This window comes from Podarcis pityusensis (assembly GCF_964106645.2).
Source record: "Podarcis pityusensis genome assembly, chromosome: 13".
In the NCBI taxonomy this organism is placed as follows: Eukaryota; Metazoa; Chordata; class Lepidosauria; order Squamata; family Lacertidae; genus Podarcis; species Podarcis pityusensis.
Genome location: NC_138038.1, coordinates 18,840,659 through 18,911,883, shown reverse-complemented (window position 1 = coordinate 18,911,883; position 71,225 = coordinate 18,840,659). Strand labels below are relative to the sequence as shown.

Below are 71,225 nucleotides of genomic sequence, written 5' to 3'. Positions count from 1 at the left end.
ATGGGGCCTCCCGCTGCTGCTGCACCGCCGGAGCACGATTTCTGTTCTTATCCTGAAGCAAAGTTCTTAACCTGAAGCACTATTTCTGGGTTAGCAGAGTCTGTAACCTGAAGCGTATTTAACCTGAAGCGTATGTAACCCGAGGTACCACTGTATTATTTTCACAAACACCTGTATTTCTTCTTCCTGTGTTTTGCTCTAATATATGCATATTTGGTGCACCTTATTGTTGGAGGACTGCATTGTGAAATTCAGAGGAGGGCTGCACCCCACCAGAAAATGTCTTTATTAAAGGTATTTAAACAGAAAAACAATTCAAACCTGGCCCAGTGGCAGTGTGATTTGAAAGGCAATGTACATACAAATAGCCTGAGAGCTAGGATTCCCTTTGTGGTTTAACAACAAATCTCTCTTCATGGGGAACTCTGGGAATCGTACCTCTGTGAGGGAAATTTGGGATGGTCTCCTAACAAATCTCAGAACTCTTAACAAATTACAGCTCCTGGAATTCTGTGGCGGAAGCCATGAGTGTTTAAAGCAGAGTTTCCCAAACTTGGTTCTCCAGCTGTTTTGGGACTACAGTCCCCATCATCCTTAACCACTGGTCCCGCTAGTTAGGGATGATGGGAGTTGTAGTCCAAAAAAAACAACTGGAAAACCTGGTTTAAAGTGGTGTCATGGTTCTGTAAACGAATGGCGCAAATGTGGCCTTTGTCTCACCCTGCTGTGCCTGTGACATGTTCCCTGCCTTCTGTTCTTCCATTTAGGAGGGGGAAAGAGGAGGGGTGGGGAGCTGTTTACACAGTGAAATGAGGAGCAATCTGAAGGAAGAGAGTGTGCAAACAGAAGAGGCTAAAAGGGGCCATTTAGTCACTGCTCCTCTTAATGCACACAGCCTGGCCCCGTCATTTAGAACAACCTGCAAATGTCAAAATGCTGTCGGAACAGCTTACGAAACTGCCCAGGGGGTGTCCATCTAGTTTTCTGGAACTATCCCCTGAGATGAGCAAAAGGCCAGTTTTCCATCCCATTTGCTAGGAAAGCAATCAAGAGCCATTTCCCTCCCCAAAGCACCACGAGACAGATCTCTGATGCAAAGGAAACACTTCTTGGCCGAGGCCCAGAGATGGCAGGGACTGGAGGAACATCTTCTGAAGCTCCATGATGCCACCAAGATCAGCTGCTTCGTCACATTACCAGGTGTTATGGGAGCTGAGTAGTGGACAGTACTATTTCAGCCATGTTTTATCTTCGCTTTCACTGGAAAACCTGCTTGCGGGGGGGGGGTTTAAAAAATATGATTAAGCAGTCTGCAAATACGATATGATAATCAATACGATACGAGGACTTTTGGATCAGCAAACAAAAGACTGGAGACCCTTACAAAGTTCACACAGAAACATAATAATGCTTGCTTCTAACTCGCCTGTGAAAACAACTCAGAGGTTATTAAGAAGAAAAACGATAACAACAAGAAGACTGGAAGATGGGACTTGTGAACATCAAAGCAGCAGAAATATGAGATGATTGGACCCTTACTGAACTTGAAGCATGGGTACCCCCAAGAAAAAGTTAAAAATTGGCAAAATTTTTGGACTTTATGATATGTATTGGTACAATCTGGAATAACTAATGTGATTTGATTGGATTGTTGAATGGAAAACTTAATAAAAAATTATATATATATATAAAAACGATGTGATAAACTTTATTGTCATTGTCCCATACAGAACAACGAAATTGGGGGGGGGGGGCGAATCTACATAAGACATTCAAAACCAACAAGCCTGCTGTCCCAGCTATCCCTAGCTGGTTCGCCCCCTAGAAACTCTGATACCCCATTTTTAAAATACAATATACTCCCATAGAGACTCCTTACACTGCATTCAAAACCAAAATCATATTTGGATAGAAACTGTTTCTCAGGCGGCTAGTCCTAGTCTTTATAACCCTGCACCTTCTTCCAGAAGGCAGAAGCTGAAAGAGATCATTTCCGGGGTGTGCACTATCCTGCGCTATCTCTGCAGCTTTCTTATAGCACCTGGAAGCATAGATTTGATCCAAGGTGGGAAGAGTGCACCCAGTTATTCTCTCCACAGTCTTTACAACCCTGGACAGCATTGTTTTTCCCCTGAATAATTGAGAGGGCAAATGATGGTATGTAGTATCCTATTCCTGTTAAAGTAGACATACTCTTGCTTAGCATGGTAGCAAAGAATGGAGGCAGAACATAGCTGCGGTGGCCAGTAGCCGCTGACAACCTTTCTCTCCATGCATTTGTCTTATCCACTTTTAAAGTCACCCACGCAGTGGCATAGCGTGGAAGGGGGAGGCGACAGAGGTGCAAAAATTGATAGGGACCCAAATTTCAACACCCGGTGCTGCCTCAATACAGCTGCGCACTTCCATTGCTGGGCTCTGTTGGAAATGGGTTCTCCACGTGAACCAGGAAGTGACCTCTCCAGACCATGGAACGACTCTTCTCTTATATATGTGGCTGCGATCTCCTGGGTGACACAGATGCTTGAATGTGCATGCTTACTCAGTCCATTTCCTTCCCCCCCATTCTTCTGCATGGCGCCGGGCACTCGCAACCCGTGCTATGCCACTGCATCCATGCTGGCCACTTCACTACTTCTTACGGGGGGGGGAGTAGCGGGGGTATAAACCTGCTTTTCAAAGCACACCACCCTAATAATAATTACAATAGCAAAAGCAATTATACTTTATTTATATGCTGTCCGTCTCGCTGGATTGCCCCAGCCACTCTGGGCAGCTTGCAACACATTCCAACCCAGTAAGACATCAAAAACTTCCCTATATAGGGCTGCCTTCATATTTCTTCTAAAGGTTATATGGTTACTCATCTCCTTGACATCTGATGGGACACAGTGTTCCACAAGGTGGGTGCCACTACTGAGAAGGCCCTGTGCCTGGTTCCCTGTAGCTTCACTTCTTGCAGCGAGGGAACTGCCAGAAGTCCCTCAGAGCTGGACCTCAGTTTTGTCATGCATTTGAGAGCTTTTTGTAAGCCATCTTACAAAAATGAATTCTATGTGGTGCTACTTTTGAAGGTAACTCAAAAACTACAACTAATCCAGAATGCGGCAGCTAGACTGGTGACTGGCCGCCAGGACCATATCATACCAGTCCTGAAAGACCTATATTGGCTCCTAATATGTTTCTGAGCACAATTCAAAGTGTTGGTGCTGACCTTTAAAGCCCTAAACGGCCTCGGCCCAGTATACTAGCTCTGAGGGCCTTCTGGCGGTTCCCTCACTGCAAGAAGTGAGGTTACAGGGAACTGGGCATAGGACCTTCTCGGTACTTTCACAAGCCCTGTGGAACGCCCTCCGATCAGATGTCAAGGAAATAAACAACTATTTGACTTTTCATAGATATCTAAAGACAGCCCAGCTTAGGGAAGTTTTTAATGTTTGATGTCTCACTATGTTTTAATGCAGGGGTCAGCAAAACTTTTCAGCAGGGGGCCGGTCCACTGTCCCTCAGACCTTGTGGGGGGGCGGAGTATATTTTGGAGAGGGGGGAAATGAACGAATTCCTGTGCCCCACAAATAATCCAGAGATGCATTTTAAATAAAAGCACACATTCTACTTATGTAAAAACACGCTGGTTCCCGGACCATCCGCGGGCCGGATTTAGAAAGCAATTGGACAGGATCCGGCCCCCGGGCCTTAGTTTGCCTACCCATGTTTTAATGTGTTGGAAGCCACCCAGAGTGGCTGGGGAGACCCAGCCAGATGAGTGGGGTATAAATAATACGGTGGTGTTGTTGTTGCTGCTGCTGCTGCTGCTGTTATCATGACGACTTTTATTTTAAAAAACGCAAACCGATAGGGAAACGTGGAGAACTGGACTGGAAAAATGAGAAACTGAAATGGACAAATATGCCCATCTCCACTCTCCCCAGGCAGTTTACAATTTCACTGAGAAACAGAGGAGGCTGGGTGTGGGGTGGGGTGCAGTGAGACCTTTGCAGAAGAAAAGGGACAGGGGTTAAGCATTTGCCAAGCTAACATTCAGTTCTGCCCCAACACACAAAAGAACAAGTAGAACAAATATGATTAATCGGTCTCGATCATTAGCAGCAGGTGTTGCTCCATTGTCACCTGCAACCATATATTGTATGATAACCCTCCTAAATCCTACCGAGTATAAATAATGAACCATTTATTCTTCAGCTCCCAAACTACAGCACACAGTCTAGAGAATTCCTTTTCATAAAATATTGTTTGCTGGGGTTTTGTTTTGCTTTTTGTTTCTTACTTTTTCAGCATTTCATTTCCAGGGGTAATTCAGATGTTGGCACGTAAGGGACACTTTCTTCTAGGACAAGGCCACAGTTTGTTCCATGTTCCTTTGAGGTGTCTCTGAGAACGGTTTCGGGGAAGGTGAAAAAAAACAGGCCAGCCTCCCCTTCCATCTCTAGCATACCATTGGTTTGGCACCCATAATAAGCGAGCCTGCCCGCTGGAAGGAGAGAAAAGGCTGTCGCCAATGCTGTCTACACCCAGTTTTTCTGTCATTTCTAGGGAGTATGGAAGGTGTGTTGCATGGGTACGCAACCTAAGGCCTGTGGGCCGGATGCGGCCCAATCGCCTTCTAAATCTGGCCCGTGGACGGTCTGGGAATCAGTGTGTTTTTACATGAGTAGACTGTGTCCTTTTATTTAAAATGCATCTCTGGGTTATTTGTGGGGGCCTGCCTGGTGTTTTTACATGAGTAGAATGTGTGCTTTTAAAAAAATGCATCTCTGGGTTATTTGTGGGGCATAGGAATTGTTCATTATTATTTTTCAAAATATAGTCCGGCCCCCCACAAGGTCTGAGGGACAGTGGACCGGCCCCCTTCTGAAAAAGTTGGTGACCCCTGGGTTGTAATTGCTTGACACTGAGTCTCTTGGAGCAGAGCTGGAGGAGAAGTTCATTTTGGTTTGCCAATTTTTATTTTTTTAAAATCTGATTTAGGCTTCCTGAGCCAATACGCAAACTGAGACCCCAGAGCCGATGCTCTTCCACTGAGCCTACAGCCCTTGCCACTAAATATCTAAAGGTTGATATTAAATTACCTAACAGACCAACACAAATAGAAATCACAAGATTGTAGCTGTTATATAAGGGATTATGATATCTGAATGGAATGCAATGGAGAATATTAAAATTTTGGAACGCAGAAAAAAATGTAGAAGAATGAACTCATCAACTCTAGCATGCGGGGGGGGCGCGGTTTAATGAAATTGTATAATTTGACATTTGAATAATTGGCAGTAATGATTGTATTAATTAGATATAATTGGTATTGTTACAATGAGGCTGTCATTGGAACGATATTGGAAAATCAAATACATACACACACAGTGGTTTTTTTCTGGAGGGGGGCATAGGGGGACTCATACCCCTAAACATTTTGTGAATCTTTGTACTTTTGTGCATTTACTGTATTTATTTCCCCCGAATCGAACTATGAAATGGTGATTTTCTTGAATCTAAATGAGAGTACCCTCATTTTAGGGGGGGAAAGCACTATGTGTGTGAATACGATTGATTAGATAGATACGATTGATTATACACAAACACACATACACATAAATATAAATATAAATTGCCTTCCTAAACACACCCAGAGCTGTGCTGGGAATCTCACTTCCCATCATGCACTGTGTTTTCTGGATCTCTTTCGGCCCCCCAGGCATATAATTTGCAAGAGACACCTGCATCCCTTGTCCTGGGAACCAGATCAATCCTGAAACAGACACCTCTTTTATTGAATCTCCTGTAATGGCCCGACAGGTGCTGCTGTGCAGAGTGGCAAAGGTGAGATGCTCCTGGGACGCAAGCGTAAGCGAAGCTCTGCCTGCTGCAGGTGGCTCCCTCACTCCTAAGCCAACAGTGATTAGCTCCCAAATGCCACGGGGAGATCTCAAGTTCCCGTTTATGTCCAGGAAGCAGCTGCAGTCGGGCGGGGAGGGAGCCTGGCACCATCAGATTCCGGCATTCGGTGCTCCTTGGATTCAGTTCATAAGTATAATTCTCCTGGCACGTAGAGGCAAAGATGGAGCCACTTAGCACCAGGGAGGACAGCTAGCGGGGAAAGATTTGGGGCATAGGGTACTCTGGGAAGTGCTTAGCAAGCCAGTGCCGGATTTTGTTGTTGTTTAGTCATTTAGTCGTGTCCGACTCTTCGTGACCCCATGGACCAGAGCACGCCAGGCACTCCTGTCTTCCACTGCCTCCCGCAGTTTGGTCAAACTCATGCTGGTAGCTTTGAGAACACTGTCCAACCATCTCATCCTCCGTCCTCCCCTTCTCCTTGTGCCCTCCATCTTTCCCAACATCAGGGTCTTTTCCAGGGAGTCTTCTCTTCTCATGAGGTGGCCAAAGTATTGGAGCCTCAACTTCAGGATCTGTCCTTCCAGTGAGCACTCAGGGCTGATTTCCTTCAGAATGGATAGGTTTGATCTTCTTGCAGTCCATGGGACTCTCAAGAGTCTCCTCCAGCACCATAATTCAAAAGCATCAATTCTTCGTCGATCAGCCTTCTTTATGGTCCAGCTCTCACTTCCATACATCACTACTGGGAAAACCATAGCTTTAACTTTAGTGCCAGATTTATGTATAAGCTAAACAAGCTATAGCTTAGGGCCCCACTCTCTTGGGGGCCCTCAAAAAAATTCATAATGAAATTTCAACCTTTCAGAGAGAAATTATAGAAAGTGATACAAAATCAATATCAAAAATGTACAATCTGTTGCTGGAATGGGAGACGAAAGATGAAGAGGTTGAATCAGTTATGATTAAATGGGCACAATATGTGGGACACAATATTCAGATGGAGGAATGGGAAAAACTATGGAAGAAAGAGATAAAATTTACAGCATGTGTGGCAATTAAAGAAAATTGTATGAAAATGATGTATAGATGGTATCTAACTCCTGTTAAATTAGCAAAAATGTGCGAAACTAAAGAAAGGAAGTGTTGGAAATGTAAAACTATAGAAGGGACATTTTTTCATATGTGGTGGGATTGCAAAATTCTTAAGAAATATTTGGAAATGATTTTTAATGAAATGAAGATGTTTAAAATAACTTTTGTTTAAAAAAACCCAGAAACTTTCCCATTTGGCTTAACAGGAATGGATTTACCAAGATCACAAAAGAACTTGTTTACGTATGCAACTACAGCTGCACGAACACTATTAGCACAACACTGGAAAGAAGAAAGTGACCCAGCCAGAGAAGATTGGCAAGTAAAATTAATGGAATATGCTGAAATGGCAAAATTGACAATGAAATTAAGAGTAAGAGACAACAATGAATTTAAGGAAGAATGGGAGGACTTTATTGCATATATACAGAAGCAATGTACACAGGCCAATACATTGGCAGGGTTTTAAGACTACTTGTAATTTCATTATGAATGGACAATAAGTCATTCAAATGGTTAAAACTTTACAATGGACATGTAGTACACTGACACACAATGGAACCAAGGAAGAGAATAGGGGGAAGTCAATCTGTTTTGTTTTTGTTTTTATTGTTGTTGTTTGTTTTATTTTTGTTATTGTTGGAAAACCAATAAAATGTTATGGGGGAAAGCAGCTTTGGAGGAACGATGTTGATTTAAAATATTGGGGTGGGAATGCAGAGGTCCATTAGGGTTTCTGGGTCAATGAACTGTTCACCATATAGATAAAACGTTTGGTGCCTCCAAATGATTTGGGGTTTTGTGTGTTTATAGGCTTGGCAAAGCTGGAAACCTGCAACAGGACACCTCCAACCCTAATTAAACACACACCCTTTCAACTGGTTTAAGGCCAGAACTGGGGCAGGTAGTTCCAGCTCAGATCATCTGATCCAAGGAGTCCATGTTGAGCCCTGGGATTGTATCAAGGAGTTGTGTTCAACCTTAGTAACAAGCAAGGGAATGTGATAAGAATTTTAAGGTCTTAGATATATGATAAATGTTCATAAATGTACCAACCAAGCATAGATCAACACAGGAAGACCGAACTGAAACCATTTTGACTCCCAAGCTGACCAAATGTTTTCTCTGGAAGGAGAGAGGGGGTCAGGGAGCCTTCCCATTGTTTCAGGAATTGAGTACTCACCATTTCAAAGGGTGACAGACTACCAGGAAAGGCAATCAGATAAGGCACTATCAGATAACCTGGCAGACAGGGAAAACAACAACATTCAAATTTCTGTTGTGGACCACCTTTTCTGTGGTGTAGGTATGATGTTTGTGGGGGGTGGTCCAGGGCAGGGAATTTAAAATGTCTATATAAGGGCAGGCACACCTTGGTTCTGGGTCCTCCTCCTTTCCTGCATGTGAGGGGAGCACCCTGTTGCAACAGACCAATAGGCTTATTAGCTGCTTTGCTTCTCAATATTCTCTGGTTGGCCTCTGTTATTTTCTCCTACCAATAGGGAACCCACAGAAGGACTCTATAAGGACTCTTGGATACCCCATAAGGGGAAAAGGGCAGATTTTGTTTACAACAGGAACAAATTAAAATAGAGGGTGGGCAGGGGGCAAGGGATGAATGTTTTCCTACATCCAAAACTCTTTCACTCTCTCAAGGGATTGGTTAAACAGCATCGCTAATTAGAGGATCCATAGATTTCACCTACAACCTCACCTGTCCCAGGAAAACTGGGACATCCCTTTTTTTCACACAAGAGCATGGCGACCATTTTGCGTACTGTGATCTTGCACAGGTCACGTGACTCATGCAGAAAGCGTGGCCTCAGGAAATGGCGGCCTGGTTTCTGCCTCGACCTGTTGGAGGGTATGTACATTAGGGGGGTTTTGTGAGTTTATTTTTTCTTTTAAGAGAGAAAGAAGGAAGAGTGTCCGGAAGATAGCAAAGTCACCTTCCATTTCCAGATCAGAAAAGGGAAGCAGCAGATGCTTCGGAGAGCATATAAATAAAATTACAGTGCTTGAAAGATTGATTAGCAGAGTCCCAGCTGTCCCATTATCACCAAAGTTGGAATTGATGATGTCCTTAAAAGCAAATCATTGAGTGGAAGGCGCCTGCCATGATGGCTTTGGAAACTGTATCGTCTGCTTCGAATCTCTACCTGACTGCGCCGGGAACACAAAGCAGAGGCGAGCAGTCTCCTAGGAACATCTGCTTGGATTATTTCGGGGAGAAAGAGAAATAAAAGAGGCCAGTTTGAGTCAAAAATAACATTGTACCTTCTCTTTGACCCAGTAAGAACGCACAGATTCTCCCCGCCCTTAAAAATCGAAGCAGAACAGCCTATGATTCTCCCCACTATGGAGCAGAATTCAACATTTCTTTCCTCCCGCAACAGGAAACCTAGCAAAATTCAGGTTCCTAGTGCTGGTCTACAAGGTCTTATATTGTTTGGGATCAGGATACCTAAAAGATTGCCTCGGCCCTTAAATTCCCAGTCAGTCACAGCACCCTGCTGGAGAGGGCTTCCTGCAGATATCCTATCAGAAATTTATTTCCAAATGAAGGAAAGTTTTTAATGACTGATGTCTTAATGTGTTTTTAATCTTTTGTTGGAAGCTGCCCAGAGTGGCTGGGGAAACCCAGCCAGATGGGCAGGGATTTATTTATTTATTTATTTATTTATTATTTTATACTTGTAAAACCAAATAAAAATAATTTTGGGGGGTAGAAAGTGTTTGCAATTGTTCGCGAGAACTCACTTCGAGAAATGTTATAATAAATAATAATAATAGTAATAATAATAATAATACAGTGGTGCCTCGCAAGACGAAAAGAATCTGTTCCGCGAGTCTCTTCGTCTTGCGGGTTTTTTCGTCTTGCGAAGCAAGCCCATTAGAGGTTTAGCGGCTTAGCGCTACAGTATTAGCGGCTTAGCCGGCTTAAAGATCAGCTGATAAGCGGCTTAACGATCAGCTGATAAGCGGCTTAGCATCAGCTGTTAAGCGGCTTAAAGATCAGCTGATAAGCGGCTTAGCATCAGCTGTTAAGCGGCTTAAAGACCAGCTGATAAGCGGCTTAGCCATCAGCTGATAAGCGGTTTAGCAGCTTGGGAAAAAGGGGGGGGAAAGGGAAAAAACCCCGCAGGAACTCGCAAGACATTTTCGTCTTGCAAAGCAAGCACATAGGAAATTCGTTTTGCGAAGCACCTCCAAAACGGAAAACCCTTTCGTCTAGCGGGTTTTCCGTCTTGCGAGGCATTCGTCTTGCGGGGCACCACTGTAATAATAATAATGAGCAATGGATTCAAATACATAAACGAGGTTTATTTCGCTTACCTGAGCTATCTGGGCATATCCCATTTCGCATCGTTCGTATAGGGCGCACATATTACGTGGCATTTCTGGTGGGTTGAGGCATGAGGCAAGGTGTGGCGAACCTTCTCTCAGGTAAGCATGTAAAGAAATTAATCTTCATCCCTACTAGCCGGTGTGGCAAGCTTCTGGCCCTCTAGATGGCGCTGAACCATGACTCCCATCATGCCTGGCTATTGGCCATGTTTTCTGGGGCTGATGGGAGTTGGAGTCCGGCAACATTTGGAAGACCAAAGATTCCACACATAAGGCCAATGGCCTTGCCTTCAGGCAGCAGGGAGCTGACTCAACTCTGGGCCGGCCCCAGACATCTTGCTGCACAAGACAAAAGACACACACAGACACACCTGTTTCCTTGAAGAGCAACTGACTAGAATGGCAATTGAATTTTACTGGCAGGACATTGGCTGCCAACCGTACTGTATGCTTGTGAAACATGGACAAATGCCATCTCCAACTCCTCATAAGATTCCATCAACAGTATCTCCGGAAAAATTTACTCATCACCTGGGAAGACAGGTGAACTAATGCCAGTGTACTGGAAAAAGCAAAGATCACCACTGTCAAAGCAATGATTCTTCAACATCAATTTTGTTGGACCGGTCATGTTGTGCAGATGCCTGATTATCGTCTTCCAAAGCAACTACTCTATTCCAAACTTCAAAATGGAAATCGTAATGCTGGTGGTAAACAAAAGAGATTTAAAGACTCTCTCAAGGCAAATATTTAAAAATGTAGTATAGGCATTGACAACTGGGAAACACGCCTGCGAGTGCTCCAGTTGGAGAACAGCCTTTACCAAAGATGTCATGGGCTTTGAAGATGCTAAAACTCAGGACGAAAGGGAGAAACGTGCTAAGAGGAAGGCACGCTTGGCAAACCCTCACCATGATCAACTCCTGCCCAGAAACCTATGTCCCCACTGTGGAAGGACGTGTGGATCCAAACTGGCCTCCACAGTCACTTACGGACTCATTGCTAAAACCGTGTTTATGGAAGACAATCTTACTCGCTAAGAGTGATTGCCAAAGAAGAGGAAAGAAGATGTTTGCTAGGCCTGATGGGAGTTGTAGTTCAGAAACATCTGGAGAGTCAAATAACTGGGCAAATCGGGCCGAGTTATTTCTCTTGCTCGTTCCACAGACTGAAGGAAGGTCTAGAAACCACGTTTGTAGCACTTCTCCAAATTCTTTCGGTGGTCTTAAAAGCGAAGCACTCAATTGCTCCGACAATGCTTACTCTATATAGTCGCCATCCAGCCATGCTCCTTTTCACACCCCTTAAAAAAAACACCACAACCCAGTTCTTGGATCTGTCCATTTTCCACCCAGCATATTGATGCAAGGAACATGGTGACAAAAACAAACAAAACCTCACCACGCAAAATGGTGAAAGGGACCTGTCAAAAATGAACGACGGGACAAGACGTTCCAGAATGCCGCAGAAGTCATTGTTCGATGCTTACCTCACGACGCATGTTTGAAACAGGCTGCTTTGTTCAGGACAAAGAGGACACACTGCCTTTGGTTTTTATCCTGGATTAGTCATTGTTTCCATGCTGGTTAACGCCATCAATTTATCCTGTAACTGACAGAAACAAAAAGCTTGTCCACACTCCCCTATTCTCCCAGCCCAGGCTGCACCAGGAAGCTCAGTTATTACATCTTGACAAAGCTCTGGAAAACTAAGAGAAGAACCATTTAGAGCAATGCGAAGATGTGGGTTTCATAAAAGCCTGTGTGCCATAATAGACATTAAGGAGCCAGAGGACAAGGCTATACCATAGATTGCTTTGGTTTGTAGTAGCCAATGTCTCAATTTCACAACGTTCATTTGGACGTATTTTGCTGGGATGGGAACGCAAATAGGGGTGGGGAAGACCTTTATTTCCACTCACATTTCAAGGCAAGCCTAATTCACACTTTCAAAAACAAAATAAGTGAATTGAAACACAGCCACCCTTTGAAAACCACACTTCTCTGAATTTTGCAATGCAGTTTTCCAGCCCAGTGATGTATACTAAGGGGGAGGGAGCATATACTGGGGTAAAGTGTATATATTAATTAAAAACAACTTGTATTAATTAAAACCTATGAAAATGCATTACGTTAGGGAACATTGTTTTGCAAAAAAAAGAAGAAATTGCATGCAAAAATTAGAAGAAAATTCTGCTGAAATGCCAATGAATTTTCATGAGGAGTCTATAACAAAACTCTACAAACCGATGTGACAATGTGGAGAAATGAGCTTATGATATACACAAACATTCTTCAGTCCCTGAGAAATGGCCGGATGCAGGATTCTTGGACCAATAGGTGCCATAAAGGTAAAGGTAAAGGTACCCCTCCCCGTACGGGCCAGTCGTGTCCGACTCTAGGGTTGTGCGCCCATCTCACTTAAGAGGCCGGGGGCCAGCGCTGTCCGGAGACACTTCCGGGTCACGTGGCCAGCGTGACGAAGCTGCTCTGGCGAGCCGGCACCAGCGCAGCACACGGAAACGCCATTTACCTTCCCGCTATAAAGCGCTACCTATTTATCTACTTGCACTTAGGGGTGCTTTCGAACTGCTAGGTGGGCAGGAGCTGGGACCGAAAGACGGGAGCTCACCCCGCCGCGGGGATTCGAACTGCCGACCATGCGATCGGCAAGCCCTAGGCACTGAGGTTTTACCCACAGCGCCACCCATGGTGCCATAGGAAGGTCCTTCATGCAGAGTCAGACCATTATCTAGCTCAGTATTTTCTTCGTGGCTGCTTGTTGCTCCCTGGAGAAACTGAGCAAAGAGAAGTCATGATGGCAAAAAGCAGGGCTCTTTCCCAGCCTTCCTTGGCTTGGCCCCAGCATAAGTCTTCTTTTCCCCAATATTTGGTTTGCTCAGTCCAGCAAAGATGTGAAGCTGCGTTGCCTCTGCAGAGATGCAGAATACCAGACAAGCACAAGTACAGGCTAGGAAATGATTCTGGAGTCATAGTAGTATCAGACTTCCAGGAATATTTGGATCCTCTTATTTCATTTTAAATGCTTATATATCCTGTCTGCCCTGCTATTCGAACTTGCACATTTTAAAGAAATTGTTTAGAAAGGATAAGCAGTGGAAGTACTGCATTTAGCAGTGGGAACGCTTTATTGAACTGAACTGGGCATGCATTCAATGCAATCTTCCCCTTTGCGCACACCCAGAGCTGTAAAAATAATAATCCGCTATAGATTAGTAGAGGGGACCACCTAGTGCCAATTCCTGGTCACCGCACTTGTATTTCAAGACTGACCAAGCAGCCAGAAATGCATTTTTAGTTGAAACACCTAAAGACATACAGCGGGAAGAGGGAAGAGGGGTTATTATTTTGGTTTAATTATTTACAGTGGTACCTCAGGTTACAGATGCTTCAGGTTACAGACTCCGCTAACCCAGAAATAGTACCTCGGGTTAAGAACTTTGCTTCAGGATGAGAACAGAAATCGTGCGGCAGCAGCTGGAGGCCCCATTAGCTAAAGTGGTGCTTCAGGTTAAGAACAGTTTCAGGTTAAGAACAGACCTCCAGAACGAATTAAGTACTTAACCCGAGGTACCACTGTACTTGCATTTTATCTTGTTTTATTCCATCATATGCCCTGGGATCTTTTGATGAAGGGCGGTATAGAAATAACAAATAAATATCATGGAATTCTTTCTGCCAGTTCCTTAGGAAACTGTTTAGGGAAGTTTTTAATGTTTGTTTTATCACTTTATCGCTCCCCCCAGGGAAGTTCGCCTGGCGCCTTCATTATACACCTTTAGGCACCAGTAGCAGGCTGTTGGAGAAGATGCCCTGCCAGAAACCCTGGCGAGCTGCTGCCAGTCAGTACAGGTGATACTGAGCTACAGCGACCAATGATCTGACTTGATATAAGGCAGCTTCATAAACGCCTAAGGGACGCGGGTGGCGCTGTGGGTTAAACCACAGAGCCTAGGACTTGCCGATCAGGTCGGCGGTTCGAATCCCTGCGACGGGGTGAGCTCCCGTTGCTCGCTCCCTGCTCCTGCCAACCGAGCAGTTCAAAAGCACGTAGAAGTGCAAGTAGATAAATAGGTACCGCTCTGGCGGGAAGGTAAACGGTGTTTCCGTGCGCTGCTCTGGTTTGCCAGAAGCGGCTTAGTCATGCTGGCCACATGACCTGGAAGCTGTACGCCGGCTCCCTCAGCCAATAAAGCGAGATGAGCACCGCAACCCCAGAGTCAGTCACGACTGGACCTAAAGGTCAGGGGTCCCTTTACCTTTACCTTAAATGCCTAACGTGCTGGCATGACATGACGACGCACAAATGCTGAGCTTCGTACAGCTGCCAGCTTCTGCCTAGGATGCCAAGCATCGCATAACCAAAACCTCCCTGGTCCATGCAGCCCTGCTAAAACTTGGGTTGTTTGGAAGTTCAAAGACTGACGAGTGTTTGGAAGCAGCGGAAAGGACAGGCACGGAAAGATAAAAAATGGGAGACTGGAAAAAGTGTTTTATTTTCTTCTTGATCCTCCATAAACACAGTGTGGTTTAGAAAAAGCCAAAAGGAAGACGCAGCCATCAGCAATTATCTGCCAATAAGGGAAAGGGGGAATGCAGTGTATGGTCAACCATGTTTCAATGGTGTTTGAGCCTAGAACAGAAAGCCCAATCAGCTCCAAAGTGCCTCCACAGGAGTGCTTTGGATACGACCGAAATGGAAGACGACACTTTTTAAAAAGCAAACACACACCATTGCATCCAAACAGATGGTGTGGCTATTGTTTCCCAGGAGTAATTGCTGGGCAGCATTTTAAACTCCTGGCTAGCCCCAGCCAAACACAAACATCCCACCCTCCTCAACATACACACCAAATTCCATGGGGATGTTCAATTCCGACAAGGGTTTTCTTGTTTCCCCTTCATGCACACTCTTCCCTGAAGTGCAATCCCCATTGTAGAAACTGCATGTATGCAGATTAAACTGCAGAAAGCTTGAGCACTGGGGTCAACAAAGAAAAACCTAATCAGGTACAGGGGGAGATTAAATGTGTGTTCTGGTGGTAGGTCGCCTCCACACCCCAAAAGCAGCTTCCTGTCCCTATAACAGTGCAATTCAATGTGTTTCAGCGCACGTGCCGTTTTAGCTGATTATGCTAGGTTTTAAAGATTTATGAACATGCTGAGAATCCCCTTCCCCACCCCCTCATTCTTTTCAAAAGAGAAAACAAACTTGGGAATCTGGAGAGACGCCAATACTATGGAGCAATGATTCAGTTCTGTGTCGCCTTTGAGTCCTGAAGTAATAAATAAAATGTGCCAAGCATGATCTTGCAGATAGAGAAAGAGCTTGCGTTATACATAACCAGCTGGGAAATTAAGGTACCCCACACCCTCATGGTGAGAGAACCGTTCTCAGCCTTTCCCAAGTTATGCTGCAGTGGCCCTCCAGATGAAACCCAACTGCCATTGGCCCTGGCAGCCTCCAAGACTCCTGAGTCAGGTAAAAGGTAGCGCTGGATCAGCTCTTCTTTTCCCATCGTGCAAGGATGACACCAACAGTTTGCCATCCCGTTTAATCAGCTACGCCCTGTGTGCACAAAAGCTGTATGCACTCCGTACCGTGCAAGAATGGCGGCAGGGAGACAGTTCTCCGAGTTGCTACGTTCCAAATGGAACAGTTTTTGCCTAACTGGTTGTAGCTGGCATGTCACACGTGCCCATGGAGCTTTGCAAAAGCTTCGGTACAGGCAAAGAGGAAGCCAGCCCATCTAAGCAGGAGTCTGTTCACATGAACTTCTGGGAACCTTTCAAAAGCCCTGACTTGCTGATTAGAAGGAAACGCATGTTCCACAATGGCCTCCGCCATCTGTATACAGAGCAAAGATGAGTCGAATGATCTCTGTGTCTTTGGCTACCCCAACCCCAGGGTTGGGATCCAGAACCGGCGCACCCAAGGTCACAGCGACCTTTGCAAAGTTACCTTTAACCTATTGACCAGCATGGAAGCAAAGATTCACCCCTTCCCCACTGAAATGAGATGACAGCCCAAAAGCTTCACTGATGCAGCCCTGAGCCCGCTAGAGACTCTCGCAATTACTACAACATTTGGAGGAGGAAGCTGCTACGGTGTCCTTTGAAATGAAAACAAAAATGTAGGAATGGCTCTGGATTTTGAAAACAACCACCCGCTCTTTCGTTTAGCTGCCAATAAGCAAGGAACGGGTGGTTTTTTTTAAAAAGATGCAGTAAAATGATAAAAAAAATAAATAATAATAAAAAAGAGGGAGAGTCTCCGTCCTCTGCAAAAAATGCACCCCACTCCCACTTCAAAGCACCGTGCTTCAGTGTCTCACAGAGTCGAATGTCAGCCATCTGTGGCCAAAATTATGGCGGCCCCGAAGATCCCAACGTTCTGCCCAACCAGTTTCATTTGATTCCAGAATTCGACTCGGCGGGAATCGTGCCAGTAACCCAAGTTGCCGTCGATGAAGAGAATGACCAGAGGGAGGATGACCGACAAGATCTGAGCGGCTGCGGTGATGTAGTAGCCAGACAGGAAGGACAGGGCCAGCACCCCGTAGAGGACAAAGAGGAGCTGTAAGGCAATTTCTCCACCTGGGACGCCACTGAGATAGGCCAGGCGGTCTTCCTTGCTGTGCTGGAGAGAGTAGGCCTGGAAGAGGAAAGGGAGACAAGCAAAGAAAGTGAGGGTGATGTGAGTTGTGGTCCAGCAACATCTAGGGTTCCAAACATTTGGGATTTGACAGCATACGTACCACGCAGATGAGGTAGATGCCGATGAAAACCTGCCCCGTGGACTGCAGGGACCTGTTCCGCGGTTTCTGCCGGTAGATCTCGCCGGCCCCGCTAGCCAAGACCAAGAGACCACCAATGATGGCTATCGTTCGTGAATACATCCTCACCTGTGCCAAAAGACAAGGCAGGCAAGTTAATGGAAAGCAAACCAAACACCTTGAATCCACAATAACCAGAGATACGCTGGTTTACTGTATCATGTGAGCTGCAAACATTTGCCTCCTGGCACAGCATCCTGCGCACCCAAATTCCCAAGCAGCCACACTGCTATTTTTGCAAGGAGAGAGCATTCTTCTACTCTGGTCTAGCATAGACCATTTTGGGAAGATTACAGTTAAATGCCTTGTTCGGACCTACAAATCCCAGCTTAATAAACATGAAGGATCATTGCATATGTGCATTCCAGCCTTACGCAGCCCCCAACACTGCTGAGGCTAATCCAGGAAGCGTTCCATTAGTTTTCTGATACATCCACAAACCACAAAACTATGGTTGCCGGGTTCAGAATGAGCCATGATCTTAAACAATGGTTTGTACATTAACGGGAAATGTGGGTTAATGGAAGACTTCTTAGGTTGATCTTGAAGGGAAAGGTGAGGACAAAGCAGGCAGGCACAAGGTTTGTGAATATGTTGGTGTATTAAGCCAAGATCTGTACTTCTGAAGTGGGCCATGGTCTGCTACCAGAAGGGCTAGACAGAAAGCAGAAACGGGGTGAAAATTAAAGGTGTCATTGTCCAATTTGCTATTTCACTTAGATTCACAACCAACGCCTAATCCACACAGGCTCAGAGCAGATACCCTGTAGAGTAAAGCCATCATAAAAAATTAATCCTGTACTTACTCTAAAAGCACTTTAGAAGACAAACCATTCTTTATCCCTCAGCACTTACAGGCACAAACTAAAGCATCTCACATTGCTCACCTCTGGCAGATCCTCAGTCTCAGGCAAACCTGAAGATCTGTTCAGAGGAAAGCTCAGTGCCACAGCCTTACGCCAGGAGGCAACTATCAGCCTGCAAGCTAAATCCAGTCAACAGAGAAACCATCTATCCGCTGACTGCTCTGATGTCCTTCAGGAAGCAAAGAGGAGCCCTCTGGACACATCTAATCTCACCACTGTCCTTTATTGCAAAGAAAGCAATTTGGGGGGTGGGAGGGAGAGGGGTGTTAAGGCTGGAAAGGGAGGTGACCAAAGAGCAACATGAGTGTAGAAAGCAAGCAGCAGGGATCACTTTTGCTGCAAAGATTTTAAGATTTTTTAAAAAATGGGCAGTTGATATAAATGCATAAATAATATCTGGGATTCATGCAGGATAGCTTCAATAGCATATAAAGGATTATACACTCATGCAGGGCAGGTCCATATACAGAAAAAGTACAGTCAAACCTCAGTTCTCGAACAGCTCTGTTTTTGAACATTTCAGCTCCCAAATGCCAAAAACCAGAAGGAAATGCTCCGGTTTTTGAATGTTTTTTGGAACCTGAACATCCGACATGGCTTCCGCTTGAGTCCAAGCAGCTCTTGCAACCAATCAGAAGCCATGCCTCGGTTGTTGAACGAATGTTCTTCCAGAACAGATTATGTTCGACAACTGAGGTTTGGCTGTATGCCTCTGACCACTTGACACTCAGGGCGAACACCAGGGTTTGGTTCCCTTCCTCATAAGCTATTGGAGACGATGCTCTAAGCCAGCCTTTCTCAACCTGTGGGTCCCCAGATGTTGTTGAACTACAACTCCCATCACCCCTAGCTAGCAAGGCCAGAGCTCAAGGATGATGGGAGTTGTAGTGCAACAGCATCTGGGGACCCACAGGTTGAGAACCACTGCCTAAGCAATCAGAGACTGCACCTGCATGCGCGTCTTTGTGCCACCCTCTTCATGCCTCTTCTGGTTCTGGGAGACCAGAGAAGAGGGGAGCTTGTCACAGCAAGAGGGGGAGACACTTGTGACTCTTCACTAGCCTGACTCATCTCAGTCTCCTGGCCTCCCTCATCCCACTCTTCTGTTTCAGCTTCTGCCTCTGATTCTGGACTTCTCTCTGCCATAGATTCTTCCCGCTCACTAAACCCTGTTACCTCTTCAGCTTCTGACACCTCTTCCTCCCAGTCTTCTCCCTCTTCATCGTCCCAAGACTACCCCCCAGGCTCTGAGCCTTCTTCCCTTGGTGGTTCCCAAGCTGTGGACTGAACCTGGGGACATTTTGTACGCAGAGCAAGCGCTCTTCTACTCAGCTGCAATCTAGTACAGTCCAACTGCAGCTTTTGAGAAGACAATGAGCCAAAGACACTCTCTCTCCTCTCTCTCACCTTCAGCCAGTCTCCATAGTGCGCATAGCCTCCAATGTATGCCGCATATGTGCTGATAGCCAACTGAAGGGCAGCCCCCAGGGCAAACCACCTGCGTTTCACCCCAAAGGACATGAAGCTGGCACACAGCACCGCCATGCCCATGTCGAAGTACAGAAATGGAACAGGGATGTCTGGTTTTCTGGGCAAGGAAATAAAATGTAGAACATTAGTCATCAAAGGCACCCAGAAGAAACAAATACAGCACAAGGAGAAAGGAAAGAGAAAAATAGGGCTATGGTTGTTGTTTTTTAAAGAACTAAATCCCCAAGGAGGAATCATTCCACCCCAAAATGACCCAGGAGGAATCATTCCACCCCGAAATGACCCAGCTATGGAAAGTTTTTTCGTGATGTACGAACTGCTGCAAAGCTACACAGATTTAATTAGCGTTGCTAAATGCAACATTTTGAAACCACGGGAAATTCAATTTCAAGCACAGACTGTTAGAAGTGCTATGGAACTCATTGCCACGATATGTTATTTTGAAAGTCTGGACTTGGGGGGATGTGTGTGTGTGTGTGTGTGTTTTAGTAAGTCAGTATACTAGCAGCACGGGACACAGGTGGCACTGTGGGTTAAACCACAGAGCCTAGGACTTGCCGATCGATCGGAAGGTCGGCGGTTTAAATCGCCACAACGGAGTGAGCTCCCGTTACTCGGTCCCTGTTCCTGCCAACCTAGCAGTTCGAAAGCACGTCAAAGTGCAAGTAGATAAATAGGTACTGCTCCGGCGGGAAGGTAAACGGCATTTCCGTGCGCTGCTCTGGTTCGCCAGAAGCGGCTTAGTCATGCTGGGCACATGACCCGGAAGCTGTACGCCGGCTCCCTCAGCCTATAGTGCGAGATGAGTGCCGAAACCCCAGAGTCAGCCACGACGGAACCTAAAGGTCAGGGGTCCCTGTACCTTTACCTATACTAGCAGCAGCTCTAGGTTTCTACCCCAAATATAGGTAAAGGTAAAGGGACCCCTGACCATTAGGTCCAGTCATGACCGACTCTGGGGTTGCGGTGCTCATCTCGCTCTATGGGCCAAGGGAGCCGGCGTTCGTCCGCAGACAGCTAACCCCAAATATAAACATATAAACCATATAAACATCCATGTTCTTTTACTTCCTTTTCCCAGAGTTTTCCACCGTATCTCTTCCCATCTGCAGGCATGACAAGAAATGCACGCATTTGCCAATACACTTGGGAAGCTATGTTCAGGTATCCATCCTGCAGGCTTGTAAACAGCCACCGGCATGGTCGCCTGTGGCAACTATGACTCATCTCCAGGCAACCTGCAATCTCTAAAGCATCCGGACCTAGCTTCCAGAGCAGGAGAAAACAAGCTTGCTCTGTCCGCCATGTGACAGCCCTTTAGATATTTGAAGATGGCTATCAAATCTCCTCTCTTTTTTGGACATACTCAGCTCCCTCAACTGTTCCTCATAAGTCTTGCTTTCCAGACCCTGTATCATCTTGTCAACACCCTTCTTAAATTGCCCAGAACTGGGCACAAGTATTCCAGGTGTGGTCCGACCAAGGAAGAATAGATGCTTCAATGGAGATCCCTGCGTTGCAAGGGGTTAGTTAGATGAAAGTACCCTTGGGAATAACCATATAACCTTTAGCCCTGCATAAAGAAGCTTCTTAATCTTTAATGGTTTATTATGTTATTACGTTATCATAATGACCCACAATGGCTCTCTTAACGGCCCTGGCTTGGCCAGGCTACCCAGGAATTCCTTTGCAGCTTATATTCTCCTTTCCTATCACAAATAGCCCAAAACTCTGGCATTTGTTAATTTTGGTGTTTAGGAAGACACACAGACAGTTCTATAACATTATGCTGGAAGCCACACAGATGGGCAGGGTACTACTACTACTACTAATACTAATAGCAATAATAAAATAATAACATTTATTGAATTTATATACAGTCATACCTCGGGTCACAGACGCTTCAGGTTGCCTTTTTTTGCGTTATGGATGTGCTGAAACCCGGAAGTACCGGAACGGGTTACTTCTGGGTTTCAGCAGTCGCGCATGCGCAGAAGTGCTAAATTGCACTTTGTGCATATGCAGAAGAGCCGAATCGCAACCCGCCCACGCACAGACGCGGCGCTGCAAGTTGCGAACGCTGAGGGTTGCGAACGTGCCTCCCGCATGGATCACGTTCACAACCCGAGTGTCCACTGTACTGCCCTATACCGGGAGGTCTCAGGACGGTTCACAGAATAAGGGTGGTTCAAATAATAATAATAATAATAATAATAATATTTATTGAATTTATATATCGTCCTATACCAGGAGGTCGCAGGACGGTTCACATAATAATAATAATAATAATAATAATAATAATAATTCCAACTTTACAATTCTATGGTTCTTCCCCCACCTAACCCCTCTCTGTGAAGGCCCTGGAGGGCTCCCCACCCTTCTCCTTTCCCCACCCCACAAACCCCCTAAGCTCACGACCTCCTAAAAGCAAATACTGGATTCCTTCCCCGACCCCACAACTCGCCGGGGAGTCAAGGCGCAGAAGGCCCTCTGCACATGCTCAGAAGCGCCCTCGACGCCGCCACCGCTTTCCCGGCCGCGCGGGCTCACCGGCGGGCGTCGGCGCGCTCGGCGTTGAGGAGGAGGCCGCTGAGGCAGTGCCAGAACGGGAAGCGCGTGAGCAGCACCGAGCCCACCCGCATCAGCAGCCGCAGCGCCCCGCGCCGCCGACGGTGCCCGGAACCCCCGCTGCCCGCCGCCATCTTGCTGCAGGGCGGAAGTACGGGAAACGCGGGCGGGCTTCCCTGCCCGACGCTGCGGTCCGTCGAGGCTTCGCTCCCGCCGAGGCCCGTGTCCCAAAGTCTTCCGGCCTGGAACTGACACACGGTACAGAAGGTTCCTGGATTTTCCTCCTCGCACCTGGGCAGCGCTGCAGCCAGGGCCGGATTTAGGTTTGATGAGGCCCTAGGCTGCTGAAGGTAATGGGGCCCTTTATATGTCCAGCTGTCCTTTGTCAACAACAAATTGCCGCTGTTTTTTGTGTTGAACATATGCTGTATGGTAATTTATGGACCTAATAGGCAACCAGTCCATGCAGAATGTAGGCACCCTAGATATAGAAAGGAGCAAACCAGTGATATTTTAGGGAGCAGGCGAGCAGGCGGGGCCCATGACTTACACCACAGGAGCCTACACAACACAAAACACTGTTGCTGTATGTGGGTTATATTCTATTTGTTTTTTATCTTATATTTTGGAAATGTACATCCAGGTTTTTTTCCTTTAAATTTTTTTGGGGCCCCCCAGAGAGAGGGGCCCTAAGCTATAGCTTGTTTAGCTGCAGCACATGGGTAGACCCGGCTTCTTGTCACAGCGGGAAGCAACAAAAGCGTTCCCTTCCCACCCCAAAAAAAGTTTCAGGTTGCCGCCTGTTTATTCCAACACCCAGGACAGGCAGAAATTCATCAGGTGAAGCATCCATACGCAGCCGGTCAACTGCACACCAGCTGAATTTGCACCAGTCGTGCAGCTGTAAAGTTATTTGTGCATTTATTCCCCCCCCCTTTCATTCCCTTACATTTAAATCCCATCTTTATTTGTTTGTTTGTTTATTTATTTGTTGAATTTATATACCACCCTATAGCCGAAGGTATCAGGGCGGTTCACAAAAAAGATCACGATCACAATATATAAAATAAAAATAAAAACAATAAACCAATACAGTGGTACCTCAGGTTAAGTACTTAATTCGTTCCGGAGGTCTGTACTTAACCTGAAACTGTTCTTAACCTGAAGCACCACTTTAGCTAATGGGGCCTCCTGCTGCTGCCGCGCTGCCAGAGCATGATTTCTGTTCTCATCCTGAAGCAAAGTTCTTAACCTGAGGTACTATTTCTGGGTTAGCGGAGTCTGTAACCTGAAGCATATGTAACCTGAAGCGTATGTAACCTGAGGTACCACTGTAATACGCCGCCGCCCCCAAAAAGCCACATTTTAAAAGGGTATAGGATGTTGATCTTTCTTCCATCATGGAACCCAAATCACCAAAGATGTGGTTTCCAGGGTCATCCATCTAAGCACTGACTAGACCCAGGTAGTCTAAAAACTCTCAGTGGGTTTTGCTTGCTTGTTTTGTGGGGACAGGTGGAATTTTAGCACATACCAGAAATTTAAGTTTGTGCATTTGGAATGGCTTCAAGGGCTCTGTCACTCTAAAGCAACAAAGCCACTAAAAATAATAATCATCAGACTTTTGTGGTTTGGAAAGGGATGGGAAAATGTGTTGAAGTGTGTGGAATGAGCAACTGACTAACCAAAAGACAAATAAACACCCCGGATCAGGAGGAATGCTCATTGTTGTGTAACTTATCCACAAATAAAAAGGAATGCTCAATAAAGACCAGACATAGTCTAACCTCTGTGTAAGTTTAGTGTAAGCAATTCAGGATGAATGGTCAGTAAACTTGCTTACCTTCAGCAAAGTGGTGGCCTCATATATACAGGCTTGCCATACGTCAGCAAAATTCCTGACACGTCCTGGTTTTCGGGTATAAAAATGACGTCGGGGGGGGAACTTTGTCAGGGGGGAACTTTGTCGAATCAGCAAAATGTCAGGGAAAACCCGAGTGTATGGCATCGTGATGGGAAAAGCAGCAGAAACAGCTCCAAAAGCTTAAAAACACTATTTTCGGAGGCGGCTTTCCCCCCAAAACTCAACAATTTAGGCAACCCTACATATACATTCAGATTATACCCTGAGATCCCCCAAACACAGGTGCTTGAAGGTATAAACAGCTCTCTACTTTCATCTAATACGGGAACGTTGGGTCATCCAATATCATTGATGGGGAACATTAAGGAGAGACTGTGGAAACATGGAATTAATTTATGGATCTCTCACACACAAGATGTGCCGAGGACTAATCGCTTGGAGGGGCAGAAAGGAGATGCAAATTCATGGAGACGAGGAGGAGGATATCTATGGCAATTATCAACAGCTGTATAGAGCCTCCAGGTTCAGAGGCAGTCTACCACTGAAGTCCTCCAGCAAGAAGACAAGCAACAGGAGGGGGCTGTAGACTTTGATAGAAACATCTGGTTGGCCACTGGACTAGATGGGCCTTTGCTATGATTTCCGTGCAAGGGGGCTTACGTTTTGTTTTACCAAAATTCTCCCTAAAAGAAAAGGAAACGGGGCCTCGGTTGGTTGGTGCATGGTGTTGATAACACCAAGGGTTGAACTTGATGATCTTCAGGGTCCCTTCGCACTATACAATTCAACAATTCTATGAAAGCCTCAGCAAAATCTCTTTTTCGGACACCCCTGCCCTCTATGGAGAGCGGTGCCGGATTTACCTATAAGCTAAACAAGCTATAACTTAGGGGGGAAAACTGGATGTACATTTCCAAAATATAAGATAAAAAAAATCAAATAAAACCTACATACAGCAACAGTGTTTTGTGTTACGTAGGCTCCTTTGATGTAAGTCATGGGCCCCACCTGCTAGCCTGCTGCCTAAAATATCACTGGTTTGCTCATTTCTATATATAGGGTCCCTACATTCTGCATGGACTGGTTGCCTATTAGGTCCATAAATTACCATCTAGCATATATTCAACACAAAAAACAGCGTCAAATTGTTGTTGACAAAGGACAGCTGGACATATAAAGGGCCCTGTTACCTTCAGTAGCTTAGGGCCTCATCAAACCTAAATCTGGCCCTGATGGAGAGGGAGGAGACCCCCTAGGAAGCATCAAGGTGAGCAGGAAAATTTTGGACAGCAGAGGGGTCTTGCCTGCAGCTCTAAGCCCAGTAGCACTTTAAAAGCTAGCGAATATATTATTGCACACGTTTTTTGTGGATTACCAAGAACGAGGCATCTGGTGAAGCAAACTCTGCTCACACCGTAATTGGTCAAGTCCTTAGGGTGTTAGTACTGTCCTTTTTGTTGTTTTACTTTAAAAGGCACTAGGGTCTCCTTGTAAGGAGAAGACAACTGTTGGACACTTTGCAAACTTCCGTTACAAAAAAGCAAGGTGCTGCAGAGGAGAGCTTTTGTGTGTATGTAATATGTAATATGTAATATAAAAGGTATGTAATATAAAAGGTAAAGGGACCCCCACCGTTAGGTCCAGCCGTGACCGATTCTGGGGTTGTGGCGCTCATCTCGCTTTATTGGCCGAGGGAGCCGGCGTACAGCTTCCGGGTCACGTGGCCAGCATGACTAAGCTGCTTCTGGCGAACCAGAGCAGCGCACGGAAACGCCGTTTACCTTCCTGCCGGGGCGGTACCTATTTATCTACTTGCACTTGACGTGCTTTTGAACTGCTAGGAGCAGGGACTGAGCAACAGGAGCTCACCACATCGCGGGGATTCGAACCGCCGACCTGCTGATCAGCAAGTCCTAGGCTCTGTGGTTTAACCCACAGCGCCACCCGCGTCCCTGTATGTAATATGGGAGTGTGGATTCTCCTTCCTTGGAGGTTTTTAAGCAGACGTGATTGCGCCCTGCTTGCACACCCAGCCCAGCAGACACCCACACACCAAATTTGCCAAGAACCTATTTATAAGTCCAGTGTTTGTAGGCCTGGATGTATCCCAGATTCTTTTTTTTCCTGTGGCTTTAGGTCAGGCTTTTTTCATTATTTGAAAACTGCCCCCTCTCCCCACGTTTAAAATTGGGGGCAGACATGCTGGAGAAAGGCTTTTATTATTCATTATAATATTTATTTATTATGATGTTTATTAATATAAACTGTATTATGTTTTTATCCATTCCTCCAAGGAGCTGAAGGCAGCATTACTGGATCTCCTTCCCCTCATATTTTCCTCACAACAGCCCTGTGTGGTAGGCTTAGACTGGGAGACCGTAAGTGGCCCAAGGACGCACAGTTGAGTTCCATGGCTGATTTCAGCTGTGGCCTCCCAGATCCTAAGCTCACTTAATATCCCTCCACTTTCATCCATATTCTGCAAATAAAAAGATGTCGACATGAATAAACTGGGGGAGATGAATAATATTTTCCCCACAGGTCCAGAAATGTATGGCATCCCTTCTTAACAGTCCTCTGTGTAACCATCAAAACTAGCCACTTCAAGCTGCAATCATGTGTTTACTGATTTGGGAGCAATCCCCATGGAATTCAGTAGGGCTTACTCCTGAGTAATGTAGTTATTGTGGCATGAAACTGTGAGAGCAAGGACCCCTTCTGGAATAAGGTAAGACCCTTAAATATTAATAAAATTGCAGTGTTTACGTGCCCAATGTTTATTTGCAAGGGAGGATAGGGAGAAAATCAGGCCACATAATTTTTCTCCCAGTCGCCACGACTTCAAAGAGTCTGCGAACCATGCACAGATACCCGTTCAGTCACAGAGAAGCTGCTTTGAATTTGGAGTCTGCATATTCAAAGCCCCTATCTTGGTTGCTTCTCATTTCATCAGGCAGATCTTGCCGCTCCCAGGTTCAAGCTAAGTACACTTACTGTTAATCAACCAAGATAGCATTTTCAAAAAACAATGTACAAAGCACTTTACAATCTTTATTTGACCCCGCCCTCACAACATCCCTGCAAGGTAGGAAGCTCGTCCTCAGGAACGGAGGCTGGAAAGAAAGCAGTTTGCCCAAAGTTCACCCAGCGAGCCCATGGCTAAGGCAGGATTTGAATCCAGATCTGGGTACTGGGCAACCATACTGCCCTCCCCTCGAAAAGGCAGCCCACTGTACAGTCCAGTTTCGGCGTCAGGAAAGCCGAGGCAATACTCTACATTGGTGATTACCGACAAACGTCTTCATATATGTACAACTCGGCCATTATCTGACCCGTCTCTTCGGCCGGCAGTTAATAGGTGTAGCCTTTCCCATACGGTGGCTGCCCCCCGAGATCTTGCATATAGGCTACGCCCTCGTCCAGGTGGGACAGAGGCACTGTGTCCTCCTCGCTGACGTGCCACTCGAATTCGGCCTTCAGGGACGGGCGCTGATTGTCGGGGAAAGCCAGAGAGAAGAGGGCTTCTGGTTCGCACACGAACTTGTACACATAACGCTCACCAGCCACCTGTAAGACAGGGAGGAAAATGGAGTAGAAAGAGTACTGCAGCGAACGGTTCTTGCTAACAACCCCACATGGATGACCCCAGAACAGAGGTTGGGTGCATTCTTTATGCCAGGGCAGCTGTCTACCAGCTTCTGGTACACAGGCTGAGACCCTACCTGCCTGGGCCCTATCTGGCCAGAGTGGTACATGCTCTGGTTATCTCCTGCTTGGACCACTGCAATGCGCTCTGCGTGGGGCTCCCTTTGAAGGTGACTCGGAAACTACAACTAATCCCGAATGTGGATGTTGATTGGGAGCGGCCGCCAGGACCTTATAACGCCAGTCCTGAAAGACCTACCTTGGCTCCCAGTACATTTCCGAACACATTTCAAAGTGTTGGCGCTGACCTTTAAAGCCCTAAACGGCCTCGGTCCAGTATATCTGAAGGAGCGTCTCCACTCCCATTGTTCAGCCTGGACACTGAGGTCCAGCGCCGAGGGCCTTCTGGCAGTTCCCTCCCTGTGAGATGTGAGGTTGCAGGGAACCAGGCAGAGAGCCTTCTCAGTGGTGGCGCCCGCCCTGTGGAACGCCCTCCCACCAGATGTCAAGTAACTAAGGAACCCAACATTCTGTGTAATGAGCAGATTATGCTAGTAGAACTGCAAGAAGTTCTGTAAGGAGGACTATTTGAAATATTGCAAGAAAGACTATGAGGAGAATTATTAGTTAATGATAGTTAAGAGTAATAGAGAAATTAAGAAATGCAGAATAAGTGATAAGGAACAGAAAATCATCAGAGGTGTTGACGGAAGTCTAAAATATTGTAGAAGATAAGAAGTTATGTTATATGATTGTTGGAAATGATATGTTAAAAAAACTAATAAAAATGTGTGTGTGTGTATTTATAATATATATCATATACCGTATTTTTCGCCCTATAGGACGCACCGGCCCATAGGGCGCACGTAGTTTTTTTTGGGGGGGGATGAAGGAAAAAAAAATTTTCCCCCCCAGGTGAGGGGCTGGGGCGGGGGAAGCCCGAGCTTCCCCCGACCCCAGCCCAGAACAGGTAGCTCTCCGCAAGCCGGGGGTTGGAATTGTAATTATGTGTGGGATAAACTGCAGTGAATTTTACTTTTCTATCCAGACTAGCAATAGGCATGATCAGTGTTCAAGGACACATTCTAGGCCAGCCATGCAAAAATACTCAAGGAAGGTGTGAAGAGGGGCAGTGAGGGCTGTGGCCTGGTGAGAGTTGCAAGGGAGTTGAAGGGCAACCTTAGGGGCCTGGGCCTGAGGCGGGGCAGTGTGAAATGGGAAATGACTTTGGCGTTGGGCTTAATTGCCTCATAATTATGACTGCTGGGGGTTTAAATAGCCATAGATCCTCTACAAGGAAACTCTGGGAACTGCATTAATATGAAGCAGGAATGGAGATTTAGGATGGAATATTCCCATCTTTCTGCTGTTGAAACAAACATTTTACCAACAAAGAGGATGCAAAAATGGAAAATAATACTATCATGGGCTGGCTGGATGCAGAGGAGTGGTGGGAGCACCAGTTGGGAAACCCCCAAGTTGGGCCCTCAGGGGAAGAAGGCTCAAGAGTCGGGACTGGTGGTGGGACATTGATGAGTAGTGCTTGCTATGTGTGCAAGACCTCTAATGGGGTAAATGACATCTGCTTAATGCCACAACCCTATTTTTGCTTACCTAGGAGCAAGACTCATTGAATTAAATGGGGCTTGCTTCTGAGTAGACAAGGATATGATTGCGTGGCACCTCTTTTAAAGCAGACCTCCTTAGAACTCCCTTTCTCTCTCCCAGCCCCCATCAGAGGTAGGCTCATGGCTGGTGTGAAAAGAGAACACACTCCGCACATGTTCAAAGGCACTCTTGGAGCTCCACAGACCAAAGCTCCCTGAAAACTTCAGAAAGGGCTGAAGTCCTGGTGCGGTCTCTTCTCTTGCAGAGTGGGGACATTTGTGAGGGATGGAGAGAAAGAATGGCCGGCGCCAGCACCCCCGCTGTGCTTAAATGCCTTTAGTTGGCAGGGCGAGGTCGGCGGCAGCCTCTCTGTGCGTGGGTTTGTATTTGAGGGAGACGGTAACAAGCGCGCGGGGGGAGCGCGCTCCCCCCCGCCCCAGACGGCAGCAAATGCAGCGCTCGCTCATCAGGGTCTTCTGCTGGACCGGGGAAAAGCAGGCGAGGAAAGGAAGCTGATCTACACGCAAGTACACCTTCAAGGCGAAGAGGGCAGAACAATATACTGCGCCGCGCATGCACCTTACGCGGCTCTTCGCCTCAGCCATTCCCCTCTTCCCCCACGCCCCATGTTGGTTGAAGCGGGCGGAGCTAGTCGCGCACTCGCGCCTGAGGTGACAGCTGAGGCGGCTGCGCTGTGAAAGGGGACCTGGGCAGGCACGCGCGCCGGAGGGAGGCACAGGGGACGTGCACGCACAAACACACGCACGGCCCGGGCCCGAGTGAAAGGCAGCAAGCGGCAGTGGCCGCAGCGCGGATACGCACATTTACAGTCTCCTCTCTCTCTCTGGCACAGTCCACTCGGTCTCGGGGCCGAGAAGACGCGCTCACGTGCGCGCACTTCCCCCAACACACAGACACGCGTGGAGAAGGGGGAGGAAGAGGAGGCGGGTGGGGGAGGAGGAGGAGGAAGAAGAGGCGCTCCCGGTGCTGAGGGAGAGCGCTGGGCGGCTGGGCTGGTTCCGCCGAGGCGGCCGCAGGCTGTTGGCGAGGCGGGGACGCCCCCTTCCCCCGCCTTCTGCTCTCCCCCCGTTCCCGGTACTGACCCTCACACCGGAGCCAATATTCCCGAAATTAAGAGGAATCATTTCTCAACACGACTTCGCAACAGACTCCCACTGCGTGCGGAGAGCTTCCTGAATGAAGCCAGGAGAGCAAGAGGGGTCGGTGTGCACCAACCCCTCTTGCTCTCCAGGCTTCAGCAAAAGCCTGCATTCGCCCCATAGGACACACATTTCCCCTTCATTTTTGGAGGGGAAAAAGTGCGTCCTATAGGGCGAAAAATACGGTATATATATGACCATATATATATATGATCCCAACATTCTGAGCAGCATCTTTATTGCCTCATTCCCCCTTTCTTTTTTGTTTCTTTCCCTTTCCCTTTCTCCGATTCCTTTCTTCTCCCTGCTTCTTTTTCTCTTTTCCCTTTTTCATAGCCCTTTTAATTTCTATTAATTCACATGCTCCACACCCCTCCTAAGCTCAAACTGCACAGGCAGTGGAGGGTAATTTATTTTTTGGTGGGGGAGAGGCACTGCCCCAGCAACCTCAGTCTGCCCTGATTCAGCCCCCAACCTGCCGGCCTTCTCACAACCAGTCTCTGAGGTGACTCTCGCTGTCATCCTCTCTATCCTTAGTCACAAGTTTGACTTTGCAGAAGTCGGGGGTGGGGACAAAACTACACCCAAGCGCAACCCAACTTCAACTCCAGACAACCGCTCTCCGCTCCAGACGCAAAACCAACCTTTTGCATAATGCCCTTTTCGTAATAGTAGCGAAGAGAGCGGCTCAGCTTGTCGTAGTTCATGGCTGGGCGATTCTTCTGGATGCCCCAAAGCCGCGCCACCTGCAGCCGTGCCCATCGCAGAGAGAAAAACAATGCTGGGTTTAATTCTATGCCCTTTAAAAATCTGGGGTTTTTTCGGGGGGCAGGGTTGGGTTGTTGTTGTTTTTATTTTGATTATTCAGTACACCTGAAGGAGCGTCTCCACGCCCATCGTTCTGCCTGGACACTGAGGTCCAGCTCCGAGGGCCTTCTGGCAGTTCCCTCACCACAAGAAGTGAAGTTACAGGAAACCAGGCACAGGGCCTTCTTGGTAGTGGCACCCACCCTGTAGAACGCCCTCCTATCAGATGTCAAGGAAATAAACAACTCTTTGACTTTTAGAAGACATCTGAAGGCAGCCCTGTTTAGGGAAGTTTGTAATGTTTGATGTTTTAGGGTGTTTTAATATCCTGTGGGAAGCCGCCCAGAGTGGCTGGGTAAACACAGCCAGATGGGCAGGGTATAATTAATATATTTATTATTATTATATTATTATTATTATTATTATTATTTACATTTTAGCTTTATATTCTGATTTTATCCTGTGAACCGCCCTGAGACTTGCCGATATACAGTGGTACCTTGGCTTAAGAACTTAATTTGTTCTGGAGGTCCGTTCTTAACCTGAGGTACCACTTTAGCTAATGGGGCCTCCTGCTGCCACCGCGCGATTTCTGTTCTCATCCTAAAGCAAAGTTCTTAACCCGAGGTACTATTTCTGGGTTAGTGGAGTCTGAAGCGTCTGTAACCCGAGGTACCATTGTAGAGCAGTATATAAATTCAATAAATAACAATAATGCGAAACACACCATGCCAAGGAACCTCAAAAAAAACCAAAAAAAAACCACCACGTTCGAACATCGAAGCCGGGTTTTATTTAGGGGGTACAAACTAGCTAGCTGGGCTGATGAGAAGGTAGCCTCTGAGTGCACGAAGAGTGCTCTTCCCTGTCCAGCAGTGGCCACTGGCCCATTTATCGAAGTTTATTTGGAGAAGGAGAAAGGGAGGAGATATCAATACACTGTAAATTGCACCGGAATCAAAACTTGGTGGGAAGTATAAAAATTAATTCAACCTTAAACAAGACCCACCTCCTCTGGTTCAATGAGTTTGAATTCCATCCCTCGGCCTGTCCAGGCAATGAAATGGGAGTTGCTTGGGTCATCCAGCAAAGCTACCAGGAACTGCCAAAGCTGTAGAGACCCCCGCCGTTGATAAGGGGGGCCCTCACGGTACCCACCCCCTTCTTGCTTGATGTCCCCTGCCAAGCACAGCCAACATAATGAAAACAAGAAACTGTGCCAACAAAAAAGGAATGGCAAGACAAAGTGTTACGAGTATATTGAATTAACAGAGGCAATTAGACACTAGACAAGAGTTTCAAAAAGCATGGGGAAATGCAGAGAATACTTCACAAAACAGTGCCCTAAAATACATACCTGGACTTGTTTCGATTAATGTCTGCAGGAGACTTTGTGGATATTTAAGTTACAATTAGAAAAATCTTAATAATTATCCATAAAGGAAACAGCTTATAAGAAGTAAATAAGGAAGCCAGATGCAGGATAAAGGAAGTCTTTTATTTGGTTGTTTGTATTGTTGTATGTTGTGCTTATTGTATGTTATGTTCACGTTTAATGAGGGTGGATTGGGGGGGGTTATGTTATGTTGTAAATAAAACTTTCAATAAAAATAAATAAATGAATAAATGAAAACAAGAAGCACCCTGAATGTTAACTCTATTTTAACCAATAAGAAAGGAGGTGTCGGCATCAACCTCTGCTTAGAACTCCAATTTTTCATTTTCCTCTCGGTGGTAGGGGAGAGGCATGCTCTGGGCATTAGGTGTGGGGCACTTTTAGTTCACCAGGCGCTGCCGAACTGCAACTCCCATTGGCCATGCCTGCTGGGGCTTGTGTGAGTTGCAACTCAGTTACAGCTGGGGGCGGGGGCCCTTCTAGGGCCCGGAGGGGGGGTTGTGTGGTCTCCAGGAAGGCTGATCGATCACCAAATGACTTATATCTGTGGGATACAGTTCCTTGACACTGCAATATTGCAAACAGTATGCTCAACAGTCTATAGTAACAACTTAACAATGTGGAAGGTACTGCGTCATTAAATCTCAAAAGAAAGGCTTGGACAACAGCCTGGATTGGAATGATTTAACAACTTGGGAGTTGATGCGTCGTTAAACTTCAAATAACAAATTTGGACAAGAGCCCGGATTGGAAGATTGGAATGAAGTCAGGAAAAGCTGTGCTGGTAAACAGACAGTATATAAGCGCTCATCTTGCTTTATTGGCCGAGGAGCCGGCGTACAGCTTCCGGGTCATGTGGCCAGCATGACTAAGCCGCTTCTGGCGAACCAGAGCAGCGCACGGAAACGCCGTTTACCCTCCCACCGGAGCGATACCTATTTATCTACTTGCACTTTGACGTGCTTTCAAACTGCTAGGTTGGCAGGAGCAGGGACCGAGCAACGGGAGCTCACCCCGTTGTGGGGATTCAAACCACTGACCTTCTGATCGGCAAGTCCTAGGCTCTGTGGTTTAACCCACAGCGCCACCTGCATCCAAAGTGGCTGGTAGCCAAGTGCAAAAGGCGCCTGGCGAATTTCGAACGTTGGCCCAAAGTTCATCGCTCCCTCTATTATCAAACTCAGGCGCTGAATGCCAAAAGCTAAGTAGCCAAAATAAGACGAGTAGCAAACAAAGAGGCAGGTGTCAGTATGCTTGGTGGAACCCCAGGTTTTGCAGAGGTATATAAATATTTGCAAAAGACCTCCAAAACAGCCCCAGGGGGACTCAGTAGCATGGAGCCCTGAACATCCATTGGAAAAGAAAACTATAAAATCGTGGCTGGGTGGAAGAGAGAACAGAGGGACCTTCTTGGAAACCAGTGTGGTTAGCTGGTACCCGGAATAGGAGAGCTCCCATTAGAAGATGGAGATACACTGCAACATTTTGTTGCAGGTTTTCCACGTTACTTCCTATATTGCAGGGCAGATAAGAGTCTGGCAATAAGGCAGATTCCCGAGCTAAGACTTGCTTCAAATTAAGCCCTGGAAGAGAGTAAGAATTTTACCTTATATAAAATAACTCCAGCACAAAGTCTATAGGCAACTCTCAACTTATGCCAGAGTTACATTCTGGGGGTGGTTCCTAAAGCCAAAATTATGTAGTCGTACCTCCGCTTACTTATCCCTCTGGATATGGAAACTTCAGGATGCGAACGCAGCAAACCCTGAAGTATTTTTCTGATTTTGCCGCACGCGCAAGCGCAGAAGCGTTCTACGTGCTGTGCGCATGCGCAGAAGCGGTCCTCCGGTTGCGAATTCCTCGGAATGCAGCCAGATCTCCGGAATGGATCTCGTTTGCAACCGGAGGTACCACTGTATTTTCAAAACACATTGGGCACCTTGGCGGTTGGGATTGCCAAAGTCCTTTTCCCCAGATGCCCACCCCCTTTTTTCTCATCAATGAGGTAAGACGCAATGGCCTAGACCCCTGCTCCAACACACACACACACACACACACACACACACACACACCCCTCTATTATAATCTGGATTTCAAATTTAATTTTTCCAGTTCTAGTTCCACCTGAAGTTTCAGAGAGGAAGGCAGATTTCAGCTTTGGGCAAGACGATGTAGATCATTGCTCCGGTTCTGATGAGAAGGTTTGATTTGCTTCCTTACCAGAACCATGCACAAGACAAAAGGCCCTACATTTAAATGCCACAAATCTCCAAGGCTGTAAAGACTTGGGCTTTTCTTCATATGGAGGGATTATGATCTGTGGCTCATAGCTGGACATTCTGGTTCAGATTTCTTTCATTTTTTTGTTTTAGAGAATACTGAATTCATGCAAAACGTTTCCTTAGCTCAATCAGGCAGCCTTTGAAAAGATGGCGGATGCCCAGTGGTGCAGCTCATATAACCCAGGGCAATTGCGTATCTGACCTTCAAACTTCTCAGGGACGACGCAGACGTCATCAGCGAATGGCCGCGCCTGTTTCTCATAACTGTACCCTGTGGAAAAAAGAACACATCAACAGGGCGTGCTGATTTTTTTCAACTTTCACATTCCAAAAACGAGGGGTACTAAACACTTTTCACATGGATTCGAAAAGATAGCTTGGCTAAATGAACATAATTTAGTTTTGCTTGGTGAATAACTGCGTGGAAAAAGATCTGGCTTGCAGTAGGAGTCTTGAACGTTCCCGTTTGGGGGATAATTGACTGAATCATCAACCAGGGTTAGCTGCCAGAACCTTCTTTCCAGTGCTCCGGATTGGCTGGGACTGGTCACGTGTCCCAGTGCTCCTCACAACACTCCAGGTTGGCTGGGAGTGATCACATGACAACCACTCACCCCTATAAAAGCTTCGAACGCCACATGCATTCCCTTGGTGTCGCCCAACCAGGGTTGTGTGACATGGAAACTCTGTAATGCTCAGAAAGTACTTGCTTTTCTTACTGGCCCATATGTACTGCAGCTGAACTCAAAATATAGAGGTACCTCAGGTTAAGAACTTAATTTGTTCTGGAGGTTTGTTCTTAACCTGAAACTGTTCTTAATCTGAAGCACCAATTTTGCTAATGGGACCTCCCACTGCCACTGCACAATTTCTGTTCTCATCCTGAAGCAAAGTTCTTAACCTGAGGTACTATTTCTGGGTTAGCGGAGTCTGTAACCTGAAGCGTCTGTAACCCGAGGTACTACTGTACAGAAAACAAAGGACAGATCCTTTCCTGAGTGTATAATCCTGCCTTTTACTAGTCAGCCTGGTCACGTGTGTAGACTGAGAAATGTCTAACAGCCCAGCTAATAGGAGATATTGGCTTGCAGACAAGAAAAGGCCTTCAAGGAAAATGCCTCACCGAGTGTGCCGTCGGCACTGGAATGTCCTGGGAAGGGTTCCACATTCATATACATCGAATGGCAGCTCGGGACATCTATGAGACAGACACAAAGATACAAAAGACAAACAGGTCAAATCAGTAATGATACATTGGGCAAGAGACTTTGGGTACCATATACAACTTACAGCTTGGGAGAAGTTACGGAATTTAAAGTTCACAGCATGTTAGCAAAAATGTATAAAACATGCTCAAATGTATGCTGGAAACGTAAGGAAAAAGAAGGCACCTTCTATCATATGTGGTGGAATTGTAAGGTAGTAAAAGGATTTTGGGAAATGATATATAACGAGTTGAAAAAAAAATGTTTAAAATAACCTTTGCTAAAAAACCTGAAGCCTTCCTTTTAGGAATTCTAAGTGCTGAAATCCCAAGGGAGCAGAAAAGACTATTTATGTATGCGACCACGACTGCATGGATGTTATTGGCCCAGAGATGGAAGGAAGATAGAGTCCCGATCAGAGAAGAATGGCAGATCGAGTTGACGGATTATGCCGAAATGGCTAAAATGACTGGAAGAATCAGAAAGCAGGAAGACCAAAATTTTAATAAGGAATGGGGAATTTTTAAAAAAACTTATCTTAAAGACCACTGTAAACAGTTAAAACCGTTAGTAGGATTGGAATATCACTTGTAGTTTAAGGCTGAATTCTGGCCACAAATAGAGATGTAAAAGATTTGGATCATTGTAAAAGATGCAGGAGGAAATGATTAATAATGGGACCCACAAAGGGGAGGATGGAAGTCCAAGAGATTCCTCGGGATCTTGTTTTTATGATTTAAGTTTGATATATCTCTGTAAAATTTTAATTTGAAAAACCAAATTAATAATGATGATGATGATGATGATGATGATGATGATGACAGACAGACATACAGACACAAATTGCTGGGTTGAGTAGGCAGGATTTGGCTTCCACCCTCCAGAGGTGCAAATCCTAAAAGTGGTGGCTTCATATTTGTGGAATACTCTCTCTGGAGAAAATCAGCCAGCCAGGCAGCCCACCACCATATTAGACAGACTCTACTAAAGGGTGGCGCTGTGGGTTAAACCACAGTGCCTAGGGTTTGCCAATCAGAAGGTCGGCGGTTCAAATCCCCGCGACGGGGTGAGCTCCCGTTGTTCGGTCCCTGCTCCTGCCAACCTAGCAGTTCAAAAGCACGTCAAGTACAAGTAGATAAATAGGTACCACTCCGGCGGGAAGGTAAACGGTATTTCCATGCGCTGCTATGATTCGCCAGAAGTGGCTTAGTCATGCTGGCCACATGACCCAGAAGCTGTACGCCGGCTTCCTCGGCCAGTAAAGCGAGATGATCGCTGCAACCCCAGAGTCGTTCGCGACTGGATCTAATGGTCAGGGGTCCCTTTACCTTTACCTTTACCTTTACTAACACTTCATTAACACACTGTAATAATATTTACGATTGATTTTACAGTATGGCAGGTGGAGAGGTTTGATTCTTTGGATTATTACACTAAATCGCTTTAATGTTTTGAGCTCAACTAAAGCTCTTTTTGCCCCACAAGCCTACCCCCCCCCCCCTTGCATTAAAACCCAACAATGAAACCCGGCTCTGAACAACAGTGTGTTTCAAATGCATGGGTTACATGTTTAAAAGTTGGTGTTATAGAAATTCTAAGGTCTTATGGTGCCAACAAAGGTCCGTATAGTTAAAGCTATGGTTTTCCCAGTAGTGATGTATGGAAATGAGAGCTGGACCATAAAGAAGGCTGATCGCCGAAGAATTGACGCTTTTGAATTATGGTGTTGGAGGAGACTCTTGAGAGTCCCATGGACTGCAAGAAGATCAAACCTATCCATTCTGAAGGAAATCAGCCCTGAGTGCTCAGTGGAAGGACAGATCCTGAAGCTGAGGCTCCAATACTTTGGCCGCCTCATGAGAAGAGAAGACTCCCTGGAAAGGACCCTGATGCTGGGAAAGATGGAGGGCACAAGGAGAAGGGGACGCCAGAGGACGAGATGGTTGGACAGTGTTCTCGAAGTTACCAGCATGAGTTTGACCAAATTGCGGGAGGCAGTGGAAGACAGAAGTGCCTGGCGTGCTCTGGTCCATGGGGTCACAAAGAGTTGGACACAACTGAACAACAACAACAAGGTCTTATGGGGGGGGGGGGTTGAGTACCCTGTTGCAACAGTTTAATAAAGAACAGGCTTACTAGCTGCTTTGCTTCTCAACATTCTCTGGTTGGCCTCTGTTATTTTCTCCTACCAATAGAGAACCTACATAAGGACTCTATACGGGCTCTAAGGGAAAAGGACCATTTTTTTCTTATAACATTGGTAAGACGGGCTTCTTTCCCCAAAGCAGCCTGCGGTTTTGCAAGGTTCAGTGGAGAGGAAGGGGCAGCCCAGGAAAAGCCTTTAAAGGCTGCCCGTGGAGAAAATTAAGGGCTGACGGAAAGAGGGGGCTGGTTTTTCTTCCGGCTTCTCTGGCAGCCAAAGAAGCCCCTGTTCTACCCAGGCATTTTGACGCCTCGGGGAGTCAGAAGTTGCATGCCCAGACTTTCTTCCCTCTGGGCTTTGAGCCAAGCAAGATTTGGCTCCGGTTACCAGCCTGTGCGCTGATGTCAGCTGCCCATAAGGAGAGCAGCCTTGCTGTAATCCGACACCCCGCCAGCCCAGAGCCCAGTTCCTGTGCCTCCATTTTGTGAATGAAATTCCTTTCTGCTCCATTCAGCAACAGGAGGGCTCCCTGCCAGGAAGCAGAGGCAGGCAGGGGAGGCGGCTCGAGGTTATGCAATGCAACGCAATGCCAGGCCTTCAGAAGAAGCACAGCAGTGCCTCTTCTCTCCCTCCCTGCTTGTATTTGAAGGTCACAAAATGTCACGCCACCCCAGTGCGGAATAACTGCGTGCCCTCGGGGTTTGATAAGCTGAAAAGCGAAGGTGCAATTTAAGCAAGGGGGTGGATGGAAAGGAAATCCCAACAACCTCACAGGCCAGATAAAAGTCTCCAGCCAGATGAAACGGTTGCCAGTTTCTTTTTGTACACAGAAATGGTACAGCGGTACCTTGGTTCCCAAACTTAATCCGTTCCGGAAATCCGTTCCAAAACCAAAGCGTTTCCAAAACCAAGGTGCACTTTCCCATAGAAAGCAATGCAAAACGGATTAATCCGTTCCAGATTTTGAAAAACAACCCCTAAAACAGCAATTTAACATGAATTTTACTATCGAACACAGGGGTCAGCAAACTTTTTCAGCCATGGGCCGGTCCACCACCTCTCAGACCATGTGGTGGGCCGGACTATATTTTGAAAAAAATATATGAATGAATTTCTATGCCCCACAAATACCCCAGAGATGCATTTTAAATAAAAGGACACATTCTACCCATGTAAAAACACCAGGCAGGCCCCACAAATAACCCAGAGATGCATTTTTTTAAAAAAGGACACGTTCTACATTCTACTCATGTAAAAACGCGCTGATTCCCGGACCGTCCGCAGGCTGGAGTGAGAAGGCGATTGGGCTGCATCCGGTCCACGGGCCTTAGTTTGCCTACTCCTGATCTAATGAGACCATGGATCCATAAAATGAAAGCAATAAACAATGTACTGCAGTCACACAATCAATCAATCAATCAATCAGTAGCTGAACTGGGTTCCACGCAGTTACAAAAACAAAACAAAAAAGCCACAGAAATAAAAACACAAAATAAATAGCAAAAACAGATAGACCTCAGCGCAACACTCAAATTGGAAGCGTAACACTCAAAACGGAGCACATTCAGCTTCCGAAAAAGGTTCGCAAACCAAAACACTTACTTCCGGGTTTGCAGTGTTTGGGTTCCAAGTTGTTTTGCGTACCAAGGCGTTTGAGAACCAAAGTACCACTGTATTATTAAGTGGGGCAATTGAATAGATACATAAACTACCTGAAAATGATTTACAGATCTAACTCCGAGTAGACTTGCTAAAATGTATAAGTCCGAATCAGATAAGTGCTGGAGATGTAACAGGGTTGAGGGTACATTTCATCATATGTGGTGGACTTGTAAAAGGGTAAAAGAGTATTGGGAAATGAGATACAATGAATTGTATATACAATGAATTGAAAAAAATGTTTTAAAATATCTTTCAAAAAAAAAAAACCAAACCACACAACCCAGAGTCCCTTTTTGTTGGGGAAAATTCAGAGGGAAATTCCCAGGTGTCAAAAAAGACTATTTATGTATGCTACAACTGCGGCCCGTGTTTTGTTAGCCCAAAAATGGAAAATGAGTGAGGTCCCAACTAAAGAAGAATGGCAACTTAAAAACTGATGGAATATGTGCAACTTGCAGATTTAACATATAGAATAAGAGAACAAGAAGAACATATGTTTAAAGAAGACTGGAAATTGTTTACTGAATATATGGGTGAGAATTATGTTCATTTAAAAACGCTGGTAGCAGTAAGATAAATTCAACAGTGTAAATAAGTTTTGGTGGATGTGATAACAGAATACTGAATGGTTTAGTTTATGTGAAATATGGAGGGATATATGGTATGCAAAATGAACCATGGAAAGAGAAGAAGGGAAGTCATTGATATTGTAAATAATAATAATAACAATAATAATAATAATAATTTATTATTTATACCCCGCCAATCTGGCTGGGTTTCCCCAACCACTCTGGGCAGCTTCCAGCCGAATATTAAAAACAATACAGCATCAAACATTAAAAACTTCCCTAAACAGGGCCGCCTTCTTTTAAAAATAAAAGAGTTGCTTATTGGCTTGACATCTGCTGGGAGGGCGTTCCATAGGGCAGGCGCCACCACCGAGAAGGCCCTCTGTCTGGTTCCCTGTAACCTCACTTCTCGCAATGAGGGAACCGCCAGAAGGCCCTCAGCGCTGGACCTCAGTGTCCAGGCAGAATGATGGGGGTGGAGACGCTCCTTCAGGTATCTTGGGCTGAGGCCATTTAGGACCTTAAAGGTCAGCACCAACACTTTGAATTGTGCTCGGAAGTGTACTGGATGTTTAAACAAGTACAGTGGTACCTCGGGTTAAGAACTTAATTCGTTCTGGAGGTCCGTTCTTAACCTGAAACTGTTCTTAACCTGAGGTACCACTTTAACTAATGGGGCCTTCCACTGCCGCCACACAATTTCTGTTCTCGCCCTGAAGCAAAGTTCTTAACCCAAGTGTCAGGGAGAGGCAAACGGGAAAAGGTGAAAGGACAGAAACCAGGAGTTATAGAGAGCCTAAAGAGATTATCAGCAGCTTGTCGTCTGAAAGTGGGTCTGACGTAGAGGGGGAGGAGGATGAGCCTGGCACAAGCCATTCGGTACACAGAGGAAGTAAGGGGAGGAGTTTTCGCAGACTTGCATGCTGGATGCGGAAAAGGAAGAAGAAAGATTAGAGGCAGCAACTGCGCACAAGGGGAAGGACGCTAATTGAAATGCTGGAGATGTACGTTTGAACTTTGTCAAATAAATCAAATTGTTTGGAACTGGCTGAGAGCCCGGAGTCTTATCTATGGCCAGCTGGACAGCATTGTGCCTCTGACACCGAGGTACTATTTCTGGGTTAGCGGAGTCTGTAACCTGAAGAGTCTGTAACCTGAAGCGTATGTAACCCGAGTTACCACTGTATTTAAAATTGCAAAACAGAAAACGTAACAAAAATCATATAAAAGAAAAGAAAAAGTAAAGTACGATTAAGTGAACTGTTGCATAGATACATAAATGTCAAAGCCCAGTTTGATCTCCACCATGGTTTTAGAAGGTTATTGAAAAAACTGAATGAGAGGACCAATCTCACTGGAGAGGGTTTCGTTTATCCAGGGCAGGGGATAGGTTTGTAGGAGGTTTGTAGCTGGAGATGGCCCTGGAAGAACTTATTCAGAGTTCTTGCAGTGTGTAAGCTATCCCTCCACAGTGAGATGCGCGAGAGGAGGGTAGGCTTGCCTAAAGAACAGCCGCCACTTTTTGATCACATCTCACAGGCTCATTAGCTTGCAAGCTATGAAACTGAGCACAGAAACATTCCAGGCTGAGATGTAAAAGGAAATGAGTAAAGAAAGAAAAGATTGCCTCTCAGTTAAAGAAAGGAGGGGGGGAGAGGTGCAGCCTGCTTGAAAGTGACCTGTGGCTTTCTAGAAAGAAAGAAAGAAAGAAAGAAAGAAAGAAAGAAAGAAAGAAAGAAAGAAATTTGGATAGCTTATAGACTTATTTTGTCATTGTTGCCCCAAAAGAAGAATACTGAGATGGTTAAGACCACTGAGTTTGGGGAAGCAGTTGAGTGTGGGATGGGAGGCTGCAAGCTTTCAAGATTCATCGAAGTGATAGTTGGCTGATGAAGAATTCTATGAACCCGAAAAGCTTGTACATTTCCATAACATAATCAATAGCTTAAGAAAAAACAGCTTTTAAAAACACACACAAAACGGGCTGTGTGACTGTACATTAAGGTACATTACGGAACTGCAGAAAGAGGGGGGAAGGAAGTCAAGTTTTGAATGTTAAAATGATTGTAAATTAGTGAAATGTATAAACCTGAAAAGCATAAATAATATTTTTTTTAAGGACCACTTCTAGGTTTTGGGTGCTCTGTGCATGACACCCCAATCCCACCCCCCACCCTTCAGACGAGGGGCCCCACCAAGATGACTCTGGAGGGCTAATGGGCTTTGATACACTGTGCTGAATAAAAATACTAGAGAAGGGGTCAGCAAACTTTTTCAGCAGGGGTCGGTCCATTGTCCCTCAGACCTTGTGGGGGGGCAGACTACAGTGGTACCTCGGACTAAGTACTTAATTCGTTCCAGAGGTCCGTTCTTAACCTGAAACTGTTCTTAACCTGAAGCACCACTTTAGCTAATGGGGCCTCCCGCTGCCGCCAGAGCACGATTTCTGTTCTTATCCTGAAGCAAAGTTCTTAACCTGAAGCACTATTTCTGGGTTAGCGGAGTCTGTAACCTGAAGCGCATGTAACCCAAGGTACCACTGTATATTTTTTGGGGGGGGGATGAATTCCTATGCCCCACAAATAACCCAGAGATGCATTTTAAATAAAAGGACATATTCTACTCATGTAAAAACACCAGGCAGGCCCCACAAATAACCTAGAGATGCATTTTAAATAAAAGGACACATTCTACTCATGTAAAAACAGGCTGATTCCCAGACTGTCTGCGGGCCGGATTTAGAAGACGATTGGGCCGGATCCGGCCCCCAAGCCCTAGTTTGCCTACCCATGTACTAGAGTATCTCATCTCATCACACACACACACACACCCCACCCAACAATTCAGCCCGGCTCTCTCACCACCTACCTGCGTCAAAAGCATAGTCCATCTGCTCCTGTTTGATTACCACTCCTGCTGCGTACCGGGAGCTGCCACCGGCCCCCAGCGGGTTCGCCTGGTCATACATGGGGTCGTGGAACTCCTGCTTGAAGCCCTGGGCGGGGTACGGGAGGCATGGGGCAGACAGCGGGCGCTGATATGCCGGCGGGGCATCCGATCCCAAGGCTTGAGAAGTAGGGAAGGATTGGCCCATCTCGCCACGCAGCTGGTATGAGGAGCTGGGAGGAGGACAGAAAGACAGTGGGCATAGAATAACAGGATTACAGACTTCGAGGGAACCCTGGTGATCATCTAGTCTCACCCCCCTGCCCGGCACTGGGTGCAACTGCAGGCATTTTGCTTAAAAGGCCTCCAGCGAAAGCTAAGATTTAAGAAACGCACTACAGTCGTACCTTGGAAGTCGAATGGAATCTGTTCCGGAAGTCCATCCGACTTCCAAAACGTTTGGAGACCAAAGCACGGCTTGCGATTGGCTGCAGGAAGCTCCTGCAGCCAATCGGAAGCCCTGTCAGACGTTCAACTTCCAAACAATAGTTCGCAAACCGGAACAGTCACTTCTGGGTTTGCGGCATTCAGGAGCCAAAATGTTTGAGAACTAAGCTGTTTAAAAACCAAGATAAGACTATACAAGCTGGCCAGCTCACAAAGCAATGTGAGTGTACAGCCACCACCCTTTTGTAGAATCGCAGAACTGTTGGAAGGGACCTCAAGGGTCATCTAGTCCAACCCTCTGCAATGCAGGAATCTTTTGCCTAACATGGGGCTCAAACCCACGCCCTGAGATTGAGAGCCTCCTGCTCTACCGACAGAGCTATCGCCCATCTTGTGGCAAAGGCTCCCAGGAACACAAACGACCGGAGTCTGGAATGCCAGGTGAATTCAGCAGGGCTTAGCTGCAGGTAAGCTTGCATCCTGCTCAACATCTCAAAGCAGCCCAAATTTCTGAGCTTCGGCATGCCGGGTTGGGAAAGCGCCAAATAGGCTAACTGGTCAGGAGCAGGCCGGGACTAGTTGGGATTTAGCCATACCCCGGAAAAATGGGCACTCACAGATAGCCTGCAGGCATGTTTTGCATTGGAAGTGAAAAGTGAGCACGATACTCAGCTCTGAAGATCGCTATATCTGTCTTTCTGTCTGTCTCTCTATCTCTTTGCTGGGTTTGGATTATGGGATGGGGCAGACGAGCTTCCTGGAAATTTGTTTGCATTCTAAAATTAACCCGTTCTGGGGAGCGATGTGTTAGCCCGTCACACACACAGAGAGTGTGTTGTGAAACCTCTAAGACTAATATATGTAAGGTAAAGGTAAAGGTAAAGGACCCCTGGATGGTTAAGTCCAGTCAAATGGTGTTGTGGCACTCATCTCGTTTGTCCACAGACAGCTTTCCGGGTCATGTGGCCAGCATGATTAAACCGCTTCTGGTGCAACGGGACACCGTGACGGAAACCAGAGCGCACGGAAATGCCGTTTACCTTCCCTCCGCAGTGGTACCTATTTATCTACTTCACTGACATGCTTTCAAACTGCTAGGCTGGCAAGAGCTGGGACAGAGAAACGGGAGCTCACCCCGTCAAGGGGATTCGAACTGCCGATCTTCTGATTGGCAAGCCCAAGAGGCTCAGTGGCTTAGACCACAGCGCCAGATGTGGGGTACCCTTTGGCCCTCCAGATGTTGCAGAACTACAATTCCCACCATCCCTGGCCGTTGGCTAGGCTTCCTAGGCCTGATGGGAGCTGTGGTTCAACAGCATCTGAAGAGAACAATGTGCTCCACTTTGAGCTCCTTGGAAGAAAAGGTTATATAGAAATATAAGAAGAATAAAATATACACAACCAAAAAGTAGGGTAAAGCTTTTCTGAAATAAGAGTCAAGGTTCAGGGGGCTCTTTCCCCGCCCCAGCCACTAAAAATAAAATTAAAATTAAAATGTAGGGACCCTGCCCAAGTGATGGGGAACTTGCAGCTCTCCATCTGTTGTTGGACTAGAACTCCCATAGTGTCTGCCCACTGATGGCCATTTGTGGACCAGCAATAGCCGGAGGACCACAGCTTCCCCCTCCTTGCCCTACCCACTAGCGATCCAGTTGACTACTTAGCTCAGGAGCTGGTAGTGTTTAAAGCAACTGAACCACATGTGTAGCACCCTCTTCCCCAGAGGCCCACCAGAGCCCTAGCCTGAGCATATGTCAGAGGGAATATTATTGCAGTCAGACCAACAATTCATGTTTTGCTAGAGAGGCGTATGAAGGGGCTGAGGCTCACAGAGCTCTCTTGTAAAATTTGCTAGAGAGCACTCTGTGAGATCACTTCCTTTGTCTGCCTTGGCAGGAAACTGTGACACTACATATATACTTCCTTCCTGCCTCCTCTATCTTCATTGGGCTTCCTAGCTGACCCCATGTGCATGTCTGAGCTCATCATTTTTGAACTGAGATTTTGTACTTTTGTAACTTAGTAGTTATAAGCCTGCCTTCATATTGCTACTGTAATCGCTGCTTCAATACCTAGATTATGTAAGTAAACACTACTTTTATTTCTTCACAAAACAATGTGTGTGTGCTTGTTGCTTTTTAAAGGGAAGGGGTAATACCAGGAAAATCCAGTCTGCCTTATAGAATCCTGGATTGTTGTTTCTAGAAGGTTAAATCCACCTTGTCTTAGCTTCCACGGTTAACCTGCAAAGGATGCTACTCTGCTGATCTCGCTAATGTGAGCAAGGAAGGATAACAACTAGGCAATAGATCCTCTCCTAGTGTCTAAATCCATCCCTACAGAAACATTTAAGTCTTTCAAGGACTCCTGGCATTTGGTGGCTGGGAGGTCAAGCTTGAGCCTCCAGGATTGGTTGGGATGCATTGCGAAACGATACCTGCTCAATGCCATGGCTCACCTGTGCTCCATAAGGTATGCCCGTCCGGGCGCAGCCTGGGGTAGGCTGTGGGAGCTCACAAAGTTTGACTCTTGCCTAGAAAAATACGCAAGCATCAGTTGCAGACGGATATACATCTTTCTTGCTCCCAATGACCTCCTCCACTTATCCCAGCATAACCCTGACACATGGTAACTGGTGCGATTCTCAAACAGTTGCTCATTTTTCTTAGCGACCTCATTCTCTGGGTACAGATCATTACGTAGCCAACAGGGTGGATTTGATTCAAATCAAATCAATTTAAATCACTAGTCAGTAAGACTTGATTTAAACCATTTTTTTACAGAAAGACTCATTCCTGCTGGTATAATCTTAATATTTGCAACCAGATGAAAGTTTTATTTTTGGAATAATAAATTTTCAGAGTAGACAGATAAATTGTGAAATTATTGTGAGGTTTAATAAGTTAACTGTTTATATTGGGACAACTTTTCTTCTGTACTTTATTGGAAGGAGAAAAACAAGCACTTCCTTAATAACAATTTGAACCATTTATTTAACTAAAACAATAACATTATAGTCTATGTATCCATGTTTGTTAACTGATGTGGTTAAACAATTGAAAAAAGACTTAGACTGAGTTTTAGCACACATGAAAAACTTAAAACAAATCCTTTTTTCCTGATGAATAGCCTTTGGACTATAATCCTTTTGCAGGATTCTGATTGTTGGATTACCGAGATGACAGCTAACTTCCTGCTTAGTGTGATGAAGAGGAAAGCGGCACTAACTTCTTCCTTAACACCACAGCTGCAGTCGATACGCCGCACAATCGAACGAAGTTCCATAGTACAAGGACAATGGAGTTAGGATAAATCTGAGGAGCTGAAGGACCCTTTAACGGTCCTCCTCCAGCTTCAGCAGTTTTTTTTTGTTTGTTTGTTTCTGTACTATCTGTCGCTCAATGTTTTAAATCCCCTGTCGCTTTAGTAACCCCCCTTCCCCCCCTCTTTTTTTTAAGTATTCGCCCAGGAAGATATCTACCTTTACCTCCCCACCCCCATTTCATGTTGTTATTTTAATGTATATCATGCTATGGCCACACGGCTAATGCAATAAAATCTATTGATTGATTGACTATAATATAACTTAAATAGAAAACCATCTTTAGATTTTTTTTTCCTCCAAAAGCATTTTATTTTAAAAATCCAATTTAAATTTAAAAAATCCAATTTATATTTTTTAATTTAGTTATTTTTTAAATCATTGCTTTTTATCCACCCTGGTAGCCAAAACAGCACCACCCATGCACAAGAGGAAAGTATCAGCAGACAAGGGAAACCTTGAAGTTTGCAGCAGTATAAAAAAGTATTGGGCTGGAGGAACCCTTAAAGGTGGTGGGAGGGGGGAATGGATGGGAGGGAGGGAAATCTCCAAAGCAACCCAATGAGGACTGTGTATGTTTAGTGGGCACGGAATGCTGCCTGGCTGTTTCTGGGGAGAGGTGGGATGGAGTGACCAGGAAAAGGGCATATCTTGCTAGCCGGCCACTTGAAGAAGGTCGAGTCAGTGGAATCCTCGTATGGACAGATTGCCAGAAGATCGATTCTTAACGCTTTCAAGGAACACTGGAAACACATCTCACGACAGGTGTGCTTCAGGTGAATGTCAGATCAGGGGAGATGGGTTAGAACCCACTCACCCAAAACATTACCTGGCGTAAAGGCATTGCTCCCCATTACGGTACTGGTAAGGCTGTCTGCGCCGGCAGGACCCCGCTGCTTCCGAACATGGGCTCTGGGGCTCCTTCTTGATCTTAGCTGGGGGGCTGTGAAGGGCTACTGGGAAAAGGAAATCGAGGCGTCAAGGCCTTCCAACAGGAAAGAGCCTGCATGGTGACTGGGTTGGGGAGCCCATGGTTCTCCAGAAGCTATCGGACTCCAACTCCCATCAGCCCCAGTCCAATGTGGCCAATGGCCAGCCATCATGGGAGTTGTAGTCCCAACATTCGGAAAGCCAAGCCTGGGCTCTCTCAGCCTCACTCCAAAGGAAAGCAGAGCAAAACGTTTGGCACCAGCTTGGCTGCAGGAGTTGCCAGAAGGAGGCGTACAGGGCACCATCCAACCATCTCAGGGATGCTACTTTGGATTTGTGTAGGGTTTACTTCCCTTTGTACAGCAGGCTAGCTTCTACATCTCCATCTCTAGCCTATATTCAGGCAAGCCAAACAATAATAATAATTTATTATTTCTACCCCACCCACCTGGCTGGGTTTCCCCAGCCATTCTGGGCAGCTCCCAACAGAATATTAAAAACACGATAAAACAACAAACATTAAAAACTTCCCTTCAGATGACTTCTAAAAGTCAGATAGTTGTTTATTTTCTTGACATCTGATGGGAGGGCGTTCCACAGGGAGGGCGCCACTACCGAGAAGGCCCTCTGCCTGGTTCCCTGTAACCTTGCTGCTCGCAGTGAGGGAACCGCCATTAGGCCCTCGGCGCTGGACCTCAGTGTCCAGGCTGAACAATGGGGGTGCAGATGCTCCTTCAGGTGTACTGGGCCGAGGCTTTTAGGGCTTTAAAGGTCAGCACCAACACTTTTAATTTTGCTCAGAAACGTATTGGGAGCCAATGTAGGTCTTTCAGGACCGGTGTTATATGGTCTCAGGGGCCGCTCCCAGTCCCCAGTCTAGCTGCCGCATTCTGGATTAGCTGTCGTTTCTGAATCACCTTCAAAGGCAGCCCCACGTAGAGTGCATTGCAGTACTCCAAGCGGGAGATAACCAGAGCATGCACCGCTCTGGCAAGACAGTCCGCGGGCAGGTAGGGTCTCAACCTGTGTACCACATGGAGCTGGTAGACAGCTGCCCTGGACAATGCCAAAAGCACTGTCAGAGTTCAAGATGGGGGGGGGGGCAGGAGGGAAAGCATTCAAGGAGGGTGCAAAGCATGATGGATGTGACAGAGTCAGGCAGCGGGGCTTTGAGGGCCACATCTGGCTCACAGGCCTGAGGTTCCCCACTTCCCAGTTCAGCGCATCCCGGTTGTGCGAAAGGGATCAGGCATGCTGGCGTTCCAGACATTTGCATCACCTTCTGGTTTCTCCCACTAAAGCCCTACCTTCCCCTCCTCCTCCTCCTCCTCCTCCTCCTCCTCGCCATCTCCCCAGCCATAGTACTTACAGTTTTCTGAATGAAAGTCAGGCACAAATTGCTCATCGCTGTCTGGAACTTGAGCTGCAAAAGGGCAAGAGAGAAGAGAAAGCAACGTTTGGCATCAAACTCAGCGCTCTATTAAAACCAGGCTCCTGAAGAAATAAGGCAGCGGGGATTGTGGCGGGGGGTGGGGTGGGGAGGGATGTGGAGAACTAGCTTGCACATGAGGCGATGGGAAAAGGATCACTGCCAGGAGACGGGAGCCAGTTTCCCCCTTGGGACTCCAGTCACTTCTACGTAATCTTTTCCCCCCAGTAGGTTCGCCCATTAGCACGGCTGGCTGTTTTCCTCCCTCCGGAGGATCAAAAACTCAGGTGCTCTGCTTCCTTTCCCACTGTGCAGCGCCGATCTCTTAGCGCTTGGGGCGATGCTGCAATAGAAGACCAGGCTAGCTTGGTCCAGCTCAAGAGACAGGACGCCACAAAAGAGCAGCGCCACGCAGCCGAGGGATCCAGACCACAGTAAGGTACAAGCAGCAAGAGATAAGGCAAGCCAGAGCAAGCTGCTGGTGGGAGCCAGTGTGGCATAGTGGTTAGAGTGCTGGCCTAGGAGCTGGGAGACCAGGGTTCAAATCCCTACTCAGCCATAAGCTTATTGTGTGACCTTGGGGCATTCACCGTCTCTCGGCCTCACTGAGTTGCTGTAAGGATTAACTGGGGAGAAGGAGAACCTTGGGAACTGTAGTTTGTTAAGGCTGAGGGCTGTTAGCAGCATTAGAAACTCAGGTATATAACCTATTTGCCAAATGGCACCTTAAACCTAGGCTGCCGTCGCCACCACAGATTGTCTAAGCGCCATTTCTTTTCATTGACGTTTGATGTTGTTGCTCATTTATACGTTAATCCTTATTGTCATTGTCCCATACAGCACAACGAAATTGAAAAAATCTACCTCAGACATTCAAAAACCAGCAAACCATTTCGACGCCACTTTATATTTTAAAGGAGAAATCTCAAAGCTGTTTACAACACATCAAAACACCAAATAAAACAATGCAGAATGAAACTGAATTCAAGTTTCAAGGAAAATATTTCAGATCCTTCTCTAGGTGACATTTTGCTTTCCCCAGTCCCCAGCCCAGCATCCAGAGATCTCCACGTGGTCGCAATTAGACACAAAACGTGCCTGGCGCTTGGCTAATTTCAAACACCGGCTGTTAGAGACCCCAGATCCCCATGCAGAGTTACAATTTCCTAAGTAGTTCAAGAGTCAGTCCTTCCCAGGGAATTACAGTGGTACCTCAGTTTTTGAGCGCCTCAGAAGCCTAACGTTTCGGTTTTCGAACGCCGAAAACCCAGATGTGAATGCTTCTGTTTTTGAACGCGCTGTGGAAGTTGAACGGCTTCCGAGGTGCGTTTCTCAATTGATTTTGCCAACCGCCCATTGCGCCTCAGTTGTCGAACGTCTAAGAAGTTGAACGGTCTTCCGGAATGGATTACATTCGACAACTGAAGTACCACTGTATAGCTCCCTGAGGGGAATGAGGTCTGTGCACCCAGGGGCGGAGCTAGCCGTCCGCAGGGGCGGGGCAAGCGTCCCAGGAGGGCACCGCCTGCGACGAGCGTCCTAGGGGGTGAGGCGGCGATGTCATCCCCCTTCAGGGATAACACCCGGGCCATGCTGCTCCCACCGCACCCCCCTTCCTTCGCCAGTAGATCTCCTAAGAACAAGAAGAAGGTGGTAATATACTGTTGCAAGATGGCAAAGAGATGGAGAAGGGAGACTTTTAAATGCAAGGACAAGGTTTTGGGGGGATATCGAAATGGGGAGGAAGCCAGGAAAGGGATGTCGTGTGAGAGTAAGAAATGTGGCATGCCCTGGTAGGAACGCAGATTATATCGCACCAGGGATGGGCAGCCTATTCACTGCAAAAAGGCAGCTGAATGCACACATAGTCAATGCTAAAAGCTAAATGGCTTCTGTGAAAAGGGATCTCCTGCCCTTATCTGTTCTGTCATCACTCTCTGGCTTCCATTAGGTTTCCCAAGCAATATTCTAGGTTAGGGAATTTAACAGCACAGTCCTTATATATTGAGTTCAAAGAGGTTTACTCCCAGGTAAACCTAAGCTCTGCGAGTGCAGCTTTCTCCCAACTGAAGTGCAGAGTGTTTGAGGGCCAGGACATTCACAGGGGAACCAAAATGCTTGTTTACAAAGCTATTGTGCTACCAATCTTACTGTATGCTTGTGAAACGTGGACTACTTATAAACACCGTCTCCAACACCTCAAAAGATTCCATCAACGGTGTCTCCGAAACATTTTACACATCACTTGGGAAGACAGGTGAACTAATGCCAGTGTACTAGAAGAAGCAAAGATCACCAGTGTCGAAGCAATGATTCTTTAACATCGACTTCGTTGGGCTGGTCATGTTGTGTGGATGCCTGATTATCTTCTTCCAAAGCAACTACTCTATTCCGAATTTAAAAATGGAAAGTGCAATGTAGTGGTCAACAAAAGAGGTTTAAAGACTCTCTCATGGCAAATCTAAAAAATGTAGTACAAACACCGACAACTGGGAAACACTGGCCTGCGAGGGCTCCAGTTGGAGAACAGCCTTTACCAAAGGCCTCATGGGCTTTGAAGACGCTCAAACTCGGGACAAAAGGGAGAAACGCACTAAGAGGAAGGCATGCTTGGCAAACCCTCACTGTGATCAACTCCCACCCAGAAACCAATGACGTGTAGATCCAGAATCAGCCTCCATAGTCACTTACGGACCCACTGTCAAAACCGTGTTCATGGAAGACAATCTTACTCGGCTACGAGTGATCGCCAAAGAAGAAGACACCCAGGTAAACAGATATGGAGCCACAGGTGAGAGCCGAGTCCAGGGTGTGGAAGAAAAAGAAGAGTTTGTATTTGATATCCCGCTTTATCACTACCCGAAGGAGTCTCAAAGCGACTAACAATCTCCTTTCCCTTCCCCCCCCCCCACAACAAACACTCTGTGAGGTGAGTGGGGCTGAGAGACTTCAGAGAAGTGTGACTAGCCCAAGGTCACCCAGCAGCTGCATGTGGAGGAGTGGGGAAGCGAACCCAGTTCACCAGATTACGAGACTACCGCTCTTAACCACTACACCACACTGGCTCACAGGTGACAAACTACCCCAGAAGGAGCAGGACATCAGCAGTTTGATGCCACCCCCAGAAGCACACTCCATTGTCTCTCAAGGCAGAAAGATGCCAACAAAGCAGATCTAGGGTAGCAGGCCAAGAACGAGTCATCCCAAATTATTATTTTACCAGGGATAGCTCTAAAATGCTACCATGTCACATAAAATGATGTAATATCTCTGAAATGATAAAAATAAGCAATCCACTGCCTGGTTTCACTTGCACTTTAAATCCATCAGTCTCAGTTCCCTGAGCCACCCCCACCACATCCCTGGACAATTCATGTTTCTTTCATATGCATGTCTTGTTTCCGCTTGCATAGTATAAATAGAACTTCTCTGAGAGGCTGGTGCTTTTTAATGCCTTCCACATGGCACTGAATTAAAGGGATATTCCACACCCTACTTCGACCTGGCTTGGACTAATGAAAGGAAAGGGGGGAAAGCTGGAAAACTGAAAATGGAATACCAAATATAGGAAATGGCCTTCTCCCAAGTCAGACAGTTATTGTCCACAGTCGCTGGCAGTGCCTTTCCAAAGACAAGGAAAAAGGACTATATATATATAAAAAATTAAATATTAAAACAACTCGTTCCCTATACAGGGCTGCCTTCAGATGTCTTCTAAAGGTTATATAGTTACTTGGCTCAGGGGTCACATATCTCCATACCCTCCAACATTTCTCTGATAAAAATAGGGATGTCCTAAGGAAAAGTGGTATTCTGGGATCAACTCAGAAACCGGGGCGGCTTCTGTAAATCCGGGACTGTTCCTGGAAAACAGGGACACTCAGAGGGTCTGGTAGTAGGTATTATTATTGTAAGTTATTCGATTTATGTATACCGCCCTACACCTGAGGATTACAGGGTCAGTTTACAGTAGCCCCACTAGAAGGAAAGTTATACAGCAAAATGTGATGGCACCCTTCTAAGTGGTTTCTGTACCCTATACATTTAAAGTGGCATCATACCACTTTACGCAGTCGTGGTTTCCCCAAGGAATACAGTGGTACCTCAAGTTAAGAACTTAATTCCTTCTGGAGGTCTCTTCTTAACCTGAAACTGTTCTTAACCTGAAGCACCACTTTAGCTAACGGGGCCTCCCGCTGCCGCCACACCACTGCTGCGGGATTTCTGTTCTCACCCTGAAGCAAAGATCTTAACCCGAGGTACTATTTCTGGGTTAGCGAAGTCTGTAACCTGAAGCATCTGTAACCTGAAGCGTCTGTAACCCGAGGTAACACTGTACTGTGGACCTCCATTCCTCAAGAAACTACCATTCCCGGACTTCCCTGGGAAGTGGAATCAATTGCAAAACCACACCTGCAGTCTCCTTTATTCAGCCCCTCCTCTTCCATTATCAGAGCTTTTATCTTTTTTTTATTTTTAACGCTACATTTGGGCAACTGCAGCACCCGCTCATCGCGTTTACCGACGGGCACCATTTCATTAGTATCATTTGAATGGAAGGTGATAACTTCATATTGGACATCTACTGGGTGTGTCATGTTAATCAAGCACGATTTAAAAATAAATAAATACAAGGCATAAGCTGCCATTCCGGGAAAAAGCAGCTGTGAACGTAAAACACAGAAACGAAACAAGATCACAGCTCTGAATGTACGTTATAGCAGGGAGAGGCAGAAGATAGATCCTGATCTAGCTGTAGATCTCTGGCTAATTTGAAGTAGATAAGCAACGATTTCTGACTCCCAAATGTTTAACGCCAACAAAATACAGTGGTACCTCGGGTTAAGTACTTAATTCGTTCCGGAAGTCCGTTCTTAACCTGAAACTGTTCTTAACCTGAAGCACCACTTTAGCTAATGGGGCCTCCTGCTGCTGCCACGCCGCTGCAGCCCGATTTCTGTTCTTATCCTGAAGCAAAGTTCTTAACCTGAAGCACTGTTTCTGGGTTAGCGGAGTCTGTAACCTGAAGCGTATTTAACCTGAAGCGTATGTAACCCGAGGTACCACTGTAATTCCCATCTATGCTGCATTATACTACTGAAGTGAAGGAAGCAAGGGATGATACTAGGAGTAGATTTGAAGGACTATGAGCTCTGTTCAGTTCTGGCACTCCAAGCAGATTCCTGGGATCAGAATAGCTTGATTCTAAGTGCAAGTACAGTGGTGCCTCGCAAGACGAAATTAATTCGTTCCGCGAGTTTTTTCGTCTTGCGGTTTTTTTTTGTCTTGCGAAGCACGGTGTCGGAAAAGTTTTGGAAAAGCTTCAAAAATCACCAGAGTCTTCAAAAACCTCAAAAAAGGCTACCACACCGCGTGCTATGAGTTGCTCCTCGAAGTCAAGTCGCAACTGTATTAACGGTTTTAAGAAAAAGGAAACAAACTTGCAAGACGTTTCCGTCTTGCGAAGCAAGCCCATAGGGAAAATCGTCTTGCGAAGCAACTCAAAAAACCAAAAACCCTTTCGTTTTGCGAGTTTTCCGTCTTGCAAGGCATTCGTCGTGCGAGGTACCACTGTATTTTAAATGAAGCTCTGATTGGTGGATCTCAAGGTTCTAGTAAACACAGACACACACACACACACACACAGAGAGAGAGAGAGAGAGAGAGAGAGATACACAGTAGATTTCACAAGCCAGAAGCCTGAAAGGATCTAAAGTAGGAATTGGCAGCCTCCCGTAGCAGAGGAGTTGGAATACTGGATTTGGTTTTGGGAGGTTCAAATCCTCGCACAGAGTGAAGCTCACTAACTGACTTTTGGGCCACACCCTCAGCCTAATCAAACTCGAATGATGCTGGGGCGGGGGGGAGAGAAATGGGAAGAGATAGTCTTGTATCCCTTTCATGGAAGCGGAAAAATTGAATCAGGCTAATGCACAGAAAACTATTCCCGTATTTTTCGCTCTATAAGATGCACCAGACCACAAGACGCACCTAGTTTTTGGAGGAGGAAAACAAGAAAAAAATATTCTGCATCTCAGAAGCCAGAACAGCAAGAGGGATCACTGCGCAGTGAAAGCAGCAATCCCTCTTGCTGTTCTGGCTTCTGGGATAGCTGCGCAGCCTGCATTCGCTCCATAAGACGCACACACATTTCCCCTTACTTTTAAGGAGGGAAAAAGTGAGTCTTATAGAGCAAAAAATACGGTAAGTCTTTTGGATGAAATGCAGATTTTTATTTTTTTTAAAAGGTTTTAAATAAACAAAATAAAGAAACAGGAGGCCCAGGTGCGAAATCTGCCTCACTCAACACAGTTGAGTTGAAGGAAGACCCCTCCCCGCCACAAAAAAAATACAATATTTACAAATGCCTTCCTTCTCTCCCAGCATGTCATTCCTGAATGTTGCAAAGAAGCAATATGTGTTCTGGGAAGGAGCCCTTTTCAGCTCAAGGGTCTGCGTTCTAACCATTCTTTTTTTAACGTCATTTACAAAACACAGCGTGTTAAAAATCCCCCATGTAAGATCACTAGCAGAATAATGTTCCCCACAGTTTATTATTGTCACCACCGACCATTGTGAATTAACAAATCTCAAGAATGACTCCTGAAACGACATACTTAAGAAGGGGGAGCTAGAAAAAAACACGTCTGCCAAATCCTAGGCCCTTTCTCTGGATGCAATATTTTCCACTGTGGGAATCAGCTTTCGGAAGAAATCTTGGGCAGAAACAAATAACGGAGAAGGTTGGCATTGAAAGTTCACCCAAGTTTGTCAGGATCGATCTGAGAGCAGAGATTTGGAGGGTTCAGCAGACCCCAAATGAAGTGCTGCTTCTGGAAGAAATTGGTACAGGCTTTCAGTCTGGGCAGTTTGCATATTTACCGTCTTACCCAACACTGCTGCTTCATGAGCGCAGCAGATTTCGGCATGCTTAACAGAGCTTTGACCTCCTCTGCAGACCTCAGAAATGTTTCCAAGGGCGCACAGGAAAAGGGGAAGTCCCATTGCATTAGCAGAACCTCCTTCCCCCCACCCCCAGCATTGGACGCAAATATATAGAATCACAGAATTGTAGAGTTGGAAGGGACCCAATGGTCATCTAGTCCAACCCCCTGCAACGCAGAAATCTCGGCTAAAGCATCCATGACAGACGGCCACCCAACCTCTGCTTAAACACCTCCAAGGAAGGGGAGTCCACTATTCCCCAACAGCGCTGTCTTTAGCATATGCGCCGCAGTGGTGCAAAGATCTGTCCAGCTCCCCCAAATTTAGTTTAGCCCCCAAATTAACTTTTACTATGCTTTTGTCAGACACCACGCTTACGCCTTAATCTCTTGTTTATGAAAGAAGGGAGGGAAAAGAAACAATTTTTTTTATTTTCTCATTTCTTTACAATGCACTTCTACTTAAGTATACAACACCACCACACTTAAACTTATAAGTATTGTTTAGGCACCTAGTTAGGAGAAACATTACAGAGCAGTTCAATACAATACGTAACATAATATTTTGATGTAGGAGTTAATTTCGCGTGCGCGGCGCCATTGTGAATGACAAGTGCGTCTTTGGTAAAGGAGCGCACAAAGTCGAAAGTTCTTTAGTGAAACAGTAGGTATACATTTCGGTAACACCTAGGTATACAGTGGTACCTCAGGTTACATACGCTTCAGGTTACATACGCTTCAGGTTACAGACTCTGTTAACCCAGAAATAGTGCTTCAGGTTAAGAACTTTGCTTCAGGATGAGAACAGAAATCATGCTCCAGCGGCACAGCGGCAGCAGGAGGCCCCATTAGCTAAAGTGGTGCTTCAGGTTAAGAACAGTTTCAGGTTAAGAACAGACCTCCAGAACGAATTAAGTACTTAACCCGAGGTACCACTGTATATGTATTTTGCTTTTCTAGCTTGATCAAAACTATTTATTATTTCATAAGAGGTAGATAGTTAAGAGCTTAGGTGGCTTCAGAGGGGGGCGCCTGCCCCCCCCCAGAATTCAGTGCCCAGGTGCCCCACACCCCTTGCACCCCCAGGTAAAGACGGCCCTGTATCCCCAAGGAAGACTGTTTCACTGTCAAACAGCTCTTACTGTCAAAAAGTTCTTCCTGATTTACCACAGAAATCCTTCCAAATGCAGAGCTATGGAGATGATAATAATAATAAATTTTTATTTATACTCCGCCCTTCCCGGTTCAAAAAGCAGGCTCAGGGCGGCTAACAACAAATTTAAAACACTTAATTGTAAAAGCAGCATAAAATACAGTATAATAACATGAATAACAATAAAATTCAAAGTTCAGAAATCAATTTACGGGAAATCTATCTAATAAGCATTAGATAATCACCAGCGATAGCTGGCTGAATTAGTCCTACTTGGGCGAGTGAGGAGGCCAGGGGAGAATCAGCTATGGGGTCTCGGAGCGGGTATTCACATCCCAACCACATATTCTGCATGGATCTCCTTAAAAACTAGAGTTTTGGTGAAATACCAAGCTTGCTTACCTAGAAGCAACACACCACTAGATTCAAGTGTACTAACAAAACAAGCATGCCTAGAATTGTAGCCTTATGGTCCCCACTTCAAATCAAAGTGGCCCGCCTTTTACATAAAAACAGATAATCGATTGGTTTTGTGAAAAAAGGACTCACCACCTCTGTGTATCCTCAAGCCAAGGCTGGAAAGGCATCTAACATGCCATGATTTCAGTCGTCCCGGCCAAAGCATTTGAACGAGGCCAGACAGTAGGAGAGCTCAACATTTCCTCCTAGAGACGGCAAATTTATTCCTCTCTAAGCAGACATTGGGGTTGACTGGAAAGCAACCAAGAAGCCCGGAAAGCTCATCCAAGGTAGATGGAACATCTACCTTAATAGCACAGAGAGCTGCCTTATACAGAGCCAGGCTGATTTTGTCTACTTAGCCCAGCATCAAGCACTTCAAGGCTGCTAATGGTTCTCCATCCAGAGGTCTTCTTCCTTCTTCCTTCTCCTGCTACCCAATCCCTTTCTCAGCTAGAGATGCTCAGAAAGGACCTTCTGCACACAAAGAAAATGGTCCACCGTGGAGCTATGGTTCCTTCCCTGCATAGGACTCTGTCAGATGTGTTCTTGATGCCAGCAGTCTCCAAAATATAAAATAATGAATCAGGAAAAGATGGACAGGGGGAGAGGGAATCCACAACTGCAACAGGCTAAAAATTAGCAGGATACCCAAGAAGCAGAGACTACATTGCCTAAGAAGCAGGGAGAGGGTTTGTTTAAAAAAAGCAAGCAGCTGCTTTCAAACAGGCCAACGCATTTTGGTCCAAGGCACACACACACACACAAGTTGTGAAATGAAATGGCAAAAAAGAACCAGTTTCTCAGTCTGAGGCTCCCTTTGAGCTGGGGGGGTCACTGGACAATTGGCCCCACGTACACACACACACACACACACACAATCAATCAGCTAAATTGCAACCTAGTATATAACTGAAAATCATAAATAATAAAAAAAGAGAGATTCATGGAGCCTAAATCAAGGGCTGTTGCCTCCAATACCTACATAGACTCTTCATGATCCAAGACAGAACACCAAATACTAGAGGCAAGCAATGGGGGATTATTCTCTCTCATTCTGCCTTGCAAGAAAGCTTCCAAAGGCTTATGACCGGCCACAGGACTAGACAAGCCTTTGCTCTGATCCAACAAAGAGGTTATTATAGTCATGTCTTTTCATCTTGCCCGACGCCCACTATAAGGCAACAGACCTCTTTCTCAAACAGCAGCTTTATTTAACAGCTCGCCTGGTAACCACAGGCAAGCGGAAAATCATAGCATTGGAAGGGACCCCAAGGATCATCCAGTCTAACCCCCTGCAATGCAGGAATCTCAGATAAACCATCCATGACAGATGGCCACCCGACCTCTGCTTAAAAACCTCCAAGGAAGGAGAGTTCACAACCTCCCGAGGGAGACCGTTCCACTGCCAAACTTCCCTTCTCCACAACCAGCGTCGAAATGCAGTAGAGGGACAGACATGCATATTTCTGCAAATTTGTCTCTCTGAAAGCCGGTGGCCATTGGCAGACCTTCTGGCAGTGAGTTCCGTATGTTAACTCTGTGCTGTGCTGTACGCTGTCCTACCCGCAGCTCCTGAAACCAACGTTGGGATTACAAATATAGGAGCCAATAAATATCTGTCACAAATCAAAACTGCTGGTTTCAACGTAGCCTTGCCACTCGTCACGGATCGCCTTGTCACACACCTCCAGCCAGTAGATTTGGCAGAAGGCTTTTCTTTTTTTAACTAACCTGCTGGCTGTGTTGGAAAGGGCTTTCCCTCTTCCACAGCCAGCATGGAAATGCAGGCTATTTTTTTTTTTTTTTAAATGCACATACTATATCTATTTCACAAGTGTTTTATGCACTACTCTTGTGAAATGCAACACTGTTATTTGTTTCAATGCTATTGCTCCTGTACACTTTAGGAGTCCCATTGACTGTGGTTTCCGTGTAATTTACAAGGCTGTCATGCAGGGATCTCTCAGAGTCTGTTAACACACTCACATCACTCAAATATGTGTGATGATGATGCCCTTTATGATTGCAAGCCATTGTGATCCCAGATAAAATTCCCACACTTTCCCCCACCCACCCCGGAGGTAAGGCTGGACCACACGACCCCAGCTGAGCTCAGCATGTGTGCCGAGACGGGAGGCGGAAAAGGCACGTTCAAGACTAGCTAAACGCCGACTAACATTCGATCGGCTGCATTCCCCAAACCAGCTCCCAGCAAACTCTCGTATTGACACCATCCCAGAACAAAGCCTGTCAAAAGAGATGCAGCCATCGCCTGTCCCCGAAATTCCAATGTACGCCAAGAAACCTGAGATCGCAGAGTTTAACCGTTGCGTTGGGGTTGGGGGTCGAAGCCTTGGCCCCACAGCCCTCCCCATGCCCTTGTCTCAGGGCCTGTCCTCTGGCACAACGTTGCTGGGCAGGGTCTGAATCTCACTGGGGTGCAGCAAAAGAGCTCAGCTAGTGGTGCAGCAATAAAACTGCTAGCACATTTGCAAAGCTTAGCAAGGTCCAGTATGGGTTCAACTTGGATGGGGGAACATGTGTTGAGATTCCTGCATCATAGCAGGTTGGACTCATGTGTTTGAAACTCAGATATATAAGCTAGGGGCCAAATGGCTCTGTAAACCAAGGTTGCAGTCGCTGAAAGGGAATGTCTAGCTGCCATTTTGGAGCAAGTCGGCTCTAAAGTCTTATTTTTCAAGTGGTGGACTGACTGGGATGGATTATCAGTTAAATATCTGGCTAGTTCAGATGACAACCTTGAGCTAGGTTAAGAGCTCTGAGAAATTCAAGAAGAAAAGTCACTTTTATCCAGGGACAGTCCACATATATATTCAGTGTCGGATTTACATATAAGCTAAACAAGCTATAGCTTAGGGCCCCACTCTCTTAAGGACCCAAAAAAAACTGGATGTACATTTCCAAAATATAAGATAAAAAACAAAATAAAACCTACATACAGCAACAGTGTTTTGTTTTGTGTTGTGTAGCCTCCTATGATGTAAGTCATGGGCCCCGCCTGCTAGCCTGCTCCCTAAAATATCACTGGTTTGCTCATTTCCACATAGCATATATTCAACACAAAAAACAGTGACGATCTGTTGTTGACAAACGACAGCTGGACATATAAAGGGTCCCATTACCTTCAGTAGCTTTGGGCCTCATCAAACCTAAATCCGGCCCTGTATATATTAGCCGATTCCGACCTCTTTATCTTAATGGTGACACGGACCATTCATAATGTTAAGAATATTTTTCACAACTCAGAACACAGCAGTAGGGTGGGGTAAGTAAGACAAGCTGCAACAATTCACTATAACCTTGTTCACTGCTCCTGCTCAGGCCGCACGGGAAAAGCATTTTAGTTCCTGAAATTCATCCTGATTGCGCAGGTAAAATCTCACGGATAGCATTCTACAGTATTAGTGTGTGAAAACGGTCTAGATCCAAGGATCCCCAGGCATGTACCTCCAGATGGTGGAGATGTCAAGGGACATCTTGGTGACCCGGGCATCTTCACTTGATCACAAGTGGCCAATAGGCACATGGCTAATTTTGAACACTGGTCGGACTAAACGACGTTCAGCGTCCCTTCCAGCTCTGTGATTCTTTGAGTCCCCTGTAGATTCTGATATTGATAGCAGCTGCATTCCACAAACTGTTTCCAAAGAGCTAAAGGTAAAGGGACCCCTGACCATTAGGTCCAGTTGTGGCCGACTCTGGGGTTGCAGCACTCATCTCGCTTTATTGGCCGAGGGAGCCGGCGTACAGCTTCCGGGTCATGTGGCCAGCATGACTAAGCGGCTTCTGGCAAACCAGAGCAGTGCATGGAAACGCTGTTTACCTTCCCACCGGAGTGGTACCTATTTATCTACTTGCACTTTGACATGCTTTCAAACTGCTAGGTTGGCAGGAGCAGGGACCGAGCAACGGGAGCTCACCCCGTCGCAGGGATTCGAACCGCCAACCTTCTGATCGGCAAGTCCTAGGCTCTGTGGTTTAACCCACAGTGCCACCGGCGTCCCTTCCAAAGAGCTACCCTCCACAATTAGCAGAGGATCTACAATTAGTAGAGGGCTGTTATTCCCACTTTGCACAGCATATCCAGGAAGATCAGGTTAAAGGTTTCTCAGTCTGTATGTCTTGCCACTTCCAGGTGGGGAGGGCAGCCCTCCTCCGAGGGCCTAACCCACCACCCACCCACCATCCAGAATCTGTATTTTTCCAATTGTCCCTATTCCCCAGAGACATGCACAATTTCCCCAAATCTGATGAATCCACGTGTCTTGTTGCATCGCTATTTTGTTCCGGCAATTGCTTTTTTTCTTTTCTTTTGTAAGTTTGATGTGACCGAGCTGCAAAGAGTTGCAACTCTTTGAAAGTTTGAGTTTCCTCTTTCAAATCCCTGGAAGTTTCAGTTCCAAGTGCATGGGGTTCATCGCATATATGTGTGAAATGTACACACATGGACCTTAAGATACCAAGCAAAGGCACAGCCTGGCGTTTTGAGTGCTGCAAAGCTCTGCTTCTGTTGCTAGAATGTTATGGGACAATCATGTGCTTCTGTCTAGTCAATCTGGAACCAAAATAGCCTCCTTCGATTTAAACTAGTGCTGGATAGGCTCATACAGAGTAAACCACATTAAGAGTCTGGCAAACTTTGGCAGTACTGAAGAGGAGGGAAGGAAGTGATCCTCTGGTTGAGAATACTCTAGGTCAGGAATGGGGAAACTTTGACCCTACTTTTGGAATACACACTGAAGTGAAAGCACCCAGAATCCATTCCCCCTCTCCCATTGTTTGTCAGATATATGTTCGACGAAGACCCACCATATGAAACCTATTTCGATTCTGAGCTTCCTTCCTCCCCGAAGCTGTAAGATCTCCCCTTCACAAATACAAAACAAGGATACTACATTTCTTCTCAGATATCCTCAAACCACTGCCAACACAATCAGCAGATCTTAAGAGCATAGAATTCCAGTACAGGAACTGAATTTCTGACATACTAAGCATTTTAAGAAAAATAAAAAAAGCAGAAGCGAAAATGCAAGGCCCAAGGTTCTAGTCCTTATGTTTATTGCAATAGAGCTGGCAACACAGTGTCACAATTCCATACACCAAGGACCATACTACCAACAGGACTGGCACATTCTTTAGGCAATATTGAGGGTGAAAAGTGAAATTCCAGAAGCAGAATACACCGTGCAGATTGATTGTTCCTGCGTGTACTGGGTCAACTTTGCAAAATCTATCCCATTTCTAGGATTCAGACTCTCAAATAATTTGGAACCTTTTGAAAATAGTTTCCTAAATCATTCCAACGCAGGAAGGGGGAAAGTTTTGGAGAAGATTCTCTCTAAAACCATGAGATCCAGTAGTTTGCTTTTTAGGTATTTATAAACAGAAGCCGTGTTTCAAGATGCTCAATTCCACTGAGAAATTATTTTCCTTGCAATTATTGGACATCTGAGAAAAAAGCACCAAGCTACGTTGTAGCACCCAGTTGATAAATCTCCTGCAGCGATATGAACATATCCGTGAGTCATCTTGGTGGAATTCCCCCTTACAACACACACTTTCTTCTTTCTTTTGAAAAATTTGTCATCAGTGCCGATGGTATGCAATTATGACTTAATCTTAGCTACGTTCTAGGGTGATCCACTGCCCAAGAACAACGGCAAGTGAAGTAAACAATACAATTTTTAACCTTTTTAACCTTTCTCAAAATGCCAGGTCCCTAGATCCACCGTCTCCGAGAACAGAAGCCAAAAACTCACTTCAAAACTGCAATTAACTACTATCGGCATTAATTGGGCTCTCAGGGAATCAACAGGCTCCCCCTTCCCAGGCCGACGTCAGTCGAGAAGCAGAGAAACAGTGGAGAGAGATATCATAACCTAACAAGCCAAAGGGAAAAGGAAACTCGAAGCCTTTAATTTATTTTTTTCCAAAGTGTGCCTCATTCAAAAGCTTAAAAGCAGGTGGCAGATCTTCAGATCTGCGAAGGAGAAAGTTTAAAGCAAACAAACCGTAGGTCCCAGACCAGCCCATTCTGGAAAAGGAAGTTTTTTGGGGTGGCCTGCCAAGTTCCTTTCATAAGCAAATAAGGACACAATGGTGTGATTCATACTCCCGAGTTTACCCAAGCCTGAGCTACATATGCAAAAGTCTCTAGAAGCAGAAGGGGGGGGGGGAGGTGGCCAAAGAAGATGAAGGGGACGGGGAAGGAAGGGGTTGGCCAGTGAAGGAATCCAACAGCTCAGCCTTACCTTCAGTCAGCCAGGTTTCCTGAAATTGGTTCAGGTCGTGGAAGAGATCTGCAAGAGAACAGGACAGGGTATGATGGCCATGGAGTGGCTGCAGCAGAACGAGAGCAATGCGTTATACGTAGGACTGCCTCTGAAGACGGTTCGGAAACCTCAGCTGGTGCAGAATTCAGCGGCCAGGTTGCTCACCGGAGCAAGACGGTTTGAGCCTATTACACCGATCCTGGTCCGACTGCCCTGGCTACCAATTAATTTCCAGGCCCAATTCAAAGTCCTGGTTTTGACCAATAAAGCCTTAAACGGCTTAGGACCGCAATGCCTCAAGGACCGCCTCTTTCCATATAAACCTACCCGGACCCTGAGATCATCTTCTGATGCCCTCCTTCGTGTGCCTTCTCCTCAAGAGGGTGGCAACAGGAAAACAGGGCCCTTTCTGCAGTGGCTCCCTGTCTGTGGAATGCTCTCCCCAGGGAAGTTCGCCTGGCACCTTCATTATACACCTTTAGGCACCAGGCAAAAATGGTGCTTTTTAACCAGGCCTTTGGTTGATCCGATTTTACATCCTATGCCCTTTTAAAATGTGTTTTTTGGGGAGGGGGGGACTATTGGGTTGTTGTTTTTATTTTTATTAGGTATTTTATTGTTTTTGTTTTTATTAAGTATTTTGTATATCTTGCTTTTATTCTGTGAACCGCCCTGAGACCCCCGGTTATAGGGTGGTATATAAATTCAATTAATCACCACCATCATCATAGTATCATAGAGCTGGAAGGGACCAGGAGAGTCATCGAGACCAACCCCCTGCAAGGCAGGAATCTTTTGCCCAACGTGGGGCTGGAACCCACAACCCTGGTATTCAGAGTCTCCTGCTTTACTGACTGAGCCATCTATCACCCATCTTGCGGCAAGGCTCCCAGGCACACAAGTGACAGGAACCTAGAATGCATGTGAATTCAGCAGAGCTTAGCTACAGGTAAGCTTGCACCCTGCTTGACTTCTCCAAACAGCCCAAGTTTCTGATCTCGTGGTCCAACTAGTGATGCAGCAGTTAAAACGAAAACAACAATTAGATCTGTATGCCACGCTTCATCCGTAGATCTCAGGGGCAGTTCGCAACATAAAATTGCAATTGAAGAAGTGCAAAATACATAATAAAAATTGAAATGAAAACAAACCGATAATCCCCTCTCCCACAACACATTTAAAAGACCATCGTATGTAAATTAGCCAAAGGCCTGGTTGCAGAAGAACATTTTTGCCTGGCACTTAAAGGTGTATAATGAAGGCACCAGCCAAACCTCCCTGGAAGGAGTATTCTACAAACAGGGTGTGGAAAAGGCCCATTTTTGTGTCCCTGTTTAGGGAAGCTTTTAATGTTTGATGTATTACTGTATTTTAACATTTGGTTGGAAGCCGCCCAGAGTGGCTGGGGGAGCCCAGCCAGATGAACGGAGTATAAATAATATATTATTAATTATTATTATTATTATTATTATTATTATTATTTGCCACCCTCCGAACCTCTTATGAGGAAGGCACATGGAGGAGTTGTAGTTCTCCAGGTGGTACTGAGGTTACAAGTTCCCTTCTCCTGCCTAAATCTGTTAGAGCCCCCTCAGGCAGGGCTGCAGACAATTCCAGAGGCTGTGCAATGACAGCAATGGGAAGGCTAAGAACATAAACTGAAGATAAACCTGGTGTGTTTCAGAAGTGTCAAAAAAAGAGAGAAGCCAAACACTGAGCATTAAAACTCATGGAAGACTCAACCCATGACAAGCTAGGGGGGGTCACACGAGAAGGGATTCCTGCTCAGCCTCAGTTCCTCAGTCTGTAAAACAGGTGCAAAAGCTGTACCAAAATATCATTATTTCAGGTCACAATGTTGCATCAGGATCCTTTTATTTCAGTGCCAACAGGCTTCACGCAGGTGGTATATTCAATTGGTCCTCATAGATAACCCACATTCGTCTCTCTCCAGGATCTCCCACATACACACCTTCGGGGTCTGGGACGTGGGGCATCCCTGGATCCATGGATTTCTTCCGCGCAGCCATCACAGCCCTGCCTTCCAGGATGCCATTTCCTGACGGTTTCTGTATTTGAAGAAGAAGAAAAATAATGCACGCAACGTAAGACAATGCTGGACTCAACTCCAGTCCGATCTACAGGCTGCAAAGTTAAAAAGGCAAGGAAAGACCAGGGAAGAGGTCCGGCGGTTCGATTCTCCTTCGTCGCTCACCTGTGCAGAAGTGTAAGGCACCTGCTGGTCCAAATACCCTTTCATCCTCCCATCAGTCATGGGTGCGAATCCCTCGCCAACATGGAGGGCCGGCAACAGACCCTGCAAGGAGAATTGCATGTAGGAGAAACAAACAGGTACCAAAATCGTGCCCCATAGCAGTCGGGACACACAGAGCATAACACAAGGATCGCAGAATTGTATACAAGATATGCATGGGCATTTCCTAATCTCTTCCCCCCTATTTCCCCCCCCCGCACCCCTTTCCCAGCCTCTTCTCTTTGCTTACTTTACTGACTTTTATTCCCACCCCCGGGGGGGGGGCGGGATTGCTATGCGCCCTCCCCATGTTGACTTCAACACCCGCCCCCCTCCCTCACTTCAAAACCCAACTTTCCTCAAAAACCGGCTTCCTTCGCTTTCCTTAGCCTAAGACTGCACGCTTGTGCCCACTTACCTGGGAGTAAGCCCCACGGGACTCAGCGAGACCGAGTAGACACGCATCAGGGTCGCGTGGGGAAAGTCTCCCGCCCCTGGTCACGCACTCCTCTTTTCTATTTGTCTCCCTTTCCTTTGGCTACCCGCCTCCCTCCCCGGATCTTTCCTACATCCTGACACCCTATCCAAAAAATCAGCTCCCTCCCGGACTAGGCCCCAGAACTGGTTCCCACGTCCTTTTCCTCCCCGCTATAATTTACCAAAAAAAAAACACAACTTCTGCGACGTGAGGCGACATCGCCACCCCAATTTGCCTTAAAAAGTTATTTTCCCCGCGCCTTCACCCAGTGCTTTTTTCGGGGGGGGGGGCGCAGGGAAAGCATACCCCTAAATCTTTGGTGAATCTTTGTACTTTTGTCCATTTGCTGTATTTATTTTTCCCGATCTGAACTGTAAAATGGTGATTTTCTGGAGTCAAAATGAGAGTAATCCTTAATATTTTTTTAGCAAAAAAAAGCACTGCCCTCACCTGAGATTGGAAAAAGAGTGGGGGGGTCAGTCCAGGTCTTTGCAGTCGGCCCCCACCGCAGGGCAGCTGATCCCCGATAACAGAGCTACGCTACTTCTCGTGGGACGGCGCCGAGTAAGGTTGCTCCCGCCTCCAGCCCGGGAGTCGTTTCCTCTTTCACAGAAACAGACTCTTTTCTGTTTCTCTTTGTTTCATTGACTTTGTGAATGGAGGAGCGGGAGGGGCGGAATCCCCCCGCCTCGGGCGGGGGACACGCTCGGCCAATCAAGGCTCCGCGTCGCCCTTATCCGGCCGGGGAGGGGCGTGGCTTGAGCGCCCCGAGCCAATCCGCGCGAGCTGCTCTAAGATTCATTCACGGCTGGAACTCCCATTCATAAAAAAAGAAGCACAAGAGCGCCCAAAGTTCATTCATAAAAGGCTGGGGAAGGAGGGAAACGTTGTAGGCACGTTGGTTGGGCTGCTGCCGTAGACCCGGCTGCTCCCGCCTTTCCTCTAGGCCTCAAACTGGTTCTGTTGCTGCGTTTGTAAAGGCGTTGAGATCGGTTTACCTCCCCCTTTACGTCCGTCAACAGGCGAGGCGTGGTGACGGTGGCAGGAATCAAGTAGATAAAAAAAAACTAATCTACATCATAGGTTATGCTTAGGTATTTGGGAAAATTTTGTCTAAACGAGCTTCCTTTTTAAAAAAAGTGAGTTGAAGGGATTTTATTTTGGGATTTCAGGTTTGCAGGGAGGGGGGTTTCTAGTAGGGAAGGTGCAGTTTAAAGGGGGGAAATCCCTTTATGTTGCATATGCTAAAAGCTGAATTGTTTATAATAGTTAATAATATTGGGTTTTTAAGCCTTTTATGCCACTTTTTAAAGCAAAGGCGCTTTAATTTTTCTTTCCACATACACTTTATTTTATTCCTTATGCTTTACTGAGAAGTGCCAGGTCAGGCTACTACAATAAAATAATGTATTTTTCCATTTATAAAACTATATATTCCCCCCCCCCCCAAGTTTAAAATTGGGAGTCGTCTTATACACGGATAGTGCATATGGAGGGATTTCTTTATTTGGAGTCCCAAAAACGGGTTGTGTTATACACGGAAAAATACAGTATACAGTGGTACCTCGGGTTACATACGCTTCAGGTTACAGACTCCGCTAACCCAGAAATAGTACCTCGGGTTAAGAACTTTGCTTCAGGATGAGAACACAAATTGTGCTCCGGCGGCAGCAGGAGGCCCCATTAGCTAAAGTGGTGCTTCAGGTTAAGAACAGTTTCAGGTTAAGAACGGACCTCTGGAACGAATTAAGTACTTAACCCGAGGTACCAGTGTATAATTATAAATACATAGGCCCATTTGACTTGTTTCAGGGTTTGTGCTCAGCAAACAGGTCCACATTCATGCCATATATTTAAGTCAATATCATACCATGGCTTCCCCCCAGGTAATCCTGAGAGCTGAGGTTTGTTAAGGGTGCCGAAAGTTGTTAGGAGATCCCTATTCCCTTCCCAGAGCTACCATTGCTCATACACCCTGAATTCAGCCATTCATGAATATCATCATATCATAGACATCTAAGTGGAGACCTCAAGACGGTTGGATGGCCCCTTGTACGCCTCCTTCTGGCGACTCCTGCAGCCAAGCTGGTGCCACACATATTTCTCTGCTTTCCTTTGGACTGCATCAGCGAGGCTGGGGGGGGGGGGACATGTCATCTGGGCAGCTCAGGACCTCCAAACACACTGCCCAGGCTTGCGCCCTGGGGAGGTCACTTCGGGGCTGCTAATGCAGCAGTAACAACATGGGACACAGTAGTTATGAGTTATTGCAGCCACAGCAGGCGCTGTGATTCTGCACCAGTCTGACTTTGTCCCTGGGTGTGCACTCTATTGTCTCTCAAGACAGACAGATGCCAAGAGCAACATAGTGGTACCTTGATAGTCAAACTATCAAGAGCTATTAGCTCTTGAACAAATCTGCTCCCGAACGCCGCAAACCCAGAAGTGAGTGTTCCGGTTTGCAAACGTTTCTCAGAAGCCGAACGTCCGAAGCAGCTTCCGCCTGAGTGCAGGAAGCTCCAGCCAATCGGAAAGCATGCCTTGGTTTTCGAACCATTTCGGGGGTCGAATGGACTCCCAGAACGGATTAAATTTGAGAACCAAGGTACCACTATACAGTCATACCTCGGGATGAATACTCTTTGGGTTAAGCATTTTCGGGTTGCGCTCCGCGGCGACCCGGAAGTAACAGAGCGTGTTACTTCCGGGTTTGGTCGCGCGTGCATGCACAGACCGTCAAAATGATATCACGCGAATGCGCAGAAGCGCCGAAACGTGACACGCGCAGACATGGGTTACGTTCACTTCGGGATGCGAACGGGGCTCCGGAACGGATCCTGTTTGCATCCCGAGGTACCCCTGTACTGCAAACTGTTTGAGACATAGTAAAGCAGACAAAAGCAGAGTACAGTGGTACCTCGGGTTAAGTACTTAATTCATTCCAGAGGTCCGTTCTTAACCTGAAACTGTTCTTAACCTGAAGCACCACTTTAGCTAATGGGGCCTCCTGCTGCCGCCGCGCCACCGAGCACGATTTCTGTTCTCATCCTGAAGCAAAGTTCTTAACCCGAGGTACTATTTCTGGGTTGGCGGAGTCTGTAACCTGAAGCGTATGTAACCCGAGGTACCACTGTACAAATAAATGGCATATTGTTGTTGTCGTTTAGTCGTGTCCGACTCTTCGTGACCCCACGCCAGGCACTCCTGTCTTCCACTGCCTCCTGCAAAATGGCATATAGGAGGGGGGGGTTGCTGTTTAACACTTCAATTTTAAAAATATTGCTGACGGTCCCATCGCAAAGCCATGGCTGCACGCCAGGGGAGGACAGAACTTCAAAAGAAATGCAATATGTAACTGAAAGTGAAAAGGGGCTTGCAGAATGGTGCAGGCATGCATGCGGGGAGAGAGGTTGTGTTCAGTGCCAAAGCAATTTTCAGCAGGCTTCTGCACAGTCACATTCCTTATGGCAACTGCAATTGGCAAGGAATGTGTGCACCGCCTGAGGGCAGGTCCTCATGCTCCCCTGTTGTTGAAGGACTCGGAAAACTAACACACATAGCAGTGCAACCTCAAGTGAAAATGGGCAGGTCTTGCGGGGGGGGGGCGGAATGTGCACAAGTGAGACCTGCAACAAAATGTTGTAGTTCTCCCTCTCCGGGTCTCAATCATGCCCTTTTCGAGAATACTCCATTCCGTTCCCAGGCTGCATTCTGGGGCTGATCAGCATGCTCACATCTCTGTTTTTTTTGGGGGGAGGGCACAACCTTAGAGGCTTTTTCCTGCCCCTTTTTGCATCTCTCCAACCTAGGCTGTGTGTGAGTTCCCTGAGTCCTGCAAACATTTCCTTCTCGTGTGGTGGGCAGTACTGTTATGGTTCCACAAGGATCCACACTCAGAGAACTTGAGTGCATTACAGTGGTACCTCAGGTTACATACACTTCAGGTTACAGACTCTGCTAACCCAGAAATAGTACCTCGGGTTAAGAACTTTGCTTCAGGATGAGAACAGAAATCGTGCTCTGGTGGCGCGGCGGCAGCAGGAGGCCCCATTAGCTAAAGTGGTGCTTCAGGTTAAAAACAGTTTCAGGTTAAGAACGGACCTCCGGAACGAATTAAGTACTTAACCCAAGGTACCACTGTATTATTCTAGGAGTTGAAGCTCGGGATGTGGGGATACATCTGGTCTCCAACGTGACTCCATTCAAACCAGG

At 46.3% G+C, this 71,225-nt stretch overlaps 2 protein-coding genes across 5 annotated transcripts; both read right to left on the bottom strand.

Moving 5' to 3' along the window:
- Positions 1 to 15,853: 15,853 nt before the first annotated feature.
- On the bottom strand, positions 15,854 to 22,210 carry TMEM101 (transmembrane protein 101). Its single transcript, XM_080979507.1, has 4 exons — positions 22,057 to 22,210; positions 19,423 to 19,603; positions 17,072 to 17,218; positions 15,854 to 16,968 (listed from the first exon to the last, which is right to left on the bottom strand). The coding sequence occupies exons 1-4, from the start codon at positions 22,206 to 22,208 to the stop codon at positions 16,660 to 16,662; spliced, it is 789 nt and encodes a 262-aa protein (XP_080835633.1). The 5' UTR covers positions 22,209 to 22,210; the 3' UTR covers positions 15,854 to 16,659.
- A 4,759-nt stretch (positions 22,211 to 26,969) lies between these two features.
- On the bottom strand, positions 26,970 to 67,657 carry ETV4 (ETS variant transcription factor 4). Of its 4 annotated transcripts, none has more exons than XM_080979423.1 (13): positions 67,464 to 67,657; positions 66,497 to 66,598; positions 66,254 to 66,350; positions 64,261 to 64,308; positions 49,370 to 49,423; positions 47,900 to 48,023; positions 46,207 to 46,281; positions 43,284 to 43,534; positions 35,960 to 36,034; positions 35,039 to 35,107; positions 32,168 to 32,337; positions 30,996 to 31,097; positions 26,970 to 27,505 (listed from the first exon to the last, which is right to left on the bottom strand). In XM_080979423.1, exons 2-13 carry the CDS (start codon positions 66,554 to 66,556, stop codon positions 27,290 to 27,292), a joined length of 1,341 nt encoding a protein of 446 aa, XP_080835549.1. In that variant the 5' UTR covers positions 66,557 to 66,598; positions 67,464 to 67,657; the 3' UTR covers positions 26,970 to 27,289. The 4 variants fall into 4 exon arrangements, with proteins under 4 accessions (XP_080835549.1, XP_080835548.1, XP_080835550.1 ...); XM_080979422.1 differs by having other exon boundaries at positions 47,900 to 48,026; positions 67,464 to 67,656; XM_080979424.1 differs by lacking the exons at positions 64,261 to 64,308; positions 66,254 to 66,350; positions 66,497 to 66,598; positions 67,464 to 67,657 and adding an exon at positions 58,971 to 59,073 and having other exon boundaries at positions 47,900 to 48,026.
- Positions 67,658 to 71,225: the final 3,568 nt, after the last annotated feature.

Bases quoted from the DNA above. Each gene is read 5' to 3' on its own strand.
- TMEM101 (XM_080979507.1), bottom strand. From the start codon at position 22,208: ATGGCGGCGGGCAGCGGGGGTTCCGGGCACCGTCGGCGGCGCGGGGCG. The intron at 19,604-22,056 runs GTGAGCCCGCGC...TTCCTTGCCCAG, and splicing joins GAGCGCGCCGACGCCCGCCG to AAAACCAGACATCCCTGTTC. The intron at 16,969-17,071 runs GTACGTATGCTG...TTCCTCTTCCAG, and splicing joins GCATCTACCTCATCTGCGTG to GCCTACTCTCTCCAGCACAG.
- ETV4 (XM_080979422.1), bottom strand. From the start codon at position 66,556: ATGACTGATGGGAGGATGAAAGGGTATTTGGACCAGCAGGTGCCTTAC. The intron at 35,108-35,959 runs GTGAGGCATTTT...TTTTTTCCACAG, and splicing joins CAGTGCCGACGGCACACTCG to GGTACAGTTATGAGAAACAG. The intron at 31,098-32,167 runs GTGGGTCTTGTT...GCACGGCTGCAG, and splicing joins AACTCATTGAACCAGAGGAG to GTGGCGCGGCTTTGGGGCAT.